General features: G+C 49.6%; 2 protein-coding genes across 4 annotated transcripts; one reads left to right on the top strand and one right to left on the bottom strand.

The window, feature by feature from the left end:
• The first annotated feature begins 25,417 nt into the window (after window positions 1–25,417).
• SLC7A4 (solute carrier family 7 member 4) lies at window positions 25,418–40,425 on the top strand. 2 transcript variants are annotated; one of them, XM_043529390.1, is made up of 5 exons: window positions 25,418–25,774; window positions 32,912–33,983; window positions 34,674–35,350; window positions 37,139–37,247; window positions 37,856–40,425. In XM_043529390.1, exons 2-5 carry the CDS (start codon window positions 33,002–33,004, stop codon window positions 38,047–38,049), a joined length of 1,962 nt encoding a protein of 653 aa, XP_043385325.1. In that variant the 5' UTR covers window positions 25,418–25,774; window positions 32,912–33,001; the 3' UTR covers window positions 38,050–40,425. The 2 variants fall into 2 exon arrangements, with proteins under 2 accessions (XP_043385325.1, XP_037734569.1); XM_037878641.2 differs by lacking the exon at window positions 25,418–25,774 and adding an exon at window positions 25,791–26,002.
• Window positions 40,426–42,471: 2,046 nt separating this feature from the next.
• On the bottom strand, window positions 42,472–50,036 carry LOC102937237 (protein DGCR6). Of its 2 annotated transcripts, XM_037878642.2 has the most exons (5): window positions 49,817–50,036; window positions 49,274–49,434; window positions 48,453–48,553; window positions 45,711–45,851; window positions 42,472–43,633 (listed from the first exon to the last, which is right to left on the bottom strand). In XM_037878642.2, the coding sequence occupies exons 1-5, from the start codon at window positions 49,930–49,932 to the stop codon at window positions 43,550–43,552; spliced, it is 603 nt and encodes a 200-aa protein (XP_037734570.1). In that variant the 5' UTR covers window positions 49,933–50,036; the 3' UTR covers window positions 42,472–43,549. The 2 variants fall into 2 exon arrangements, with proteins under 2 accessions (XP_037734570.1, XP_027689860.2); XM_027834059.3 differs by having other exon boundaries at window positions 49,274–49,992.
• Window positions 50,037–61,406: the final 11,370 nt, after the last annotated feature.

Raw genomic sequence — 61,406 nt, 5'->3', positions numbered from 1 at the left:
TTTGAGAAAATTATGTGTAGCCAAATGAAATTTGTCCTGTAATTGTGAAAATAGTTTGAGTTTTATATCTAATAAATATTTACTGTCATTTAAACTCACTTTTGTCAATCTGGTCTATTTCTATTGTATCAAATGAGCATGAATTAGGAATAGGGTTGCTAGGTGTCCGGTTTTCAACCAGAGTGCCCAGTCAAAAAGGGACCCTGGCAGCTTCAGTCATCACCGCTGACTGGGCTGTTAAAAGTCTGGTCAGCAGGGCTAAGGCAAGCTCCCTGCCTGCCCTGGCTCCTTACAGCTCCCGAAAGTGGCCGGCATGTCCCTGCAGCCCCTATGCGCAGGGGTGATCAAGGAAGCTCCACGTGCTGCCCCCAGTGCCAGCTCCATAGCTCCCATTGGCCGGGAGCAGCACAGAGCCAGGGTAGGCAGGGAGCTATACCACCAACGAGGAGCCGCCTAAGGTAAGTGCTGCCTGGCTGGAGCTCACACCCCGAATCCCCTCCTGCACCCCAAGCCTGATCCCCTTCCTGGAGCCCGTATCCCTCCTGAACCCCAACCCCCTACCCCAGCCCTGAACCCATCATCTCTGGCCCCACCCTGGAGCCCGCACCCCAAGCTGGAGCCCTCACCCCCTCTTGCACTCTAACCTCCTGCCTCAGCCCAGTAAGTGAGGGAGGGGGCAAGTGAGCAATCAAGGGAGGGGGCCTGGAGTGGGTGGGAGTGGAGCCTCAGAGAAGGGGTGGGGCAGGGCCTTGGGGAAGTAGTGGGGCAAGGATATTAGGTTTTGTGCAATTAGAAAGTTGGCAACACTAGTTAAGAATGATGTACATATTGGTTAAATTTGATAGCTTTTGAAGACATCTTATTTCCTGACCTCTCTAATATATGAAAATTCCATGGGTTGACCTCCAGACTCTGAGGCCATGGGAAATTGATCTAAATCTGTAGTAAAAACTGTATTTTAAATCACCTATTTATTCATTTTGCTGTTTCTGCAGCCCAGCATCTCCCACAATTCTTTATAAACTAGATAGGATTTGAATCAAGTGGTGTCTCACCCTGTTAATAGTACAAACAGCCTGCCTGTGTATGAAAGCTGGGTGGACTTTCATTTGAGCCCTGAGTTCTGTGGGTCGTGTCAGCAAAGATTGTCTGCCACCTGACTGCTGACATGGGCTTAATGAGGGGAAAGTGAAGGAAATGTCTCAGAGAATCTGCAGGAGAATTTTGTAAGTGTGGGGTGCTTTGTGTGGAGTAGGCTCAGTGCTTGGGGGTGGCCAGGTGTAGGTAGCTTCCATTCGCTACGCTTGACCTACACCTAAGGATTGCCATAGCAAAGAAAAGGCATTATATTGTGTCCTACAGTGCTCATGTGCATTGTTCCCGCAGCGAGCCACAGCCCCTAATGGCAGAGTGCTAGTAAGTCTGTTGCAGCATTGCTCGAGGAGGACAGGGTTAAGATTTCATGGGGAGTGTACCTTAACTCTCCACCTTCTGGAAGGGCATACAGCAGCATTGGGCAGCCTTCACTCAGCTTTAACAATGTGTTTAGGTAGGTAATAGAAAAAGGGCTGAGGGGAAATAGAAGCCCAGAGAGGGGAAGGGACTCGTCCATGTCACTCAGCAAATCAATGGCAGAGCTAGGAACAGCCCCCAGATCTCCTGAGTCCCAGGTCAGTGCCCACGCCGTAGTCCGTCCCCAGTGTCCACTCCACAGTAACACATAAAAACGGAATGAATAGTTGCGAGTTGGGCTCCACTTTATCCTACTTTATTTGTGTATTTTAAAATGTTTTTAAAATTGTTTAAGGAGTTACTTGGCTTTGCTGTAACAGAGCCAGAGATCAGCTCCATTTCATGCTGGGCCATTGCAAGTGCAGTTACAATGAATTCCTCAACTTCCCCTGGTTCCGTGACATCCACAGGACTCCCTATGTCTGCACTCCTGTTCAACATATATATATATAATATAAGGCAGCCTGTGGACAGTTTGGGCTGCCTTTTCTTTGCTATGGCAATCCGTGGAGCCTCTTTGCTTTCCTGAAAGCGCTCCAAAATTGGGGTCGAACGAGAATGAGTTTGTAGATTTACAGATGATAAGGCCTGAAGGGAACGTTTGATTGGTGGTGTTCTCATCAATCTATCCAGTCAAGGGTAGGCGCTTAGGCAGAAACAGACACATGGTGGAGGTGAATGCATGGCTGTGTGGATGGTGTCACCAGGGGTACTTCGGCATCCTTAAACATGGGCTGTTGTTCTGAGGAGAATTGCTGAGCAGAGATGGGGTCCACGTATCAAGGAAGAAGGGTATCTTCAGATACAGACTGGCTAACCTAGTGAGGAGGGCTTTAAACTAGGTTTGACCTGGGCAGGAGACACAAGCCCACAGGTAGGCCCAGAACATGGAGACCTGGGTGAAGGGTTGGAATCTGGGGGGAATGTGGGCAATCGTAGCAGGCACAAAGAGGAGATGAGGGAATATAGGGGGGAAATCTAACTTACATCTGAGATGTCGGTATATTAATGCACAAAGTGCCTTATGCAGGAACAGAGCCGTGCCCAGGGCCTGGAGCTGGGGCTGGGGCCAAAACCGGGGCTGGGTGCAGAGCTGCAGCTGGGCTGTGGTCAGGGGCCGAGGCAGGGTAGTTAGTTATCTCTAGGGAGATTGTAGAACCTCCATCCTGTCAGGGATGATCTAGATAATACTTAGTCGTGCTCCATGCAGGGGGACTTGTAGGACTAGAAGGGACATTGATAGGTCATCTATTTCTATGATCCTCTCTAGTCTGACCTGATTGTGGTGTCCACTGAAGCCTGATTTCAGTGTTTGTATTGTTACATAACTGGATTATTTGCTATTAGAGTAACTGCTGATTAAATACATGTCTGACGTGTACAGTGACACTGTTTTTTGAAAACTAGCTTTTTAATTAGGAGATTGTGACAGAATAGACTAGGTCCGGAGACTCCCTGCTGGAGGCCTCCTGGCCCTGCCTCACCCTGCCCCAGAAAAGAGCAATAGAGAGGTCCTCCAACCTGCGTGGAGCAGCTTGTGGGACAGAGCCAATGAGAGGGGCTGCAGGGAGCAGCCAATCAGGGCCCAGCAGGCTCATATAAAAGGAGCTGAAAGGCCTGAACAGATCAGCCTGCTAGCAGTGACTGGGGAAGCAAGAAGTACTCCTGGTGGGCAGCGAGGGCTAGGGCAGGTATTTGCTAGTGATGAAGCGAGGGAATAATTTCTGACTAGCTGCCAGGACTCAGTTAAGATGGGCTACCGCGAAGTGGCCCAGGGAAATGCAGTTAGATAAAGGGATGTGGTGCGTGGTTGCTACTTAGAGGTTCCCTGGGTTGGACCAGGAGTAGGGGGTAGGCCCAGGTTCTCCCTAGCCCCCAACAGCCATTGGGGAAGTGACTGTCCCCTGAGGAGAAGGGAGTTTAGACAGGCCCAGGGAAGGGACCATACATGGATCTGTTAGGCCCCCAGAAGGGGGCTGAACTGAGACTGACCCATCCAGAGAGCAAGGGTCAGAGTACTAAAAGGCAGGTGAAGAGCGTCCAGAGAGGAAGCCCTGGGGTTGCTGCTCCATCTCCGAGCAGGAACCTTCGCATATAAGCTGGCCAACTAGCGTACTGAGATAGGCCCTGTTGATCAGACTGAGGACGGGAGCCTGGGAAGAACTAAAGAGATGTTGCCAATGGAGGGGTACCATGATGGGCCTGGTTAGATTCTTAAAGGACTGAGCCTGGGGAAGGCTGCAAGACATTTTGGATTTATAACCCAGAAGGGGGTTGTTTCTTTGCATATGGACTGTGTATGACTTGGCCAGAGGGCTGAGTCACTGAAGACCCACCTGACAAGCACAGTGGCCTACAGGAGGCACTGTGAGCTGAGACATTAAGAACAACTGCAGGCACCCACACACTTGACCAAGGGGCACTGTGAGAGGTGAGTACCACCCCATTATAGAGATGCTTGGATCTGAAGGGGCTGTTATGGCCATAAATGGACACAAATCAGATGTCAAAAATTATAACATTCATAAACCAGTCAGAGAACACTTCAATCTCTCTGGTCACGCGAGTACAGACATGAAAGTTGCGATATTACAACAAAAAAACTTCAAATCCAGACTCCAGCGAGAAACTGTTGAATTGGAATTCATTTGCAAATTGGATACAATTAACTTAGGCTTGAATAGAGACTGGGAGTGGCTAAGTCATTATGCAAGGTAACCTATTTCCCCTTGTTTTTTCCTACCCCCCCCCCCCCCCAGACGTTCTTGTTAAACCCTGGATTCGTGCTGGAAATGGCCCACCTTGATTATCATACACATTGTAAGGAGAGTAGTCACTTTAGATAAGCTATTACCAGCAGGAGAGTGGGGTGGGGGGAAGTATTTTTTCATGCTTTGTGTGTATAAAAAGATCTTCTACACTTTCCACAGTATGCATCCGATGAAGTGAGCTGTAGCTCACGAAAGCTTATGCTCAAATAAATTGGTTAGTCTCTAAGGTGCCACAAGTACTCCTTTTCTTTTTAGGAATTTATCCAGTAATTTCTGCATCAAGCCCATAACTTCTGTTTTGGCTACAGCATATTTTGGAGAGTTTTATTAGTCTTGATTTAAAGATGAGATGTGACAGAGAATCTACCACATGGCTAGGTAAATTGTTCCAATGGTTAATTACACTCACTGGTAAAAATCTATACCTGATTTCTAGTCTGAATTTGTCTAGTTTCAGCTTCCAACCATTTGCTCTTGTTCTGCTTTTGTCTCCTAGATTAGAACCACCCAGTATCGGAAATCTCCCCATGTAGGTGTTTGTAGATATGATCAAGTCAGTTCTTAACCTTCTCTTTGATAAACTAAATAGATTGAGCTTCTTTAGTCTCTCACTATAAAGCAAGTTTTCCACACTCAATCATTGTAACTCTTTTCTGAGCCCTTTCCAATTTTTCATTTTAAAGTGTGGACACCAGAACTGGACACCATCTCCAATCCTGGTCTCATTAATGCCATATGCAGAGGTAAGAACACCTCCTATTCCTTCCTGATAATCCCTGCTTATACCTCTGAGGATCACATTAGCCCTTTCAGCTACAGTGTTGCACTGAGAACACATGTTTAGTTGTTTATCCTCTAAGACCTTTGCAGAGTCACTTCTTTCCAGGATACAGTCCCCCATTGTTAAAATGTGACCTACAGTATTTGTTCCTAGATGCATTTTAGTTAGGTCTGGTTGAAAATTTTCCATTAAAACTTTTTTCTTCAAGTGCTTGCTCATGTCCATTCCATATTAGGTGTGTGCGTGCTCGCCACGTGCACTGGTGCTGGAAGTTTTTCCCTCAGCAATATCCATAGGGGACCGGCTCTGGCACCCTCTGGAGTGGAGCCCGCATGGCACGGTATAAGGGGCACCGCCGGCTCCCTCCACCCTCGGTTCCTTCTTGCTGCCAGTCACGGTGCTGGAACGTCTGCTGCTTTGGCTAGCGTTGATTCCTTTTCTGTTTTTGTGAACTTTGAATACCTGTAATATAGTTACCCTTGGTAGTAGTTTTCAAACTCTTCATTAGTCCCAAACAGGACTCAGCCAGGGGACGGGACATGCCCCGGTCCCCAGGCCTTAAGCCCTGCGATCGCTGCAAACGGCCTATTGTTGTAACAACCAGGCAAGGTACTAACAAACTTCAACAGGCCTTTATTCTTAAAGTGGAAACCTCTTTACCAAGCTGCTGCTGCACCCTCGGTAGTTCTCACTCTGCCTCCTCAACTTCCCCCCCCTCCTTCCTGTTTCCTGTCCTTTCAGACTCCCAACAGCCAGTGCTTCCAGTTCTAATAATTACAAGCAGCATCTAAACACCACATTCCCTCCTCTCTTAAGAAACTCTCCCAATTAAAATACACGTTCTAACCACAGGAACAAATATGAAACAAGACACTATACTGTTGGCAAAAATATTACACTGAAAACACTGTAGATACTACCTAACATAGTCTCTAGCCCAGACAGGTGGTCGTCTGGGTCTGACAGGCCGTCTCTCAAGCCCCGGTTCCAGTGCAATGTCTTGTTGTGTTGATACTACAGTGAAGTCATCCAATGCAGACTGGATGTTGGCATAATCTCCTCTTGGTGCATAGGCATGTGCAAGATCAGTATTCCATACCCGCCCATCAGAAAGTTGAGCAGTATAAGGTCCCTTCTTCTCTCTGAGTTTAAGAGGAGCTGTGAATTTATGGTCCCCTCTTCGTAAAATTCCAGGTTTTTGTATTCTGACAAAGGAACCACACTCAAACTTTGGTTGTCTTGTCTGTGAAAGCCTTATACTTTGCTTGGTTCTGTTCAACTGTTTTTCTCACATCATCCTCGGTTGGGGCATCAGGTCGTGCCTGTAACAATCTAGCAACGTTCAGTTTAGTATTCATCTGTTTCCCATGCAGTAACTCTGCGGGTGATCTTTGTGTTGTGGCATGTCGTGTAGCCCAGTATGCTTGCAAGAAATCAGTAGTGAAGGGTATCCACAATCGCCCTTCCAGTTTAGCCATTTGCAAACTCTCTTTCAAACTTCTGTTAAACCGTTCAATTTCCCCTTTGGCTTGAGGGTAATATAGGGGTGACTTTCTGTGTAAAATGTTCCTCTCTGCTAGAAAAGTTTCAAACTACAGGGAAGTAAATTGACTACCATTATCTGAAACTAGTTCTTTGGGATTACCTTCCCTGCTAAAAACTGAAGAGAGGAACTTAATTACTATAGCAGAAGAGATGTAAACGCTACCTCAGGCCATTTACTGAAATAGTCTATTAAAGTGATGGCATAATGGCAGTCACTTGGAGCAGTATCAAAGGGTCCTACAATGTCAATCGCCACTCTTTGCCATGCAGATTCAGGAAGAGGAACAGGCTGTAATGGAGGGGTACATGTCACTGCTGTCTTATCATGCATTTGGCAAGTGACACAGGATTTTGAGTGCTTCAGTTTGAGAGTCCATCCCTGGCCACCAATACAGATCCTGTAGTTGTTGTTTGGTTCTGACAATTCCTTGATGAGTATTGTGTGCCAGGTGTATGAGTTTTGACTGTAATTCTTCTGGCACAAGTAGCCGGTATGTACCTCATAGCACACAGCCATCAAGCAAAGAAAGTTCATCCCAAACTCTAAAATAAGGCAGCAAAACTGGGTCAAGGTTTTTATGGTTACTGGGCCATCTTTGTCAGAAATTCCTGTAGTTTTTGTTGAATTGGACACGCTGAACAAGCAGCTTGAAATTGTTTTTTTGTAACTGGAGTAAGAGTGCTTGTAATAAGCGCAACCACTACATCCTCATCCTCCGGTGGACCATCTGGTGAAAGCAAAGGAAGGTGAGAGAGGCAATCAGCTACCACATTTTGGTTTCCAGGCTTATATTCCAGTTCATAATTGAAAGAGAGTAGTGTTGCAGGCCATCTAGCAATATGATAGCCTGCTCTTCCCAGTCCTTTCATGGTGAGCAACATCGTCAAAGGGCTGTGGTCTGTGCGCAACTTGAACGTGCGGCCCCACAGGTAAGTTTTTCCATTTTTCAGTAGCCCAGACACAAGTAAGTGCTTCTTTTTGACTGTAAAATATTTTCTTTCAGCATTACTTAGTGTCCTTGAAGCAAATGCAACAGTCCTCTCTGTGTTGTCCTCATGAAGTTGTGTGAGGACAGCCCCAAGTCCATAATCAGAAGCATCAGTAGTTACAATTGTGGGCAATGCAGGGCTGAATAGTGCAAGTACTGGACTATGTACAATCAAGTCTTTCACCGTTTCAAAACTAGCTTGTGCAGCCATTGTCCACACTAAGGTTGGACTTCTCCATAGTAATTCTCGTAATGGTTCAATGACAAAACCATAATTGGGAATGAATTTTGCATACCAAGAGGTAAGATCCAAGAAGGAATGTAAGGTTTGCAAATCTGTTGGAGGAGGAGCATTTGAAATTGCCAGGATATGATCTGGATCAGGTTTTAGTCCAGACTGTGAAATTGTATGCTCCAGAAAGGAGAGTTCAGTTTGTCTAAATTTGCATTTGGACCTATTGAGCTTGAGGCCTGCTTTGCTGATGCAGTTTAGTACAGATTGCAGGTTATTGTCGTGCTCCTCAGAAGTATTTCCAAACATGGTAATATCATCCAGATAGCACTGAACTCCATGTTGATTCTTCAGAATCAATTACATCATTTTTTGGAAGGCACTTGGGGCAGGTGCAAGACCGTATGGAACACGTTTAAAACGAAACAGTCCCTCATGTAATAAATGCTGTGAGGTCTCTGCTATCTTCATGCAACATAACCTGGTGGTATGCGTTCTGCAAATCAAGAGTAGAAAACATCTTTGCTCCACGGAGTTCTGCAAACACTTCTTCTATGTGAGGAAGAGGATGGCTGTCAATCACAATAGCTTTATTTGGCTCCCTTAAGTCCACACAAAGGCGAATGCCTCCACCCTTCTTCTGCATCACTACTGTAGGTGAAACCCATTCTGAGAAGTTTGAGTAACAGCTGTGTTAGTCTGTATTCGCAAAAAGAAAAGGAGTACTTGTGGCACCTTAGAGACTAACCAATTTATTTGAGCATAAACTTTCGTGAGCTACAGCTCACTTCATCGGATGCATACTGTGGAAAATACAGAAGATGTTTGTTTTTATACACACAAATCATGAAAAAATGGGTGTTTTCACTACAAAAGGTTTTCTCTCCCCCCACCCCACTCTCCTGCTGGTAATAGCTTATGTAAAGTGATCACTCTCCTCCTTACAATGTGTATGATAATCAAGGTGGGCCATTTCCAGCACAAATCCAGGTTTTCTCTCCCCCCGCCCCCCCCCCCCCACCCCACAAACAAACCCACTCTCTTGCTGGTAATAGATTATCTAAAGTGATCACTCTCCTGAGAAGTCAATCTCCTCAGTAATGTCCTTTTGAACAAGTTTTCTAAGTTCCTCTGAAACAGCTTCCCTGGCTGAAAATGGTAAGTGCCGTAACTTGTGTCGTACAGGCATCACATTATTCCGCATTTTAACTTTATGGAGAAACCCATAAGCACAGCCGACTTTCTCCTCAACCTGGTGTTGGGTCCCAGCTGAAACTGGTGTGTGTACCGCAAGAGTGCTTTAATGAGGAAGATCAATTCGTCCATTAACTACCCTGAGATTTAAAGCAGCGAATAAATCTCTGCCAAGGATAGCTGTGCCTTTGTGGACAATGTAGAACTCTGCAGTTACACAGCAATCACCAAAAGTAACTATTGCTGGCAGGCAGCCATGTACTGGAATATGGTTTTTCAAATAGCACACCAAGTGAAGTTTGGGTTCAGTAAGACGCACATCTTTAAAGTAATCCAAATAGATGGAATCAGATAGTATAGATACTGCTGAGCCAGTGTCCAACATTAGCTGAATAGAGTGTGATTTGCCTGAGGGTATGGTGGAAACATTTACAGTGCACTTTATTTGTTCTGGAATATGTGCAGTAATGACTTTGTCCACGCTCAGCACAGTAACATAGAATCATAGAATATCAGGGTTGGAAGGGACCTCAGGAGGTCATCTAGTCCAACCCCCTGCTCAAAGCAGGACCAATCCCCAATCAAATCATCCCAGCCAGGGCTTTGTCAAGCCTGACCTTAGATGATTAGATGACATCTGGTATTGTAACTGCATGCACCTGTTGATTGAACTGGCTGCTGCGACATACTTTAGCAAAATGCCCAATCTTTTTGCAATGATTGCACTGAGCTACTTTTGCCGGACATCCTGTGTAGCTTGCAAGGTGTTGTGGGGATCAACAGCGAATGCATGCTTTTACTATATTTTGAATTTGCTGATTCGGTGGTTTTCCATTAATTTTCCTCTTGTAATAGTTTGTCTGCAGCGATAGTGAACTTTTCTGCAAAGGAGTCACAGCCTGGACTGTGCCTTCTGTATCCATGCTCATTATTTTGGCTTCAGCTGTAGCTGACTCAATCTGAATAGCAATGGTTATTGCTTTTTCTAGTGTAAGTTGTGGTTCTAGAAGTAAGCATTCTCATACACAAAGCATGGTTGTTTTCTCAATGAGCTGGTCTCTAATCATCTCCTCTGCCATATTCCCAAAGTCACAAGTTATAATCGGACTCCTCATGGAAGCAATATACTGCATTATAGTCTCCCCCGTTTTCTGCTTATACTGGCAAAATCGGTAGCGATTAGCTACTACATTCACTTTTGGCACAAAAGAGTTCTTTAATGCAGTGAGTGCAGTCTCATATTTATCATCTGCAAGGGGAAAAGTGTAAAATATATGCTGCTCTTCTGCTCCAAGGTAGTGGATTAGCAGAGCACGCTTTCTTACTTCAGAAATCTCTGTAGCACTGATTGCAAGCCGATAAGTCTCAAACATATGGATTCAGGCAGTAAAAGCAATTGGAGGCTCGACCTGGGCTTTACAGAAAGGGTGCAGGTGGGTTCAGAGACAGAAGATCCATCCTCGTCACCAAAATGTTGTAACAACCAGGCAAGGTACTAACAAACTTCAACAGGCCTTTATTCTTAAAGTGGAAACCTCTTTACCAAGCTGCTGCTGCACCCTTGGTAGTTCTCACTCCGCCTCCTCAACTTCCCCCCCCCCTTCCTGTTTCCTGTCCTTTCAGACTCCCAACAGTCAGTGCTCCCAGTTCTAATAATTACAAACAGCATCTAAATACCACACCTATGCCCATCAGCGATCCACATACCAGCTGCCTAAGGTGCTTAGGTGAAGGACATATAAGCGACGTGTCGTATCTGCAAGTCCTTCAAACCTAGGATGAAGAATAGCGCAATATCCATCGAAGAGCACTCCTAATGGAGTCAGCACTCACTCCGGCACCGGAGCAGCTGTCCAACTCCGCACCAAGCACCACAGCCTCTGTGCACAGTGCTCCGCTGGCACCATCCATGACCCGGGGAATCAGGCCCCAGCTCAAGTCGAGTGGTGCAGCCCATCCCACACTTCGCCTGTGACTCCAGATAGCGGTGCAGGCTCATGTCTGACTGGTGGCTGCGTCCTGAAGCCGACATGTCCAAACGAGACTGGCATCTTGGTCGGGATCTCAGGGACCGATGGTGTTTGGCAGATCTGCATTGGACACCTGGTGATCTATGCCTCACACTACTAGACCGGTACCAGGACGTCAAATGGGACCGGGAGCTAATACGGGCCAGTTGCTAGGAGGATCTTCCTGAGTAGGATGACCTACTGCTTGGAGACGGCCGATGACGGCCCAGCGATCTGCACTCTCTGATCCTCGATCAGTCCCAGGCCCTTGGAGATGGTTGGAGATGGTCCAGGAGTTCTCGCCAGGTGGCTCATGCCTCAGAGGGTCTGCACCAATCTACCGGCGAGTTAAGCCTCAAGTCCCTCGATTGGTGCCCCCGGTGTGGAGACCGAAGAGGGCTCTGCTGAGCCTGCCTCTCTAGTCCTGAGGCATGACTGCTTCGGGTGGGCGAGCTATGGCGGAACGTCTCTCTCGATGGGGAACGGCGCTGCTGAAGCGGGGACACATGCATAGGCCCCAGGTTGGGTTTTTGGAAGGAAAGGAGGATGTCAAACAGAGTCCAAGGGCTCTTCCAGTTCCTCTGCCTGAAGCCCCAGGTTGGAAGCAACCCTCTTCAAAAGTTCCTGGTGTGCTTTGACATCATCCTGAGGAACTGGGTGAGGAGGCCCCATGATAGCCTCGTCTAGCGATGATGAGGACTATGTCAGTGCCGTGGGAACCTCCACTTCCACTGGTGGTCCAGCAGCTTGCTCCCCTGGGTCCTCCTGGACCTGTGGAGTCTTACCCCCTGAAACCTTGGGCACCGGAGAAGGACGGGATACTGAGGCCACTGGCCTCTCTGATGCTCCCGACACTAACCGGGCAGCCTGGGAAGGTTGGGTGAGCCCCCAAGGGTTCCACGGATACCATGGTGCCGGCCACTGCGCTTGGGGCCATGGGACAGGTTTTGGTGCTGATGATGTAGGCAGCACCACAGGTACCAGAGCTTGTCCTGCTTTCAGGGAACCTCGCTCCGAGCCAGATGTATAAATGGAGCGGTCAGTACCGGGTGACCAGGATCAGGCCACCGGCATCAAGAATATGCTGGCAGACCAGCTCAGCAGGGAGTTCTTCTCTCACCACGAGTGGTCGCTCCATCCAGAGGATCTTCCATGAACTTCCAAAGGTGGGGAACTCCCCAAGTGCCACCGGTTTGCTCTTGGCAAGGTCTGGGCAAGGACTCCCTCTCTGATGTCTCCCTGATCACGACAGGAGGAAGCCTGATGTACGTGTTTCCCTCCGATTCCACTCATCAGCAGGGTCCTGGCAAAGATCAAGAGAGACCAGGTGTAGGTTATCATGATCGCCCCGGTGTGGCCTCACCAGCACTGGTTTGGCACGCTCATGAGCCTGTCAGCAGCCTCTCCCTGGCCCCTGCCCAACCGCCCAGACCTGCTGTCACAGGATCACAGTCCGCTCTTACACCACAGCCTCATGTTCCTCCGTCTCTCAGCGTGGATGAACTCGGAGGAGTGGACCTGTTCAGAAGGAGTCCAATAGGTCCTTCTGGGAAGTAAGAAGCCCTCAACTAGACTGACTTACCTGGCCAAGTGAACGAGGTTTTCCCACTGGGTGTCCGAACGTGGCATCTCTCCCTCGAGGTTCTTCCATACAGGCTGTCGTAGACTACCTGCTCCATTTGAGGAACCAGGGCCTGGCACACTCTTCCATTAGAGTGCATCTCACAGCCATCTCCACTTTCCACCTGCTGATCCAAGGACAAACGGTGTTTTCCCATGACATGACAGTCAGCTTTTTGAGAGGGCTCGAGAGACACTTCCCATAGGTATGGACTCCTGTCCCATAGTGGGATCTTAACTTGGTCCTCTCTAGGCTCACCTGTGAACCACTGGGTTCCTGCTCCTTTTCCCACCTGTCATGGAAGGTTGCGTTCCTGGTGGTGGTGGTGGTGGTGAAGTTGGCGAGATGGGTCTCTGAAATTAAAGCCTTGACCTCAGAACCGCCATACACAGTCTTCTACAAGGACCAGGTTCAGCTGCGGCCCCATCCAGCCTTCCTGCCAAAGGTGGTCTCCACCTTCCATGTAGACCAGGATATCTTCCTCCTGGTGTTCTGTCCCAAATCACACAACACCAGTGAAGAGAGGAGTCTTCAGGCCCTGGATGTCCGAAGGGCCTTGGCTTCCTACTTAGAACATACCAAGCCTTTCTGAAAATCGATTCGACTCTTGTTGCTACAGCGGATAAGATGAAGGCCCTTCTGGTGTCCTTGCGGAGGATTTCCAATTGGATCACCTCGTGCATAAGGACCTGTTATGACCTGGCGGGGGTTCTGCCTCCACCAATTGTCAGAGCCCACTCGACGAGAGCACAGGCATCTTCCGCATCCTTCCTGGCGCACATCCCTTTCCAGGACATCTGTAGAGCCGCAACATGGTCCTCTGTTCACACATTTACCACTCATTATGCCATCACTCAGCAGGCCAGGGATGACGCTGGATTCGGCAGAGCTGTGTTGCAATCTACACGTCCGTGAACTCCTACCCTCTTCCAGGGGTACTGCTTTGGAGTCACCTAATATGGAATGGACATGAGCGAGCACTCAAAGAAAAGACAGTTACCTTTTCCGTAACTGGTGTTCTCCGAGATGTGTTGCTCATGTCCATTCCGCAACCCGCCCTCCTTCCCCGTTGTCGGAGTTTCCAAGAAGGAACTGAGGGTGGGGGGAGCTGGCGGTGCCCCTTATACCGTGCCATGCGGGCACCATTCCAGAGGGCACCAGAGCCAGTCCCCTACGGATACTGCTGAGGGAAAAACTCTGTCACCGGTGCATGTGGTAAGCACACACACCTAATGTGGAATGGTCATGAGCAACGCATCTCAAACTCCAGTTACAGAAAAGGTAACTGCGCTTTTTTTTTATTAAAGAAAACTGAATTTTTGAAGAAACAAAATCATATCTGTCTTAGAAATTTGTGATTTTTTTTCTTTTTCATTAGAAAATCAAAATCTGCCAAAACCCAGTTTTTCTTCTTTTTCTTTTTCCTTTCAACAAAGATTTTTTGGGGGTGCAGGCAAGAAGACCTAAGTATATTATGTCTACGACCTTTATCAATCAAACTTGTAATCTCATCAATAAATGTTTGAAAAGACCTGTTTCCATCCTTTCTTTACCAGGATCAGTATCAGACTAACCAGCCTAAATCTTCCATGTACCCTTTTAAAATACTGGCACATTAGGTGTTTCAGTCTTCTGGAACTTACTTTAAATTTTTTTTAAACAGTTTTCTTTATAAATCTATAATTTGTTAAATATCAACATCAATGGTTGAGAGAGCTCCTTCACCAATTCTTTTAAAACTCTTGGGAGTAAACTGTCTTGCTTATTTAAAAATGTTTATAGGAGTTGCTGTTTAACATCTGTAGGAACTGAAACTATTGCATATCACTGTAAACTGAATGTTGTACAGCTTCCTTCCAAATACAGAACAGAAAATTGTAGTGAACTCTTCAGCCTTTTCTGCATCATTCCTGACAATTTTACTATCCCTATATAGAGATGGACCTACACTCCATTGGTAGGATATCTTTTATTCCTGATATTATATTAAAATTCCTCATTGTCTTTAATCCTGCTGTCCATACTTTTTGTCTGTTTGTTTTTGTTATCATTTGTGTGCATTTCATAACTGCTCATTTATAGCCACTGCTGCTAATCTCTCCTGTTTTCCATTTGCCATTATGCTTTATTTTTTATTACAGCTTTCACTTTCCTTCCTGTGCAGGATTTTTTTAACTGAGGAACCTCTTTAATAGTTGAGGAATGGTTTGGGCCATCTAGCAAAGTTTGTCTTGTTTAAAATTTCCCGCCGATTAATTTTCCACTATTTCATTCTCTGCCCTGTTTGTCAGGACAGGGCAGGCCCAGTGAATCCAAACCACCACTCCTCACCCTCTGGTTATTCAAATCCCCTCCGCCCCCCGCCTTTTGAAGCTATGCCCTGAGGATGGGACCAGCATCCACTGATTATGAGGTTTGCACCAGTGCAATGTACCATGGCTTGAAACTCTCTTTGGGTCATAGAATATCAGGGTTGGAAGGGACCTCAGGAGGTCATCTAGTCCAACCCCCTGCTCAAGCAGGACCAATCTCCCATTTTTGTGCCAGATCCCTAAATGGCCCCCTCAAGGATTGAACTCACAACCCTGGGTTTAGCAGGCCAATGCTCAAACCACTGAGCTATCCCTCCCCCGAATGGTCCATCAGCCAGTGTACAAACTTCTGCTCTAAACCTTTACTAGCAGAAACTAAAATGCTGATAAGAAGAGTAAAATGCTAACAGCAGGTTCTGAAATGTATTCCTTTCTTAATGAAACTGGAGGCACCTTTTCTCTCGCAAATGTAGAGACATTTATTGTTGAAATAGGCTTCTGGAGCAAAAATTCCCTCTAAAGCTGAGTCAGGGGGCTGGTGCCCCTTTCGTATGTGGCTGGAGCCCTTGAGCTGGGGGGATGGTGCCCCATCATTGTGAGGCTTGAGCCCTCAGTAAGGAAGTCAGTTCCTGGATTACCAAACAGGGGAAGTACGTGGGCAGCCTTTGACCACAGTATAGAGTGTCTCTGGAGTAAAAGGGATTTTGTGTGCCCTGTCTACCCTACGAAATTAGGTCAAATTTATAGAAGTTGGTTTTGTAGAAAGTGTTTTTATACAGTCGATTGTGTGTGTCCCCACACAAATGCTCTAAGTGCATGTAGTCGGCGGAGTGCGTTCACAGTACCAAGGCAACCATCGATTTCTGGAGCGTTGCACTGTGGGTAGCTATCCCACAGTTCCTGCAGTCTCTGCCGCCCATTTGAATTCTGGGTAGAAATCCCAATGCCTGATGGAGCTAAAACATTGTCCCAGGTGGTTCTGGGTACATGTCGTCAGGCCCCCCTTCCCTCCCTCCCTCAATGAAAGCAACAGCAGACAATCGTTTCGCACCTTTTTTCCTGGGTTACCCGTGCAGACGCCATACCACGGCAAGCATGGAGGCCGCTCAGCTAACCGTCCCCGTATGTCTCCTGGGTGCTGGCGGACGCGGTACTGCATTGCTACACAGTAGCAGCTTATTGCCTTTTGGCAGCAGACAGTGCAGTATGACTGGTAGCCGACGTCGACGTAGTCCAGGGTGCTCTTTTAACCGATCTTGATGAGGTCAGGGGCACCTGGCCAAACATGGGAGTGACTCAGCCAGGTCATTACCCTTTTAAATTTCGTCTCATGGCGATTCAGTCCTACTGGCAATCCTACTGCACCATCTTTTAACGTGCACCCAGGAGATGACGATGGCTAGCGGTCGTACTGCACAGTCTGCTGTCAGCAAGATCTATAAAGATAGATGAAGTGGAGGAAAACAAGAAAAAGACCAGATTTGTTTTGTATTCATTTTCTCCTCCCTCCCTCCCTCTGTGAAATCTACGGCCTGCTAAACCCAGTTTTGAGTTCTATCCTTGAGGTTTTGAGTTCTATCCTTCAGGGGGGCCATTCTGTTTCTCGCAAAGCCACCCCCTTTGTTGATTTTAATTCCCTGTAAAGCAACCCTGTAAGCCATGTTGTCGGTTGCCCCTTCCTCCCTCCACCAGAGCAAACAATCATTTTGCGCCCTTTTCCCTGGATTGCCCGAGCAGGAGCAGATGCCATAGCACAGCAAGCATGGAGCCCATTCAGCTCACCGCAGCAGTTATGACCATTGTAAACACCTCACGCATTTATCGTGCAGTTTATGCAGAACCAGCACCTGAAAAACCAGGCGAGGAGGCGATGGAAGCACCGTGATGAGGACATGAACACACTTTTCTCTAAAACCGTGTTCCCCTGCAATTTGGAGATCATGGTGTTAATGGGGCAGGCTCATGCCGTGGAACGCCGATTCTGGGCCCGGGAAAAAAGCACAGACTGGTGGCACCACATAGTGTTGCACGTCTGGGATGATTCTCAGTGGCTCCGAAACTTTTGCATGTGTAAGGGCACTTTCATGGAACTTTGACTTGCTTTCCCCTGCCCTGAAGCACAAGAATACCAAGAGGAGAGAAGCCCTCACAGTTCACAAGCGAGTGGCGATAGCCCTGTGGAAGCTTGCAACGCCAGACAGCTACCGGTCAGTTGGGAATCAATTTGGAGTGGGCAAATCTACTGTGGGGGCTGCTGTGATGCAAGTAGCCAATGCAATCACTGAGCTGCTGCTATCAAAGATATGACTCTGGGAAATGTGTAGGTCATAGTGGATGGCTTTGCTGCAATGGGATTCCCTAACTGTGGTGGGGCCATAGATGGAACCCATATCCCTGTCTTGGGACCGGACCACCAGCGCAGCCAGTACATAAACCTCAAGGGGTACTTTTCAATGGTGCTGCAAGCACTGGTGGATCACAAGGGATGTTTCACCGACATCAACGTGGGATGGCCGGGAAAGGTTCATGACGCTCGCGTCTTCAGGAACTCTGGTCTGTTTAAATGGCTGCAGGAAGGGATTTACTTCCCAGACCAGAAAATAACTGTTGGGGATGTTGAAATGCCTACAGTTATCCTTGGGGACCCAGCCTACCCCTTAATGCCATGGCTCATGAAGCCGTACACAGGCAGCTTGGACAGTAGTAAGGAGCTGTTCAACTACAGGCTGAGCAAGTGCAGAATGGTGGTAGAGTGTGCATGTCCATTTGATCCCACGGTAACCCCAGAGTTGCCTCCTCTCCTCACGTTCATCGGCCACCGTCCTGTACTCTGCTATTGTGTCCCTCCGCACAGCTCTGTCAGTGCCGGATGACTGCATGAGCTTAGAGAACGTCATCACGCGTGCGTTTTTTTTTTTTGCTGCCTTATCTGAGATAGCCTTTGGGACAGAGGGGGGAGGCTTGAAACATTTGCAGCTGCTGGAGGAAAAAAAAGGGAGTGAAGTATTTATAAAGATACATTTTACAGAACAATGGCTATGCTCTTTCATGGTGAACAACACTATTCACAGTAAATAGCACATGTGATTTTGGTACCAGGTCGCATTTTGCATCTTATATTGAGTGCCTGCGGCTTTGGTGTTAGAGATCCGGCACTGCGCGTGTGGCAACAGAATTCGGCTTGCAGGCAGCCATGGTAAGCTATAGTCTTTCGGCTTCTGCAACCTTCATAACAGCAGCGCCCTCCTTTCCCATACCAAGCAAAGCCTGTTGAGTTGGCCATTTAGTGCTGCGATTTTCCTATTAATGTGCAGCAGCAGAAACCAAACTAACCCCCCCACCATCCAATTCTCTGGGATTACCCCTCCCCTCCACCTCCTAGCTGGTATCAGGGAAGATCCCTGCTAGCCAAACGTGAACAGCTCAGCGCCAATGCCCCCCCCACCACTGCGTGGTTAACTGTGGGGAGGATTTCTTTTCAGCCACAGGCAAACAGCCCAGTAGGAACGGGCACCTCTGTATGTCCCCTTAATTAAATTCCCCTATTTCAACCAGGTTACCATGAACGATATCACTCTCTTAGGATAACACAGAGAGATAAAGAACGGATGTTGCTTGAATGCCAGCAAACACCGGGACCATACGCTGCCAGGCTTTGTCATGCAATGATACCAGATTACTTGCTACTAGCATGGCGTGGTAAAGTGTCCTACCGTGGAGGACGGAATAAGGCTGCTCTCCCCAGAAACCTTCTGCAAAGGCTTTTAGAGTACCTCTAGGAGAGCTTCATGGAGATGTCCCTGGAGGATTTCCGGTCCATCCCTGGACACGTTAACAGACTTTTCCAGTAGCAGTACTGGCCATGAATGCATCCCAAGTCCTCAGGGCTACTTAATCATTTAAAAATGCTTGCTTTTATAGCCTGTATTATTTAAAAAGGTACTCTCACCAGAGGTCCCTTCTCCAGCTTCTTTGGGTTGGGAGGGTATTTCAGTCAGGGTGACAAAAAGATCCTGGCTGTCGGGGAGAACGGTGTGCTGTGTGCTCTCCTCAAGCTCATCCTCCTCCTCATCTTCCCTATCTGCAAAATCCTCAGCCATGGTGGAGAGTATCCCATCATCAGAGTCCACGAACAGGGGTAGGGTAGTGGTGGCGGGCCCCCCCTAGAATTGCATGCAGCTCATCGTAGAAGTGGCAAGTTTGGGGCTCTGTCCCGGAGCTTCCATTTGATTCTTTGGTTTTCTGGTACGCTTGTCTGAGCTCCTTAAGTTTCACGTGGCACTGTGTTGCGTCCCTAATGTAGCTTCTGTCCCTCATGGCCTCTGAGATTTTTTTGAAATGTTTTGGCATTTTGTCTTCTGGAATGTAGTTCTGATAGCATGGATTCCTCTCCCCACACAAAAAGAAAAGGAGGACTTGTGGCACCTTAGAGACTAACAAATTTATTTGAGCACAAGCTTTCGTGAGCTACAGCTCACTTCATTGGATGCATTCAGTGGACTCCCCAGACAGCAATCAGATCCAGTACCTCCAGTTCGGTCCATGCTGGAGCTCTTTTTCGATTCTGGGTCACCTGTGCTGCTGATCTCGCCTGGCCAAACAGGAAATGAGATTCAAAAGTTCCCGGGGCTTTTTCTGTACACCTGGCCAGTACATCCGAGTTCAGAGCGCTGTCCAGAGCGGTCACAATGGTGCACTGTGGGATAGCTTCCGGAGGCCAATACCTTCGAATTGCATCCACACTAACCCTAATTTGAAACAGCGATGTCGATTTCAGCACTAATCCCCTCGTTGGGGAGGAGTACAAAAATCGGTTTTAAGAGCCCTTTATGTTGAAAAAATGGCTTTGTTTTGTGTGGATGGGTGCAGGGTTAATTCAGATTTAATACCGCTAAATCCGACAAACTTGTAGTGTAGACCAGGCTCTGTGTGTGTGCTGCCTCTAGGAGGGACCACTGTGTTTTGCTGTGACTGTTACTTTCCAGGAGCTGGTGCATGCCCCAGCCTGGGGGATATCTGCCTCTTTGTGCCTATGTAGTTGTAGGAGTCATTAGTCACTTGGACCCAAGTTAAAAGAAGCCTTAAACTTCTGAAAGGATTTATCAGATGGCTGACTCTTGCTACAGAAAAAGATCAAGGGTAGAATTTCCTAAATAATTTGTCATTTTGGAAGTCTAGGGTTTTTAGATGCATAGAGGCCTAAGTTCCATTCCTAAGTCACTTAGGCACAATTGAAAAGGTTGCCTCAAATCAGCATTCAGTACTGGTTAAGCCCTGGTCTACACTAGGAGTTGAGGTCGAATTTAGTAGCGTTAAATCGATTTAACCCTGCACCCGTCCACACAACAAAGCTCTTTTTTTCGACTTAAAGGGCTCTTAAAATTGATTTCCTTACTCCACCCCCGACAAGGGAATTAGTGCTGAAATCGGCCTTGCTGGGTCGAATTTGGGGTACTGTGGACGCAATTAGACAGTATTGGCCTCCGGGAGCTATCCCAGAGTGCTCCATTGTGACCGCTCTGGACAGCACTCTCAACTCAGATGCACTGGCCAGGTAGACAGGAAAAGGCCCGTGAACTTTTGAATTTAAATTTCCTGTTTGGCCAGCATGGCAAACTGCAGGTGAGTACAGAGCTCATCAGCAGAGGTGACCATGATGGAGTCCCAGAATCGCAAAAGAGCTCCAGCATGGACCGAACAGGAGGTACAGGATCTGAACGTTGTATGGGGAGAGGAATCCGTGCTATCAGAACTACATTCCAGTTTTCAAAATGCCAGAACATTTGTCAAAATTTCCCAGAGCATGAAGGAGAGAAGCCATAACAGGGACCCGAATCAGTGCTGCATGAAACTTAAGGAGCTGAGGCAAGCCTACCAGAGAGGCAAACAGCTGCTTTGGGTCAGAGCCCAAAACATGCCACTTCTATGATGAGCTGCATGCCATTTTAGGGGGTTCAGCCACCACTACCCCAGCCGTGTTGTTTGACTCCTTCAATGGAGATGGAGGCAACACAGAAGCAGGTTTTGGGGACGAGGAAGATGATGATGATGATTGATAGCTCACAGAAAGCAAGTGGACAAACCAGTTTTCCTGACAGCCAGGAACTGTTTCTCACCCTGGACCTGGAGCCAGTGCCCCCCAAACCCACCCAAGGCTGCCTCCTGGACCCGCCAGGCAGAGAAGGGACCTCTGGTGAGTGTACCTTTTTAAAATAGTATACATGGTTTAAAAGCAAGCATGTTTAATGATTAATTTGCCCTGGCATTCGTGCCTCTCCTGGATGTAGTGCCAAAGCCTTTGCAAAAGGTTTCTGGGGAGGGCAGCCTTATTCCGTCCACCATGGTAGGACACTTTATCATGCCAGGCCAGTAGCACGTAGTCGGGAATCATTGTAGAACAAAGCATTGCAGTGTATGGTTGCTGGCGTTCAAACAACATCCGTTCTTTATCTCTCTGAGTTATCCTCAGGAGATTGATATCATTCATGGTCACCTGGTTGAAATAGGGTTCTTTTCTTAATGGGACATTCAGAGGTGGCCGTTCCTGCTGGGCTGTTTGCCTGTGGCTGAACAGAAATGTTCCCCGCTGTTAGCCACGGGGAGGGGAGTGGGGCTAGCCACGCGTGGGGGGAGGCAAAATGGGACCTTGAAACAAAAGCACATGTGCTATGTATGTAATGTTAACAGCAAGGTTTACCGTTAAAGAGTATACCTATTGTTCTATAAAATGTGTCTTTTTAAATACCACTGTCCCTTTTTTTTTTCTCCACCAGCTGGATGTTTTTCAAAGATCACAGGATCTTCTCCTTCCCTGAGGCTAGTGAAGATTAGAAGGTGAAAAAAACACTTGCGATGAAATGTTCTCTGAGCTCATGCTGTCCTCCCACACTGACAGAGCACAGATGAATGTGTGGAGGCAGACAATGTCAGAGTACAGGAAAGCACAAAATGACCAGGAGGAGAGGTGGCGGGCTGAAGAGAGTAAGTAGAGGGCTGAAGCTGAAAGGTGGCAGCAGTGTGATGAGAGGAGGCAGGATTCAATGCTGAGGCTGCTGGAGGATCAAACTAATATGCTACAGCATATGGTTGAACTGCAGGAAAGGCTGGAGCACAGACTGCCACTACAGCCCCTGTGTAACCAACCACCCTCCTCCCCAAGTTCCATAGCCTCCTCATCCAGACGCCCAAGAATGCGGTGGGGTCTCCTCCGGCCACCCAGCCACTCCACCCCAGAGGATTGCCCAAGCAACAGAAGGCTGGCATTCAATAAGTTGTAAAGTGCTGTGTGGCCTTGTCCTTCCCTCTTCCACCACCCCTCCCAGGTTGCCTTGGCAGTTATCCCCCTATTTGTGTGATGAATTAATAAAGAAAGCATGAATGCAAAGCAACAATGACTTTATGGCCGCTGCAAGTGCTGATCAAAGGGAGGAGGGGAGGGTGGTTAGCTTACAGGGAAGTATAGTGAACCAAAAAGGGGGAGGGAGGGTTCATCAAGGAGAAACAAACAGAACTGTCACACTGTTGCCTGGCCAGTCATGAAACTGATTTTCAAAGCTTCTCTGATGCGCACTGTGCCCTCCTGTGCTCTTCTAACTGCCCTGGTATCTGGCTGCGCGTAACCAGTGGCTAGGCGATTTGCCTCAACCTCCCACCCCGCCATAAACATCTCCCCCTTACTCTCACAGATATTGTGGAGCGCACAGCAAGCGGTAATAACAGTAGGAATATTGGTTTCGCTGAGGTCTAACCGAGTCAGTAAACTGCGCCAGCGCGCTTTTAAATGTCCAAATGCACATTCTACCACCATTCTGCACTTGTTCAGCCTGTAGTTGAGCAGCTCCTGACTACTGTCCAGACTGCCTGTGGATGGCTTCATGAGCCATGGCATTAAGAGGTAGGCTTGGTCCCCAAGGATAACTATAGGCATTTCAACATCCCCAATGGTTATTTTCTGGTCTGGGAATAAAGTCCCTTCCTGCAGCTTTTGAAACAGTCCAGAGTTCCTGAAGATGCGAGCATCATCTACCTTTCCCGGCCATCCCACACTGATGGCGGTGAAACGTCCCTTGTGATCCACTAGTACTTGCAGCACTATTGAAAAGTACCCCTTGCGGTTTATGTACTCGCCGGCTTGGTGCTCCGGTGCCAAGATAGGGATATGGGTTCCATCTGTGGCCCCACCACAGTTAGGGAATCCCATCGCAGCAAAGGCATCCACTATGACCTGCACATTTCCCAGGGTCACTACCCTTGATATCAGCAGATCTTTGATTGTGTTGGCTACTTGCATCACAGCAGCCCTTACAGTAGATTTGCCCACTCCAAATTGATTCCCGACTGACCGGTAGCTGTCTGGCATTGCAAGCTTCCACAGGACTATTGCCACTCACTTGTGAACTGTGAGGGCTGCTCTCATCTTGGTATTCTTGTGCCTCAGGGCAGGGGAAAGCAAGTCACAAAGTTCTATGAAAGTGCCCTTACGCATGCGAAAGTTTCGGAGCCCCTGGGAATCATCCCAGACCCACAACACTATGCAGTCCCACCAGTCTGTGCTTGTTTCCCGGGCCCAGAATCGGCATTCCACACCATGAACCTGCCCCGTTAGCACCATGATGCCCTCATTGTCAGGGCCCGTGCTTTGAGAGAAGTCTGTGTCCATGTCCTCATCACTCTTGTCACCGCGCTGACGTCGCCTACTCGCCCAGTTTCGCTTTGCCAGGTTCTGGTGCTGCATATACTGCTGGATAATGTGCGTGGTGTTTAATGTGCTCCTAATTGCCAAAGTGATCTGAGCGGGGTCCATGCTTGCCGTGGTATGGAGTCTGCATGGAAAAAAGGCGCGGAACAATTGTCTGCCATTGCTCTGACGGAGGGAGGGGTGACTGATGACATGGCTTACAGAGTTAGCTTACAGGGAATTAAAATCAACAAAGGGGGTGGGTTTACATCAAAGAGAAACAAAAACAACTATTATACAGAATGGCCCCCTCAAGGATTGAACTCAAAACCCTGAGCTTAGCAGGCCAATGCTCAACCCACTAAACCACCCCTTCCTCTTGTAGTTCAGATAGGACTGAATCGCCATTTAAGTTTTCAAGGTGCCCTTGACAGACCTCACCAAAACGATTGTTGGTCATTGATTTCACGGAGGGAGGGATCAAATGAATACAAAACAAATCTGTTCTATTTCTTGTTTTGATCCACTCCATCTATCTTTTACATCTTTGGCTGGCAGCAGACAGTGCAGTAGGACTGCAAGTCATCCACATCTCTTGGCTGGTCACCATAAGATGGTACAACAGGACTGCCGGCAGGACTAAAGAGAGTGACCTGGTCGAGTCACTCCTAATGTAGTCCCTGCGCCCATGTCTGCCCAGGCGCTCCTGACCGACCTTACCAAGGTGGCCAGGAGCACCTCGGACATGACGACGATGGTTATCAGGCCTATTGCGCCATCTGCTACCACAAGGCAATGGGTTGCTGCTGTGTAGCAATGCAGTACCACGTCTGCCAACACCCAGGAGACATACGGTGACGGTTACCTGAGCGGGCTCCATGCTTGCTGTGGTATGATGTCTGCACAGGTAACTCAGGAAAAAAGGCGTGAAATGATTGTCTGCCGTTGCTTTCACAGAGGGAGGGCCTGATGACATGTACCCAGAACCACCCGCGACAATGTTTTTTGCCCCATCAGGCATTGGGATCTCAACCCAGAATTCCGATGGGCGGCAGAGACTGCGGGAACTGTGGGATAGCTACCCACAGTGCAACACTCCGGAAGTCGACGCTAGCCTTGGTACTGTGGACGCACTCCGCCGAGTTAATGCACTTAATGCACTTACAGCATTTTCTGTGGGCACACACACAATTGACTATATAAAAACGATTTCTAAAAAAACGACTTCTATAAATTCGACCTAATTTTGTAGTGCAGAGAGAATTTCTCAGCCAGTGGGTCACAACAAAGGGGATCACAAAAAACAAGTGGGAGGTGCTGAAAACTTTACTGCTGTCTGAAGCAAATAAAATCTCCCTCCCTCCCCCTTTAAGGTGGAGTACTCTGTTAACCTCTCCAACCCCGCCCCCCGGAATCAGCTCTATAGGCTGATCACTGTTGGCATTGATCCATTTTTAATCTTACTTTTCTATTAAATGTAAAGGGGAGGGGAGTTGGGACAATTGGGGTGAGGGGTCATCTGCCTGAAACACTGGCCTAAGCCAGAGGATCGGGGGTAATGAATGTGCCGCGGTAGGAGCCAGGAGGGTCTCCTGGTTCGGGTAACAGAGCTGTGCCCAGTGGAACCACTTCAAGCCTTGTCTCTGTCCCAGATTTCCTTTAACTAGCCCTAGTCTGTCTGTCCTTCGGCTGTAAGCCGCTTGGTGCAGGGCCAGGGACTGTCCTTCGTGGCTGGAAAGTGCCTCGTTCATCACAAGCATTGCGGCCAATGCCTGATTCCCAGCCAGGGTTGCCCAAAGGGTCAGTAATGGAGCGCAGCTCGAGGTCTGACTGGACACAGAGCAGCGGCCGCCTTTGTCTCTGTGTCCCAGCTCCCCATCTGTGACCCGGGGGTACTCGCCCCCCCCCCCCCCGGGGAGCTGGGAAAAGGAGCCTGCGTGGGAGGCTCCGATACCACGGTGACGGGCGCGCAGAAAAGGTCGCGAGGGACGAGACGCCGCCCTGGTCGGTGCGGTCCCCGGGGCCGCCGCAGAAGCAGCCCTGGGCTGAGCGCAAGCCGAGTCTGCGGCGCGATGCCCGGGCACAGCCTGATCCGGGCCCGGCGGCGGGGCGGGGCGAGCGCGGCGCGAAGGTAAATAAGGCGGGGACCAGCTGGTTCCTCCGCGGCGAGTGACGGCAGCGCCCCCCGCCCGGTGGTGGGCACGGCTGCCCCGGCCACCGCCCGCCCGCGCCCAGCAGCGGCGCTTTGCTCGCTCCTGCCGCGCCGGGCAGAGGGGAGCGGAGGGCGATCCCCGCGGCCCGCACACGGGGCTCGGCGGCCACGCACCACGATCCTCTCTGCGGCCCGGCGCCGGGGCAGGTAAGCGCGGCCCGACCCCCTGGCACAGCGGCACCTGTGCTGCCCAGGGCCGGGCCCATCCCCGTGGGGTCGCGGCAGGCGGGAGGGGGAAGGTGCCCCCCCCGCCAGCCCCACTGCTGGGGGCTGGGCGCACAGGACCGGTCCCCGCCCTTGCACCCCATCCCCCTTGGCACCGTGCGCTAGCGCAGACCTGCTGGAGGCGGAGGCTCTGACGTCTGTGCCTTTGCTCCTCCGGCTCAGTCGTGCCAGCCTGGGTCTGGGAGAACCGCTTCCACCCCGAGCCGGACAGGTAGCAGCAGGTGCTGATCTCCCAGCTTCCTCCCTGCATCCCCCAGATGGCCAGGCTGGGAGGGGAAGGGGGAGCCAGTCCTCTTGGGGACAGGGACTGCCTGTGCTCCCACAGTACCTGTATCTGAGCACAAAAATCTCTGCCCAGCTTGCCTGTCTGCCTGGGCCCCAGCTGGGAGCAGGAGGGGCTGGCTTGTTTGCTGTCTGGGCTTTGTCCTGGTAATGGGAGGAGGGTGCATCCCTTTCCCTGAAAATTGGAGTTCCCAGAGGATTTGGAGCTAGTGGTCAAGCTCCATTGGTGGTCCCTTGGGATAGAGGGAGCTGGCCACCCCTGAAAGATGCAGGAAGGGGGAGAAGAAACCCATTCCCCCTCCCCCAGAGGGCACTGCAGCCAGTGAGGGCAGAGTAACTGGGGCCTCAGGCCTGGGGTGGGGGTCGATTGAGGCAGATGAAAGCAAACTGGAGGATGGTGTTACTGGTGGGCTGGAGAAAGCAGGGCAGTGGGTAATGGCGGGTGGGGAGAAGCTGAGGCCAGAGGAGCAGGAGGCTGGAATTAAGGGACCAATAGCTGGAGCCAGTGGGTATATGAGGGGTGGGGCCTGGGTGAGCTATCGCCCTGGTTGAACAAGTGGCTTTAGGGTAAAATCAGCTGGGAAGCTCGGAGCAGCTTGGATCAATGGGTGGAGAGGAGCCAGGGTCAGGAAGCTACCAGGTTCAGGGTTCCTGGGAGGAGCTGGGGTAGCTCTGAGAGCCGGGGGAGGGGATAGTTAGGCTGGGGGAGCAGGGAGGGTTGTTGGGAGTAGTGGGTGGAGCTTAGGGTTGTGTGGGAACTGAGACTCCTGTGGGGCAGAGAGCTTGGGACGGGTGGTTTGGTCCTGGGAGGTTAGGGAGGCTTCAGGGAGCTGGGAGCTTGACAGGCAAGTGGGACAGCGTGGCCCCGAATAGAGGGAGAGGCTGGTCTCCGAAGCATGGGAAGAAGGTGTTACACGATTCCCCAAGTGGGTGGTCTGCAGTGCCGTTACTGGGGCTGTCTGGTTTGAAATGCAGGCACCACTTCTGACTGAGCTGAAAGAACCGGCTCTGTTAGCCAAAGCTCTAGCAGGCTCATCAACCTCTGGATGTGGGCAAGCCACTACTAGAGAGGGACAGAGCCACCTGGAGTGGGTGTGGGTTGCACACCAGAGGAGGGAACACCGCAGGAGCTGGGACAGTGAGGGTCTGTTTATACTGCAATCACAGGGAACGACTGCAGTATAGATGTACCTTGAGTCGGGGCCTGCTCTCACCACCTCAGCAGTATGGTGGAGAAAGGGGCAGCCCTGTCCCCAAGGCCCGGCCAGTGACGATCATCTCATAGGGAGCATGGCACAGGGCCCCTCGCTGCCTGACTGTACTTGTTTAGGGTTATACAATTATATAGTCAGTACAAGGAGCCCACGCACTCCTGACACTCTGGAAATGTGTGATAAAAGTGAACTAGTCCAGTAGCCACCATTGACCAGTAATTCACGTCAGTAGCCCAGCAGCTGGGAATGACCCGAGATCTTTGTGACCTGCAGTTTCAAGCAGCTCGGGAACAATGATCTTTGCAGCGTGCCCAGAAGGTCGATAGACTAGGGCTCTTTGCAGTGCTAGCCAATGCCCTGATTCTGGGCCATGTGCTAAGTCCTTTACATAGTGTGTTTAGCATAAAAGGGGGTGGAGCCCAAGCACAGGGATTCCCCTAGTGAAGGGGGGAGGACAACTGATGTTAAAGGGGGGGCTGCTCATTGCCCCAAGGTTAGGGGCATGCTGGGAGAGGAGTGTTGGTGGAGGAGGGAAGGGGAATTGCCAGGGCACTGCGCTCTGGCTGTCCTGGTTTGCTGGATGGCTCCACAGGCAGGAACCATAAGTAGGGCAGCCCCTGGAATGCTTTGGTTTACACACGAAGGCACAAAAGCAGCACCTGGTTACCTTTGTTCTCCTCCCCTCCCTGCCAATTCCAAGCCACATCTGAGGCGGCAGCCACACTTTAAGAGCTTACTGTGCTCACTTGGGGGGGACCCAGTAATTTCCATCCAAGAATACTGAAAGAGCTGGCACATGAAATTTAAATCCAGTAGCAAGGATGTTAATAAAACTATCAAACTGAGGGTGGTACCATGTGACTGGCAAATCACTAATGTAATACTTAAGAAAGGGGGGCAGGGGAGTGATCTGGGCAATGATAGACCTGTCAGGGTCTGTCTACACAGCAAAGAAAAACCTGCAGCTGGCCCGTGCCAGCTGACTCGGGCTTGCGGAGCTTCGGCTGCTTCATTGAACTGTAGACTTCCAGGCTCGGGCTGGAGCCCGAGCTCTGGTCCCACCTTGCAGGGTCCCAGAACCCTGGCTTCAGCTTGAGCCTGGAATGCAATGGAACCACCCCGCAGCCTGAGCCCCGTGAGCCTGAGTTGGCAGGCACGGGCCAGCCGCAGGTGTCTAGTTGCTGTGGAGAAATACCCTTAGTCTGACCTCAATAGTATATAAGGCTTTAAAATAAATTGAGAAGGAAAGAATAATTAAATATATGGAAGTAAATGGAAAAAGGGACACAATCAAGGGGGATTAGCTCAGTGGTTTGAGCATTGGCCTGCTAAACCCAGGACTGTGAGTTCAATCCTTGAGGGGGCCATTTAGGGATCTGGGGCAAAAATTGGGGATTGGTCCTGCTTTGAGCAGGGGGTTGGACTAGATGACCTCCTGAGGTCCCTTCCAACCCTGAGATTCTATGAATGCAGCATGGGTTTACCAAAGGAAGACAATGCCAAGCCAACCCAATGTCTTTCTTTGATCATTGACATTTTAGGTGAGGGAAATGCCATAGATCTAATATCAGTAAAGCATTTGATACGGTACTATGTTATTAGTGAAGCAGAAGAAGATGGGAGTTTGTACGAGAATCGTAAGGTGGTAACTAGCTAAAGGAGAAAAGACAACGGGTTGTGCTGAAAAGTGAATGATGGGCTGGCGGAAGGCTACTCAAGGATCAGTCTTGGGGCCAATCTTGAATATTTTTATTAAGGACCTTGGCACAAGAAGTAGGACGAGAGCTAATGAAATTTGCTGATGACACAAAGTTGAGGGGCACCATCAGTACAGAGGGGGGTCAGACTAGTACACAAGAAGAACCGAATGACCTAGAGGACTGGGGTAAGAGAAATGGGATGAAATTTAATAGTACAAAGTTCCAGCTCATGCAGCTAGGGACTAATAACAAGAATTTCTGCTACAAGCTGGAGGCTCATCAGTTGGACGTGACCAAGAAGGAAAGAGACCTGTGTATGTGGGTTAATTGTAGGATGACTGTGAGCCGCCAATGTGACATGGCTGTGAAAAAGCAAATGTGATCCTCGGGTGAATCAGGCAAGGCATTTCCTGTAAAGATACTGAAGTATTAATGCCATTGTACAAGACACTGGTAAGACCTCCTCTGGAATACTGTGTACGCTTCTGGTCACCCATGTTAAAACCAAAAACCCCCACACCAGCTGGAACAGATGCAGAGAAGGGCTACTAGGTTAATCAGGGGAATGGAGAGCCTGTCTTAGTAGAGGAAATTAAGAGCTTGGCTTTTTTAGCCTTGCAAAAAGAAGGCTGAGAGGGATCTGTGCACTCTATAATTACATCGGGGAGGAAGGGGAGTGGAAGTGGGTAAATTTTATGGCGGGGGAAGAGCTATTTAAACTAAAGCACAATGTTGGCACAAGAACAAATGGGGATAAACTGTCTATGAACAAATTTAGGCCTGAGATTAGAAGAATGAGGAAAAACAGCTTCCCAATAGGAGCTATGTGGGGAAAAAACCATAACTAGTTTTAAGATAGAGCTTGACAAATTTATGAGTGAGATTGTATGATGGGGTTACTTGTGGTATTGGGGGCAGGACTCAGCAGCCATGGTAGTCTCTTCCAGTTCATGTCTTATGTTCCTAAAATCCTGTGCTTCAGGACTTCAGCTGGTCACTTGTAGAGGCCAGAAAGGAATGGCCCCCAATGTATTCTGGTGTTTGGGGTGAGACGGATCCTTCCTCTGAAGCATCAGAGATGGCCACGGCTGGAGCTGGGACCTAGATGGGATGGGTCAGTGCTCTCAGGTGGTTCTGCAAATTCTCTCTCAGGACTTGGCTATTGAGTCTTGCTCACATGCTCAGGGTCTAATTGATCACCATATTTGGGATTGGGAAGGAATTTCCCCCAGGTCAGATTAGCAGTGACCTTGGGGGATTTTCATCTTTCTCAGCAGCATCAGGTGTGGGTCAGTTGCTAGAGTGATCTCAGCATGTCTCACTAAATTGATTCCCTGCCATTGCCTCGGGCATTGGTTTACCCTGGGTTCCTCCTCTTCTCTGCCTGTGGCACAGAATAGTCTAGTCTCCTGGGGTCTGAAATATGTTGGTCTAATTCTGGTTGTTGGGTTTGGTGTGGGGGTGGCTGGAGGTGTTGGTGGCCTGTCAGACATGATGATCTGGAGGTCCATTCTAACCTTAAACCTGTGACTCTGTCTACCTAGAATGTTGATACATTTTCTGCTTAAACACAGGGGGGCCTAATTCATCCCTTATCTGTTCTCCCTGCACCCAGCCACCATCTGTAGATTGTCTTCTCCTTTCCTGAATTGTGCTTTGCCCAGGAAGATCTCTGAGATATCCTTGTGTAATGCCAGCAGACCCCTGTCATAGGTGGGTGGGATCGAACTGGGGTCTCTGGAGCTTAGTGCACAAGCCTCTACTGCGTGAGCTAAAAGCCATGTGGCTGTTAGTTAAGGCTGTAGAGCAGACTCATTAATCTCTCTCTAAGTGGTCTTGGTGCCACTTGATGGGACAGAAACCACACCCAGGAGGTGTGTGGGTTACACACGTAAGAGTGCATAGCATAGCTCCTCCCCTAGTACCATGCTAGCCAGAGGCCCTCAGCATCTGTTTGGGAGCTGATCCTGCTCGTTGCTGTAAACCACCAATTCCAAGGCAGGTTGTTTTACTCAGCTGCAGTTTAAAAAATGGAGGAACAAACATACACTAAACATTCAGCACGAGAGAAACAGATTTTTTTTAAAATGTAGTTTCATACCTTCATACCTTTTTTTTTTTTTTAAAAAGCCACAATAACATTTCTGTTTGTTCATTTTGGACCATACTTGGGTCACCAGCAGAGTTGGAACCTTTAGATGCACAGCACAGACCTCTGAGCATTAGCAGACTGCTCGCTTGTGAGGGACCATCCACTAAAGGGGGATGAAGCAGCCACTTTGCCAGTGGGTTTCATAGCTGTTGGCTAACAGCAGAGGAGTGTGGAGATGCAGGAATCCTGGGTTCAGTTACAGGTTCTGGAGGGGAGTGTCCTCTTATGATTGAGGACCCTTCTGCCCCTTCCCCCTCTGCTCCTACTCCAGCCTCTGCCCCTCTTTCCCCCCCTCTGCTCCTCCACCCTTTTTATTTGAGCCAGACTGCTGCCTTGTCCTGAGCCTGTCCCCACAGCAGCCCCCAGCAGCTGGGAGGAGGAATTAGAGGGAAAGTCCTGCTGAGCCCCCACTGTCCTGGGGTGGAGCATGCTCTGTGGGGACAGAATACCATCAGTCTGGTCAGCATGTAGGTGCACCGTGCAGTTGGTCTCAGATAATAATGCTGCCAGTCTCTACTGAGTGTTGATGTGTGAACCAAAATCTTAAAGGCTTAAAATGTGACCAAACTTGGGCAGGTTTTCAATGGGACAGCAAAAGGCACATCCCGGACTATAGGGTAACCTCCCTGCCAAATGTCAGGCCCTGCTTCAGAGCCTGGAGGGGCTAGAGTTTCACAGTGAAATGGTTGTAGGGGGTTTTGTGCACATAGGCAAAACAATGTATTTTTTCCTCTTAACCTTGTTCTCAGAAACAGCTGAACAGGTTCTGATAACATCTAAAAAGAGTCAGGCTGAGGTAGACACCCAGCATTGGGAATTTCAGCCCAAACCCTTAATGTTTGGCAAAGTTATATGCAACTGAAAACACATCTTATCACTGAAAGTGTCCGTCAGCCTTCCCTAGAGGTGACGCTACCAGCTCTGCCTAAAATACCCATTTCAAAGAAGTCATTGGCTCCCATGTAAATGGTTTGTGGATACACATATGGAATCAATTCTGTGGTCTGTTAACAAAGGACAGGTGCACTCCTGGGTGAGTAGGAATCCTCCTGGGAAGGGATTTTTTGATGGAACACCAATACATACTTAATAAAAAATTGCTTCTTCCCTACTTCTCTTGGATTCCCTGGCTGCACTGTACAGCCATAACACACAGCTCCCCATAACCAGTGTGGTTCCTCGAGGAACAGCCAAGGCAGGCCTGACGCTGGGATTGTAGGGGCTCGGCTGGAAACCGAAACCTTTCTGAGCCCTTGCCACTTGCCTGCCCCCTGCTGGTAATCGTTGGGAGTTTGGAGAGAAGTATCCTTGGTCATGTGATGCTGGGTGTTACACAGTTGAGAGCCTGGCTAGTGCTTGCTGGACCTGAGTTAGTTAAAGTGTGGCCTTGGGGAGCGGGGAGGGAGAGGAGCTGGCTCGTGTTTGGGTCACGTGTGTGCAGGGGGGAAAGGGGCTGGTTCATGCTTTCTTTAATTCTCGCTAGGTCTTTGACGTGGAGACTTCTGTGCAACACGCTGCTCTGACCTCCCCATCCTTCCGCTGTCCCTGCTGCGGGCAGGGCTGTCTGTCTGAGATGGCGGGCCGGCTGCCTCGCTCTGCGGACCTAACCCGCTTCTGCCAGAAACTCAACCGGGTGAAAACTCTGGAGGATGACATGATGGAGACAACCTTCAACAGATGCCTCTCCACCATTGACCTGACACTGCTGGGCATAGGGGGCATGGTTGGCTCTGGCCTGTATGTCCTCACGGGCACAGTAGCCAAGGAGATCTCTGGCCCTGCTGTCATAGTCTCTTTCATCATTGCTGGCTTTGCCTCTCTGCTGGCTGCTCTCTGTTATGCCGAGTTCGGTGCCCGGGTGCCTAAGACAGGCTCCGCATACATGTTCACCTACGTCTCCATGGGTGAGATCTGGGCCTTCCTGATTGGCTGGAATGTGCTCCTGGAGTACATGATCGGGGGCGCTGCAGTGGCAAGGGCATGGAGTGGCTACCTGGATTCCATATTTAGTCATAAAATAAAAAATTTCACCGAGACCCACATTGGCACATGGCAGGTGCCGTTCCTGGCACATTACCCAGATTTCCTGGCAGCAGGCATCCTGCTGATAGCCACAGCATTCATCTCCTTTGGGGCCAAAGTGTCCTCCTGGCTTAACCATGTGTTCTCTGCCATCAGCTTGGGTGTGATCCTCTTCATCCTCATTATGGGATTCATTCTCGCAGAGCCCAAGAACTGGAGTGCCCAGGAAGGCGGCTTTGCTCCGTATGGACTGTCGGGCATCATGGCAGGCACGGCCACCTGCTTCTATGCCTTTGTAGGCTTTGATGTCATAGCAGCCTCCAGTGAAGAAGCCAGAAATCCTCAGAAGGCTGTTCCCAGAGCAATAGCCATCTCCTTGGGCCTGGCCACAGGGGCCTATATACTGGTGTCCGTGGTGCTGACACTAATGGTGCCCTGGCACACTCTGGATCCTGACGCTGCCCTGGCAGATGCGTTTTACAGAAGGGGTTACTCGTGGGCAGGGTTTATAGTAGCTGTTGGTTCCATTTGTGGTAAGTATGGACAGGCTGAAACCTCATGTCCAGACTCCCAGTGCCCCAGTCCCTGGGCTAGTAGCTAGGCCTGTGTCCTCTGGCAGGGTACGTGAAAGAAATAACATCTCCGGTTATGCACTGCATGTTTCCAGGGCCTGAGTCATAGCCAGGCTACTGGTTTGTGCTCAGAGCCCTGTATTCCATTTCCAGGTTTGCCACTGACTCTCAGTGTGACCTCGGGGAAGTCACTTAACTGCACTGTGCAATGCTGTGTAATAGTAAATGCTGTGTGTTAACTCCACCTCCTTGGAGGTTGCCTCCCCTCAGAGTTGCTCCCATTGTCTGGGGTTGCCTGTTGATCTGTCCTGGGACTGAGGGAATGAAGCAGAGTCCTGGATAGAGTTCCTACTCCCGGGCAATCTCTCCTGATGGCAAAGTATTCTCTGGGGCTCCAGGGTCCTGGATCTAAAACCTCTGAGGAGCAATGGCCTCCACTGGAGTGAGCAGATGAGCCTGATCGTGACCTCCTCATGGGAGAGATCCCTGCACTCCTTGGCGGGTGCACATGAGCTCAGGAACTGCACTGCTACCTTGTCCCTGAGCCAACTCTGGTCCCCAGGGTGGCATGGGCAGGTTCGGGTGTGTAGCTCTGATTCTGACTCTGGCCCCCTGGCCTCTCTCTTTCTTTATCCTTCCCTCCCCCGCCAGCGATGAACACGGTTCTGCTGAGCAACCTCTTCTCCCTCCCCAGAATTGTTTACGCCATGGCGGAGGACGGGCTCTTTTTCCAGGTGTTCTCCAGGGTGCACCCCCGCACGCAGGTGCCCGTGATCGGGATTGTGGTGTTTGGGGTGCTCATGGCTCTGATGGCCCTCATCTTCGACCTGGAGGCCCTGGTGCAGTTCCTGTCCATTGGCACTCTGCTGGCTTACACCTTCGTGGCAGCCAGCATTGTTGTGCTGCGCTTTCAGCAGGAGAAATCGGCAGCTCCCCCTCAGCCTGCCAGGAGCCAGCCCAGTCCTGGGCCCAACGAAGGGGCTGGCCCCAGTGAGCTAAAGGAATATGAATCCTTTTCGGACAAGCTGCAGCTGGTGGGCACGTACAAAGCCAAAGTGCACCGGGAGCCAGGGAAGCTGAAGGCAGCTTTTGAGCCCTACCTGGAGTTCCTCAGCGACTTCCATCCTGGGGAGGTGGTCACCATTGCCGTGGTTACCTTGATGGTGTCTGCCGTATGCCTGTGCTCCATCTTGGTATTTGGCAACACCCATCTTCATCTACCCACCTGGAGCTACTCCCTGCTGCTGCTGCTCTTCAGCCTGGGATTTCTGCTCAGCGTGCTTCTCATTTGGGTCCATGAGCAACAGCAGAGCACCCAGACCTTTCAGGTAGCCATCTGCCCGTTTCATTCTCATTGCTTGCTGTGGCTTGCGGGAGGTTGGAGCGGCCCAAGCACAATAATGTCTGCAGTAGAGAGGAAGGCTGGGCTTGTGGCTAAAGTGCAGGCTTTTCTTTTATTGGACCAACTTCTGTTGGTGAGAGAGACAAGTTTTTGAGTTACACAGAGCTCTTCTACATCTGACACCTTCATCTCCATCTCTGAATGTCCAAAATTAAGCATAATTAATATTAATTAGTTACAGTTAACTCAAGTGATTAACTCAAAACAAATTAACTCGATTTAAAAAATTAATCACAATTAATCACAGTTTTAATTACTCCGGTAAACAGTAATAGAATGCCAATTTAAATATTTTGATGCTGATCTGCATTTTTCAAACATATGGATTTCAATTACAACACAGCACACGAAGTGTACAGTGCTCAATTTATATTTTTATTAAATATTTGCATTGTAAAAAAAGATAAACAAAAGATAGTATTTTTCAATTCACCTCATAAAAGTACTGTAGTGTAATCTCTTTATCTTGAAAGTACAACTTACAAACATAGAATTTTTTAAAATAACTGCACTAAAAAATAAAACAATGTAAAACTTTAGTGTCTACAAGTCTACTCAGTCCTCCTACTTGTTCAGCCAATCGCTCAGAGAAATGAGATACAAGAGATAATGCTGCATGATTCTTATTTACAATGTCAGCTGAAAGTAAGAACAGGCGTTCATGTGGCACTGTTGTAGCCAGGGTTGGAAGGTATTTATGTGCCAGATTAGCTAAACCTTCATATGCCCCTTAGTGCAATCTACAAGTTGAAGCAAGATCGTTTGTTTATCTCTTTCCAGTGCAAATATTTGTAATAAAAAATAACATAGTGAGCACTGTACACTTTGTATTCTGTGTAATTGAAATCAATATATTTGAAAATGTAGAAAAACGTCCAAAATGTTTATAATAAACTTAAATTGGTATTCTGTTGTTTAACAGTGCAATTAAAACTGCAATTGCAATTAGTATTTTTAATAGTTTGACAGCCCTAATACTAACTATTTGCATCAATCCTGTCTCAGTTATTTCCTAACAACTCCTATGCAGCAGTGTGGTCTAACTACCTACCTAGTGTCTGGTAACCTAAAGACCAAACACACCCTGAACTCCCTTCTTCAGAAGTCTTGCCCTGTCCCTTTCATGGTCTGCTTACCTTCTGTGAATAAGAGTGCAAAACTATGACCTAAAGTTATATTCCTCTAGGCCTATACTATCATAACTAAAACCCAGCCTTTAGTGTGACTACTTCTATTAGGCCTCCTACAACAAATCCTTAATCTAGCAAACCTGGTAACCCAATTACTTATAAAGAAAAGGAGTACTAGTGGCACCTTAAAGACTAACCAATTTATTTGCGCATAAGCTTTCGTGAGCTACAGCTGTAGCTTATGCTCAAATAAATTGGTTAGTCTCTAAGGTGCCACAAGTACTCCTTTTCTTTTTGCAAATACAGACTAACACGGCTGCTGCTCTGAAACCAATTACTTATGTTCACCTGCTTGCCCCCCATGTCTGTTTCAACCTAATAAGCAAAACATCAAGGTCAATCATATACCCCTATATCATTATACTCATTGCAAGCAAGGGAAAGGTCATAGGTCAACAACATTTGAAGAATTTTTCTCAGCAGTTGTCCACACTTCAGTGTCCTTTGAATGTGTGAGCTCAGCCTTAGTTGTGACTGTCGTAGGTGTGGTCTCTCCTGGTCACTGGTTGCTCTTTTCCTTGCAGATACCACTTGTGCCACTCACTCCTGCACTGAGCATTCTCCTGAACATCTATCTCATGCTGAAGCTGAGCTACATGACATGGCTTCGATTCTCCATCTGGTTGATCCTAGGTGAGTTCAGGAGGTGGCTAATCAGTGATGTTAACTCTCCTGAGAAGCAGGCCCATTCTAAGCTGAGGAGCTGGTTGACATCCATGGTGATGCTAGGCTAGGGAGTTGTAGGCCAAGTGTTTGATAAAATGCATCTGGCTGTCAGTGGGAAAATGAATTAAAATTGTCTTGGGTTAAAAAACTAAAAATCAGTGAAATGGCCCTGGCTGGTCTGGGGAAGTAAGAAGGGAAATCAGGCCAGTGGCCTGTTGGGGCTTTGGTTTTTAACTCACCAGCAGGTTGTGTGGATACTACACTGGTCAGGGCCATTATAAAGAGAAGGGAAGTGATACTGTCACATGGTCTGAAACTGGTGGAAGGACCATAGACAATGGGCCATGGCAAATGCCAGTTGGTTGAGTAGGTGGGCAGGGGCTGGTGGGGCCCTGCAGCATTGGCATTGGGCCTGCTTTCATTCTCCCTTTCTTTCCTAGTCAGTCTCCATCGCACACATCGGGGGTCTCTCCTTCCCGCCTTGGCTGAGCCAGACACTACTTAGTTATGCTCCTCTCCTCCAAGCTCTTTTGCCTTGCTGCTAAAGCAAACTCTCTCTCTCTCTGCTGCAACAGGCCTCCTGGTGTACTTTGGTTACGGCATCTGGCACAGCAAAGAGAACTTGCGTGAGCTCACGTCCTGCAATGTGAGTGCCCGCTACGTGGTGTTCCCTAGCAGCAGCCTGGAGGAGACGGTGCAGGCGGTTCAGCCCAACCCCCAGCCCTCGACGGGGCTGTCGGACATGGTGACTGAGGAAGCCAAGCGATGATGCGTCCACGGCGTAGCAGCCTCCCTGAGTGAAAAAGGACACCCCCCCACCCCCACTTTCCTCTGCAGAAAGAGCTGCCAGGGCTGGGTCTTCCCTGAGCAAACTCTGGTGTTTGGAGACAGGATGGTGATATACACACTTCCCCATCGGCACTCACAGCAAAAGCACCAGGGAGGTGATGGCTGCCTCCTCTCCCATACCCTGGCACATGGGGATCTGGCTTTTCTCTACCTACTTCTAGCTCTTGGTAATGTGTAAGCCGCGTCTTCCCCAACTGCTCTGCCCAAATCCCCTCCCAAACCCAGCACAACCCTCATAGCAACAGAGGGGTCACATTTCTTTTCTACAGTTCCACCATTCTGTGCCCTGCCCGTCCTGACATGTTGGGGGGGCAGCAGTGCCAGTGTGGCCGTTCCCACCAGAGCCCACCGTGGTCCATGGTGTATGATGAAGGGTCTCTGGTAAACAGGCAAGAGTTGACACACAGGTGTGTGTAGGCCTGGGAGTCAGGACTTTATCCTGGCTCTCACAGGGACTCCTGGCCTCGGCTGAGTCCCTTCTCCCTGCACCTCATCAGTAAAATGCAAGTGATGCTTATACTGAGCAGCTGTGGGCTTAATTAGATGATGTGTGTAAAGCACTTGAAATGTGCAAAGCTCTAGAAGTGCAAAGTATTAGGGCATTTCTGCACTAGCTTTCCTGGGGTTCTTGGCACAGACCATTGGGTGCTGATCAGGCACCTGCTGGCATTCCCTGCCCTGGTCCAGGTCCAGTGCAAGTACCTAGTTCGGTGGGGTCACACCCAGGGCACATTCATGTGGTTCCATTATTCTAAAAGGCACAGAAATGAGCATGGGGCAGCCCAGGCCTTCGTACTGAGTGGGAATGGCAAAGGTGAGGCCAGGGCAAGGCACTCTGGTTGTAAATCCATGGCCTCACAGGGGCAAGTGCAGAGGGAGCAGAGATTCCCCATACCCTTTGTTAGCTGTTCCCAGGCAAATGGTTTCTAGACAATCAATCACTTTACTAGTGCAGTGGAATAGTGCATTACCCTGGCTGTGCCCTCGCTCACTCATCCCAAGCAGCTGGGCTGCCTGCGCATCAGCCTGACTCTCATGTCCCCCCAGCCTCCCACACACGGGTTAGTTTGCAGCGCTCAGCCCTGTACGACACACAGGCCAGCTAGTCCCTGCCTGGCAGCTACCGCACTCTGAAAGTGAGAGGCAGGATCTAGGCACGCTCTGTGTTTCTGAGAATGGCCTGGGACTTGCGTCCTTACTCAGTGCTGAAGTAGCTTGCAGTGGCCTAGGGCCCCATCTATGAGACAGCTGCTTCTCAACCCCATCCCACTGCTAACACCAGGCCCTATAAGGGGCTGCTTTGGGCTCCAGCTCCTGTGCCCCTAGCCCCTTGCAGTTTCCTTGGGGCCCTACAGGCTGCTCTCGTGGCATACAGGGATGGGGGCAGGCCCTCACTTCCCCAGTGCCCTGGCAGGCTCCAGCCCCTAGGCTGTCCCTGCTCTATTGCCAGCTTTCATGTAAATTGGGCTGCGGCCTCCCCTGCAAAGCCAGCTTTGGGCTCCCCTCTGCCCGGTGTCAGGGTGAGGCCTTGCCCTGCGCATCAGGTCATTGCTGAGGCTCCTTTTCCCACGGTTCTCCTTTGCCCATTGTCTCCTCTTGGCTGCTGTGCTGTAAGCTACTGAGCCCAGCTCTGACATTAGGCCAGTGCCCAGGGCGAGCGTGAAGGTGGCTGTTGTTTACTGTACATATCCCTCACCCTCCGCAGCTGCATATGTGAGTGGTCATGGCAGCTGTCCCCTGCCCCCACAGCGTGAGGTGCAGGTAGGGCTTGGGCCAGGTGTAAGCCTCACACTCACCTGCGAGTACGGCATTGTTACCTGGTGAGCTTCCGGCTGAGGCCTAGCTACTCGTATTTATTAGGAGGAAATGTGCAGAGCCAATGCAAGCACCACAGAAAGCACAACAGCCAGGCCCTGCAACAAAGCATTGGGAGCATTGGGAGGGGTTTGCACAAGGCAGGAGATGGGGAGCAGGGAAGGGACACTGGGCTTACGTTCTGACAGCCTGGCTGTTTGTCGGCTGAGGCTGCTCCTGGAGCCCACAGGAGGCAGCGGTGCCGCATGGGCATTGTGAATTTGCTGTGACTGCCAGAGCGGGTGTACTTAGCACACACCGTTCTGGGTCCTGCCTGCTCCATGCTCTGTTGGTGCCACCTTGCCCTGCACTGGCACTTGTGTTGTGTGAAATGTTCCACACCGGGGGCTGCTGTTGCCAATGGTGTGGTATGTCCCTGCTGTGCTCTGCTCAGTGCCTGTGTAATGGTTTGTAATAAAGGTGCTGACACTCACCCTACGTATAAATAATGGTCCTGCAATAGTTCTGCCCGGGCAGGAATTTGTCCACACTGCTCTGTAGTCACTCTAAATGAAAGTGGAGCCAGCCTGGTGCAAGTCTGAGGCTATCCCTTCTGTGGTCCTGGGGGGCCAGCAAAACCCCTTCTGAGGCACCCCACTGCACCAGCAGGGATTACGGCATGGCTCTTCTTGTGCTTTGCTCTTCCAAAGCTCCAACAGCTTTGCTGCATCATGCCCAAGTCCTGCAAAGACCGAACCAAGGCAGAAGCTCCAGGACTGGGAGGCTGGCTGCTGTGTGTTGGCCAACTCCGTATGGAGATGAGTTTGAGGCTCCCCTTTGAGGAGCAAGTCTACACAGCAGCAGGGGTATAGTATCTTCGCTCCTCTGTCACCAGCCCCAGCCTTTAATAGGCCACAGGGCTGGATTAACACAGACACTACAGATCCATGCCTAGGGCCCCAGCTGCTGGAGTCATGTCAGCACCGTTAAAATTTGTCAGTCCCCTGGCTGTAGTTGTTGCATAGAAAAGGTGGAAGACACAAACCCAGCGTAATCAGTGCACTGACACCTCCTGAGGAGTTAACACCCTGATGCAATGCCCCATCAGCCACGGGCCACCAAGGGACTGTGTGAGTAGCTAGAGGAAAAGAGGGCTGGCCCACCCACACAAGCTGATACTCCCCAGCTGCCGGGGCACGCACTGGAGGGGCCCCTGCTGCCACACCTGCCTGTCTGAAAAGACATGGTGGGGACCATGCCACTGCCATTTCAGGCAGAGGGTGAATTCATGATGGGGAGCAGGGCTGCAAGTGGCCCTGCATTAGGCATAGCAGAGCCTTAGGCCTGGCCCCAACCCATACCTCCAGCTTTCTTTGCCATAGCTCCCTCCCAAACTTGTTCTTAGAGCCCCCTTTCCTCCTGCCTGTCCCACCTGCCATATTGTCAGGGTATCCCCCTGCTCATGGTCCACTCCAGGAGCGTCCAGGCAGGTCTCAGAGCTCCAACTGTCACCTGCCTCTGGGCAGTGACCCTTGGTCACCCTCCCTCCTGCCTTACAATGTGATGTCCCCAGCAAGCCAGTCTGCACCCATGCATTGCCCTGTATCCGGGGGCTCTGCACAGTGTATTGCCAGCAGTTACAAGCAACAGCACCGCTCTTTTTAAGTAGGCACTTTTATTTTTAAAGTAAGAATAATAAAAGTTCCTATGCAGATGTTTAAAGGTTACAAGAGGACCCCCATTTGGAGGGTTGCATTCTGTCAGAGGGCAGCCTTACCTGGGGTGTCCTCCAGCACCAGGCTGTGGCACAATTAGTGCACCTGCCTCAGTTTCCCTCCTTCAGAGTCCCCAGTAACTACACCAGAGCTCTCTTGCCTCAGTTAATATCCCTTTTTGGGACTGGTTTATTAGTCAGTTCAAATAATCCACAACAAAAGTCCCCAAATATAGTCCAGTGCCCATAGTACTTAAAATACTACATCTGGTCCCCTCATTCCAGTGTCTCATATGTAGGACACTGGCATCTTCTGCCACACCCAGGGTCTTCAATTCTTTCCTGTCCTTTTGCCAGGACAGCTACCACAGCCCTTCCAACTGGAGTGCAACTCTGCTCTTCTCCACAACTTCTCTGCTGGCAGATTATCCTCACAGGGGAGCATCCCTCTGGCTCCAGCTCTCCAGTGCTATGTCAGCTGGCAAACTCCACCACTGCTCCCCTGCCTTCAGCCCTCTCTGGCCCTTGGCTTTGGCCTCCCAGGCTTACAAGTCAGCAGCTTCTGCTGCTCTCTCTCTTAAGAAGGTCAGCGATCATTCCTCCCTGCTGCTTTCCTGCCTTTCTCCAAAATCACCTACAGCTTCTTTCAGGTCTTTGCAGCTCTCACCTGCCCCTTTTCTTCTCTTAAAATCCAAGTTGGAGGCAGTCGATCAGTCACAGGAGCACTGGCTCCTTTTCTCTTAAATGGCCAGTGCCATCTTTTGACAGTACCAAAAGATTGGAACATCTGTTAGAGTAATCAGATAGCAGGAAATGAAAGCCAAGAGCCAGACATGAATTGCAGATGAATTATTTATTTCTAAACATTATGAGGCTGGCATTTTAAAGTAGCATGCAGTAACATAACCCTTAGCATCCCCAACAGGCTCCTCTCAGACAAAGTGCACATCTGCCTTCACAGCCCCAGAGTAGGCAGGCACAGGCTTGGCTTTCTCCTTCAGGTGGGAGAAGAGAAGTGGCAACTCACAACGAAGGGAATCTGTGTCGTTATCTGCCAAGAGGCTGCTTTGGGAAGGAGAGCTTACTCCAGACAGATGTCTGCTTTTAAAAAGACCAGTTCCTGCCTTTGATACCAGAAGCTGTTAAATGCCATCCCATCATTTGCAGTTCTTTATCTGCAACACATGCACCCCCTCACAGTAGCAAGGCAAGGCTGCATTTGAGATGGAGCAGCAAATACTGCTCACTACTCCAGATTGATCCACTCACACATACACGTCACGAAGATGTTGCAGCCCTTTGCCTGCTCTCCAGAAGGACCCACTCAGCTGGGCACTCTGAAAACACCTCCACGGCACTAACTGGCTGCCAAGATCATATCGAGCATGGTCTGGTCTCTGGTGTGTTAGTAAAGCCATGCCAACGCTGCACATGGAAGAGGATTACTGGTCTCCTTGAGAAATCCTGTGCCTTACACATACCTTCCAAGTGCCCAGAAACTCTGTGTCTGGTCTTGTGGGCACATTTTCCACAGATCATATCACCCAAGAGCGTGGACTCTGGGCTGGATGGACACTGCATTGGTCACTAAAGAACTTAATTTTCTTATTCAGAGACCACAAGTTATTCCTCAACAGCTGTACGTGAGGAGCTGGGTAGTGAACATATGGGGAATCAGAGTGGATGCCATGCGCTGAGGGGTGCAGGGTATAAAAGAAGCACAATGCTCTCTACTTGCCCCCTCTGCTCTTCATGGCCCCCGAAGAAAAGGAATCTAACAATTTTAGTTGTTTCTTCTACACTTGGTGACCAGTGGCTTCTCTCCAATGTTACAGAGCAAATGATGTAAGTAGCCTGTTCTTCAGTGTGACGTTCAGAGGGAGATTCTGGACAAAGAGGAGCTGTGCCCTACTCAGGGGAAAGCCTTCTCTGGTTGCAATTCCTTCTGCTGCAACTTCCGTATCAGCTCTAACAAGTTAATCTGTAAAGTCAGCTCCTGTGAAGGTAAAGACTTTAATGAAGAAATCAGACAGTCCCATTTCTCTGACACTGGCTGCTAGCAAGAGCTGCAGAGGGAGAACATGGTCTGCAGCACACAGACTGTCAGTCACACTAGGGGAGTGAAAGGGAAAAACTGCCCATGCAGAACTAAGGCTTATTTTGGTTTAAACACATCCACAAAATATGAAGTACACCACCACATGAGATCTGATGCAAATCATCCCATTACAGCAGGGGTGGGCAAACTTTTTGGCCTGAGGGCCACATCTCAGTATGGAAATTGTATGGAGGGCCAGCTGGGGCAGGGGATTGGTGCGCATGGGGGCGATAAGGGCTCCAGCTGGGGGTGCAGACTCTGGGGTGGGGATAGGGATAACGGTTTGGGGGTGCAGGAGGGTGCTCCGGGCTGGGATCAAAGGGTTTGGAGGGTGATCAGGGCTGGGGGCAGGTGGTTGGGACGCGGGGTGGCGCGGCTCAGTGGTGCAGCTGTGGCTCCTGGAAACAGTGGCCCGTCCTCCTCCGGCTCCCACACAGGGGCGGGGCCATGCCATTCTGCACGCTGCCCCGTCCGCAGGCACTGCCCCCACTGGCTGTGGTTCCCGGCCAATGGGAGCTGTGGAGCTGGCGCTTGGGGCGGGGGCACTGTGTGGAGCCCCCTGGCTGCCCCTGCTTCCGGGAGCCATGCGGAGCTGCTGCACGCACAGAGCGGAGCAAGGCAAGAGTCGGGAAAGCTCTCAACCCTGCTCCCCGGCGGAAGCTCGAGGGCCGGATTAAAAGGCCTGAAGGGACGTAGTTTGCCCACCCCTGCATTACAAGGTACTGATGCTTTAAGATTCAACACTTTATGAAGGTTCTTTCCTTTTCCACTGCTTGTTCGTCAATACACCAGGTGAGGGGGCACAGTGGCCTGTCGCCTTTGCAGCATGTATGGCACTAGGTGACACTTTCCATTAAAAACTTACAAGTTAAAATGCTCACAAAAGGAAAAGGTGATCACTGAGATTTAGGTCTGGTTGGGTTATTACTTGTACTCCCTTGGCAAACAACATTACTCAACTGTGAGGAGCTCCCCTGTAAAAACCACTATTATCCTCCTTCAAACCCCTTCTTATAAATGTCCTTTTCTGTGATACCTACAAAAAATTTGACAATGGTTAGGCCCCGGTATACTCAGACCACTGCAGATAATGCTGTGTCAGTTTTCTCATACACCCCTATCTGTCTGTCTCCATCTGTTGTTTCTTGTCCTACATAGATTGTAAGGTCTTTTGGGCAGGGGGCCATCTTTTTGTTCAGTTTTTGTAGCGCCTGAGCACAGTGGGGTCCTGGTCCATGACGAGGCCTCTTAGACTCTATGGTAACGCAGATCAATAATATTTCTGTATTTTTGAAAAATAACTGTATGGAGGCGTTTAGTAGAGCAAACTGGAATAGGAACGTGAGCTGATGGGTGCACAAGGAGATTTATGGAAAACAATCAGTTATTTCTATTATGGCAGAGGCTGGAGATTCCAACCAAGAACTGTATCCTTTACCAAGTCACTTTACAGTAGGCAGCTACACAGAGGTGATGCCAGTGATTTACAGATGAGGAAAGCAATCAGCTCACTATATGTTAGGTTTACTTTCTAGCTAAAGCAGACTAAAGTTTCAGGGTTGAGAGGCTCCTGGTATATACTTCTCATCTCAGTGTAACCCACAGTAGAAGACTGTGGCTCTTTGTCCCTCTCTACTGGTTGGTTTCCATAAGAAGTTTGAGCCTGCTGCTGTTTCCAGCCAGAGGACTCAGGCCATGTCTAGGCGTGCCTACAGCAAGCCAGGTTGTAAATCTACAGTTCACCAGGTTGCCAAGCATTAATATGCCATGTAGACAAGCCTTTTGCCCTTTGGTTCATGCAGCTGAGCAAGGATCACACTTCTAACACTGGAGACAGAGTTCAAACCCTCTGTCATGTGGCTGGATGAAACAATGAGGATGGCTTCTGGTATTTTACCCTTCATTTCTAGTTTGTTTTTTTTAAGCCATTTACTTGTAAGAGTACTGACAAATCTTGCACTCTCTGCTCACAGACCTGTGGGTTTGTGGTGATGTAAAATCCAGACACTCCAGCTTTCTCCAGGGTGCTCTGCTGGTCAACTACTTTTTGGTCCAGTTCCAAGACTATTTTCTCATCCATCAGTCGCTGTTCCTCTCGAATGCGCTGCTCCACAGCCTCAGAAATGAGAAAAAGACACTGGGATTCTAAAGCTAAAGAAGTTTAATGTTCTTCCTCTAGTTACTTTCCGATTAGCTTTTCTCCAGCCCCTGTCTAATGAAACCCAGAAGCTACTTTGATCCTTTGGAAGCTTTTAGAGGGGCCCAGGACCTGTTTGTACTCCCCAAGAATAGCTTATTCTCTGCATTTTTGAAGGACAAGAAGATAAGCTAGGCAGCACCATCATGGTGCCCACCACAATGCATGGGACAACTGCTCTCCTCATGAGGCTGTGAGTTAGAACACCAAGACCAGGTGCATATGTCTCTGCAGAGCAGCCCCTGGAGCCAATTTGTTCACAGACCTAATTCCCCAAATCCTGACTTTCTAACAGGAAGGCCAGTTCAGTCACGGCAACCTCTGCAACTACAAACTGATTCTTTGTGGGAACTGCATCCGCCTGGGGACAGATCAGCCCTCAGTCAGGGTCCAGGGCCTCCTGAAGGGCCATGAGCAGGTTTCAGGGGGTCTGCCAAAAATAACCGAAGAGCAGGGCTCGCGTTAGGCCACTGGGGCCCAGGGCAGAAAGTGGAAGTCCCAGCCCCGCTACCCAAAGCTGAAGCCCAAGCAACTTAGCTTTGCGGGCCCCTCTGTGGTGTGGGCCCCAAGCAATTGAACCACAGAATCTCAGGGCTGGAAGGGACCTCAGGAGGTCACCTAGTCCCACCCCCTGCTCAGAGCAGGACCAATCCCCAACTAAATCATCCCAGCCAGGGCTTTGTCAAGCCTGACCTTAAAAACCTCTAAGGAAGGAGATTCCACCACCTCCATAGGTAACCCATTCCAGTGCTTCACCACCCTCGAAGTGAAAAAGTTTTTCCTAATATCCAGCCTAAACCTCCCCCACTGCAACTTGAGACCTTTACTCCTCGTTCTGTCATCTGCCACCACTGAGAACAGCCAAGCTCCATCCTCTTTGGAACCCCCTTTCAGGTAGTTGAAAGCAGCTATCAAATCCCCCCTCATTCTTCTCTTCCACAGACTAAACAATCCCAGTTCCCTCAGCCTCTCCTCATAAGCCATGTGTTCCAGTCCCCTAATCATTTTTGTTGCCCTCTGCTGGACTCTTTCCAATTTTTCCACATCCTTCTTGTAGTGTGGGGCCCAAAACTGAACACAGTACTCCAGATGAGGCCTCACCCATGTCGAATAGAGGGGAACGATCACATCCCTCAATCTGCTGGCAATGCCCCTACTTATACATCCCAAAATGCCATTGGCCTTCTCGGCAACAAGGGCACACTGTTGACTCATATCCAGCTTCTTGTCCACTGTAACCCCTAGGTCCTTTTCTGCAGAACTGCTGCCTAGCCACTCGGTCCCTAGTCTGTAGCGGTGCATGGGATTCTTCCATCCTAAGTGCAGGACTCTGCACTTGTCCTTGTTGAACCTCATCAGATTTCTTTTGGCCCAATCCTCTCATTTGTCTAGGTCCCTCTGTATCCTATCCCTACCCTCCAGCGTATCTACCTCTCCTCCCAGTTTAGTGTCATCTGCAAACTTGCTGAGGGTGCAATCCACGCCATCCTCCCGATCATTAAGGAAGATATTGAACAAAACCAGCCCCAGGACCGACCCTGCTTGCTATTCCCTAATGCCACCCCTGGTTTTTAATCCACTCAATATGCAGAAAAACATTGTTGTGGCACAGGCGGGAGGTGGAATTTTTATAGCATGTTGGTGTGGCCTGAAATAAAAAGGTTGAGAACCCCTGTCCTATGTCACAAGAAAAGGTTTTTGAGATAAATAAGGGCATAACCTGAGCAAGGGAACAACCCCACGGGAAGCATTCTGGGAATTGCGCATGGTCAGTAAGGACACCAAGATTCCTAACCTGACTCTCTGCCTCTGCTTGGTCCTTGCCAGCTCTAATTTCTTAGGAGCGTAGCAGCAGAAGCACACAGCATTGTATTTCTTGTACTTCACTGATTAGTATGGAGGCCTTAACAGCAGTCAGAGCCATCCCTTGGGTAGGGCGAATTGGGGCGACTGCTCTGGGCCCCATGGGCCAGTGTGATTGGCTGGCATAGTCGGTCCCAGAAGAGACGAATCCGTCACTTCCATCCTGGGCCCCACAGGCTGGTGCGATTGGCCAGTGCAGTCGGTCGGTCCCTGAAGAGATGAATCCGCCTTGGGCCCCACACTCCCCTAGGGACGGCCCTGACAGCAGATCCACCATATTTACATCTGCAGTCTGCCACCAGAAGTGCACAGTACACAAATAATCAATTCCTTTCGCCTCCTCTAGTGATTTCTCAGGATAGGCCCGTGGGAGTGGTAGTCTAGAGCACACAACAGGGTTTGATCATCATTACTTACTGACTGAAGATGGGGAGGAAAGAACTTTGTTAGGGCCTTTCCGATCATCAGATCCTATAGCTGGAAGTCTAACTCATAGGTCTCTAGACTGATTTCAGAACCAGCTTCAGTGTTTGTGCCCTACATTTAAATGTGGCTTTATTGTTTTTTAAAAATGACAGACAGTAGTGCAACGAGGTTGCTAGAGCTGTTCCTACCAGCTACAAATTGCAAGCTACGAAGTGCTAATGAAAGCCTCACCTCCAGCTCCCTCTGCTGAGCTGCTTTGAGAACGGACAGGTTGTGAGGTTTGCAGGATTGCTGGGCCTCTTTGTGTCTGTGGAACATTTCTTGCTTGAGCACTGATTAATAAATACAAAGTTAGACTCTCCATCCAGAATGACAGTAGGCAAGGCAGTGACACCCAGCATTTCCCCTATTCACAGCAGAAGGCTACGCTTTGGAAGTTAAATATCTTATTTCAGAGAACTCTGCTTTCAATAATTCCATTGCAAGCAGGAGCAGAGCATCTCCAGGGGCAAGGAGTGGATACCCAAAGGCAAAAGTACAGAAGATCAACCACCACACAAATGTATTTATCAAGGTGTTTGAATAGCAGAATTCGGTCCATAAGTTCTCAAGTCTCTTTGCTACCCACAGTAAGACTAAGTGCTTTAAAATGAAGCCACTAACGTAGCTCACGTTCCATTGAGGAATTATATTAATTCTTCAATCTGCACAAGAACATTGGTTCTGCAGCATGGCCATATACATATCCACTGACAAGGACTGGGAGCATTGCTCCCAACATCCCTGCCACAAGCACACGCTCACGGATGTTATATCTACTAAAGTGGCCACTCATGCTTGTACTGGGGCTGCCAGCCCATGAGATCAGGCTGCAAGACCCTGGGTTTTCCCAGCTATTAATCTCTGTACAACCCGACTTCCCCCTGCTCTCAGCGTCCAGAGCTGAGCAGCTGGACTGCAAAGCAAAGGAACTGCAAGTACCAGCTTCCCAGAAAGGAGGCGGGAGAGGGATCGGGCCTGGGCAGCGGCTCGGCTCTAGCGGGGGCTCTCACCGCGGTGCTCGCTGTGCAGCTTCAGCCGTTGGTTGTAAAGGTTTTTTTCCGTCAGGTGCTGGATCTCAAGCAGCCCCTGGACGATCTCGAAGACGGTGCCATCGATAAGTGCCAGCGCCAGGTCACTGAGGATGGTGTACGATAAACGCTGCTGGCAGGAGCTGCGGAGAAAGGGCGAGGAAAGGGGTGCGGGGTCGGGGGTGGAGCGGACAGCGCCCAGGGCGAGCCCGGAAAGCCGGGGTGTGGGGCAGCCCCCTAGAGAGTCCCCTGTGCTGGAAACCAGGGCGAGCTCCCCGCAGGGAGCGGCCCGGCCGGAGGGCAGAGCAGAGGGGGCGTGAGGCTGCATTCCCGCACAGCCCCGCTCCCCCCGGGGGCTGGTCAGCTACCGGGCCGCTGCCCCCCGCCCCCCACGGCCCCGCGTCCAGAGAGCTCAGCCGCGGGCCTGGCCGGACTGGGCTCGACACGCGCGGCGGGGAGGGGGGTTTCCGATCGCGATAGCGGGTGTCCATGAGGCGGGGGGCTCAGGCCCGGCGCCCCCCTCACCTGGGCAGCCCCTTCACCAGCGCCTGCAGCTCGGACAGCAGCTGGTAGTGCCGCTCCTGCTGCCGGGCCCGCTCCGCCGGCTCCTCGTAGCCGAGCCCGGGCCCGCAGCGCTCCATGCCGGGCGGACGGACGGACGCCGCGGGAGCGCTCTGGGGACAACGCGGGGCTGCTCGTGTGCGGCCGTGCGCGCTCTGGGCATGGAGGGAGGCTGTGCGTGGGGAACGTGCGCGCTCTGGGGACAACGCGGGGCTGCTCGTGTGCGGCCGTGCGCGCTCTGGGCATGGAGGGAGGCTGTGCGTGGGGAACGTGCGCGCTCTGGGCATGGAGGGAGGCTGTGCGTGGGGAACGTGCGCGCTCTGGGCAGGCGGGTGGGGGCTGTAGGCGTGCGGCCGCGCGCGCGCGCTCTCGGCAGGTGTGGGGCGGAGCTGGAGGGGCAGGTTCGCAGGGTGCGGGGTACCGCGCTGCCCGGAGGGCTCCTGGGTGGCCGGGACCGTGCGTGCTGTGGGGCTGCGGGGGCTGCGTGCCTGCGGCCATGGGCGCGCTCGGGAGGTGGGGGGCAGGATCTGTGTGGCTGTCAGGGTTGGTAAATGCATTAGGGGGGTGCTGGGAGCCATTGACCCAAACTGCAAACCCTGTAGATGGTGGAAGCCACTTCAAGCCAGGGGGTGCAGCGGCAGCATCCCCAGCCCCCCTAGTTCCAGCCCCTGTGTGCGTTAATAGCCCAAAGTCACTTTAAAAGGAGCCTCAAACTAGACCAATCTATGTATTTAGGGTCTGGGAACATGCCGGGGGAGGGGGAGAGGCCCACAGGGAGGTGCTGACTGACAGGCGGGTGCTGCATTCTGGCCTGCGCCAGCCACTCTGCCACCCTGACAGGGGTGTGACACTGCCCCCCACCTCGAGTACAAGGCCACAGGTACCCCCTCCAGCACCCTGCAAATACCCCCATCCCAGTACACACACACATCCCTCCAGCGCCCCCAAATACTCCTTCCAGTACCTGCCAATTGTACCCCCCCAACTGTCCCCTAGGATTGCCAATACTCCAGGATTCTCCTGGAGTTTCCAGGAATTAAAGATTAATATTCAATTAAATATTATGTCATGTGATGAAACCTCCAGGAATATGTCCAACTAGAACTGGCAACACTATCTCTTTGCTCCCCTCCTTCCCCTCCCCCACGCACTGTCATCTATTTGGGAACATGAAATATGCTAATATTTCTGGGCCTAGAAAATAAATGCTGTGTAGTCTTTAGAGCCATCTACTGGTAGGTTCTCTGTTAGCTAGCTTGGTACATACTGACCTCTCTTGTGAACCAGTCTCACGACATGTGGTGACTGGGGACAGCAGTGGGAAAACTACGTGGGTTAATTTAGTTAAACTGCAAGTGGGATGTGTCTACACTGCCACAAAACCCATTCGCCTGCCAGCAACAGGGTTGTTCTGGTTGAGAAGCAAAGTAACTTCTATCAATGGATGTCTAGAGAGCCATCAATGGGAGAAAATTTGTGCATGGGTGATATTAAAAAAAGTTAGCTACACCAGAGCAACTGTTGTGTATACACCAGGCCTCTGCCTATCTGCACAGTGACCTTGTTTACCTTTTCTTTTGTATTCTGGGCTCTTAAAGTGCCAGAAATTATATTTCTTGTAATAATTCTTAAGTAATTATATTTCTTTTAAAAATTCCTCTGATCAATGTCCCTTCTCTGTGTGAAATGAAATGTCAATTGACAGATACCAAATAATCTGTCACACTATGACAGCCAACAAACAAAAACAACAAACAAAAACAACAGAGAGCACAGAAGCAATCCTTTGAGGCTGTTTCTTGTACATTTGCTTTTCCTGCCTAATGAAATTGACATAACCTGAATCCAGAGAAAACTAAAATCAAATCATTTTTTGCTTAATGTTTCAGATTCGTGTTCTCAGTTACCATCCGTAAAGCTGATGATTTTAATATGTCAGATCTGATTTCAGTACGAATATCGACAAGGATTGCTGATGTTGAGGAAGTTGCTGAGAAATGTAAACTGAATGCACCTCAGCACTAGGTATCTAATGTTCAGGTCTCTGACCCAGGGTTTAGCTTTCTGTGATTGTGCCATTTCAGCCCAGGGAAGGAGTGTGGCTTTGGCCCCCCTTATCCAGGTCAGTAATTGTGTGGACACAGTTTGGACCTAGCACAGGCTAAGGTAGCCCTCAGGTTTGCATCAACTTGTACCCTGATATGTCAATGGTGCAGTGTCACAGATTCCCCGAGATACATATTAGCCCTGGCCCCACCTTCTCCTGCCTGCAATCCGGCCCCTTCTTTTTCAAGCCTGTCCCCAGCATGCTTCCTGCCTGCTGCATAGGCACAGTTAGCCCGGGTGATTGGCACTCAGAGCTGAGTATTGGTTTAGCCTAGCCTGGGATGTGAGGGTCCCCTACTGCAAGGCCCTCGCGCATTACAGCATCCTCACTATTTCCGCACTAGCCCATGTGTGTCCATCTGGGTAGGGTTACTGTACATCTGGGTTTTCCCGGACATAGCTTCTTTTTTAAGCCTTCTTTCTCTGTCTGGGAGATTTTAAAAATAACAGGAAACGTCCGGGGGTTTTGCAGAGCAGACAATCTGCCCCTCAGAAAGAGCCCTGATTGGTCCGCTTCCCGATTGGTCCCTCCTCTGCATCTGCAGCTGATTGGTTCATACCCCAGCAAGCCACAGCTGCCTAATCCTGCCCACCCAGGCCCTAGCTCCCAGCCCTGTGGAGGGGGTCCTGCAGGGACACACTGACTGAGGGCTGTTGCTGCGTCCTGGGCAGGTGCCCTGCCACCATCACAGGGAGTGACAGTGCCCCCCACCTCCAGTGAGTACCCCCACTGCAGGTACCCCCCCCCTGGCAGTATCTTCTTTTTGGGAAGCTGAAATGTGCTAACCCTGCATCTGGGGATTTATCCCATGGCTGTTTGTGCTGAGACTAGGGTTACTATTTAGCTGGTATTCAACTGGCCTGGCTGTTTTTTTTATGGATTTGCCAGTTGCCACAATACATTGGGAAATCTAATGTTAAAAGTTCCAGTGTCCAGCTAAAGAGGTTGCAGTGTTCCCATTTCCACAGTTTCAGCGATAACAGATCAAAACTGTTGAAAATACAGCAGCTTATGGTTTCAGAGTAGCAGCCGTGTTAGTCTGTATCTGCAAAAAGAAAAGGAGGACTTGTGGCACCTTAGAGAGTAACAAATTTATTTGAGCATAAGCTTTTGTGAGCTACAGCTCACTTCATCGGATGCATGCAGTGGAAAATACAGTGGGGAGATTTATATACACAGAGAACATGAAACAATGGGTGTTACCATACAAACTGTAACGAGAGTGATCAGGTAAGGTGAACTATTACCAGCAGGAGAGCGGGGGGTGGAATCTTTTGTAGTGATAATCAAGGTGTGCCATTTCCAGCAGTTGATAAGAATGTCTGAGGAACGGTGGGGGGGGGGGAATAAACGTGGGGAAATAGTTTTACTTTGTGTAATGACACATCCACTCCCAGTCTTTATTCAAGCCCAAGTTAATTGTATCCAGTTTGCAAATTAATTCCAATTCAGCAGTCTCTCGTTGGAGTCTGTTTCTGAAGTTTTTTTGTTGAAGAATTGCCACTTTTAAGTCTGTAATTGAGTGACCAAAGAGATTGAAGTGTTCTCCGACTGGTTTTTGAATGTTATAATTCTTGACGTCTGATTTGTGTCCATTTATTCTTTTATGTAGAGACTGTCCAGTTTGGCCAATGTACATTGCAGAGGGGCATTGCTGGCTCATGATGGCATATCTCACATTAGTAGATGTGCAGGTGAACAAGCCTCTGATAGTGTGGCTGATGTGATTAGGCCCTATGATGGTGTAGATACGTGGACACAGTTGGCAAGGGGCTTTGTTGCAAGGATAGGTTCCTGGGTTAGTGTTTTTGTTGTGTGGTGTGTGGCTGCTGGTGAGTATTATGGGTGGCAGGTGAACCGCAGACTTGGGGAGGCTAGCCCCTAGCTGGCTGGCCGGCCCCTTCTGCCTAGGGCCCCACCGCTCCCACTCTCCTTCCCCCACAGGAGCCCAGTGGCCCCACCCTGCCAGCCCCCAACCCCACCTCCCCCGAGCCCTGAAGCACCCGGTGGGTGGATGGGCAGGCAGCATGGCCCCCAGCTCCATAGCGCTGGCTGCAGGGCAGCCCCCAGTAGCTCCAGCCCAGGGCAAGGGCACCAGAGCCTTCCCAAAAGTGTGTGCGGGGGGCCCCCTGCCCAGGGCAGGTGGAAGCACCCATGCTCCTCACAGCTGCCTGTGCAGCTCTCCCCAACCCGGCTCCGGCTGGCCCCCGCCCGGCTCTGGCCCCCGCGGTTCCGACACCACTGGCCGGGGCCCCGAATACCTGGGAAGGAAGAGCCACAGCGGACCATGGCGGGAAGCAGGAGGGGGCCTGGGGTGAAGTTTGGGCGGGGCCACACAGGCAGTGTGAGTAGGCTTAGCCTTCCCCTGCCTTTGATACCCGCCGCCCATGCAGCAGCTGTCTGCCCACCAACACGCAAGCGCACTGTGTATGTGTGTGTGTGAAAGAGAATTTGAGTCATGCAATAGTGAGGGGACGTGCAATGTTATCATTCTTATCTGTGTGTGTCATTTCTCTAGATACTGTAAGTGGCTGTTGAAGGGGGCGTTGTGGAGTTGCCTTCTGGTTGTGGGTTGGGGTTGCGGCAGGCTTGCCTTGTGTGTGTGGTGTGGGTGCCGGGGTTTTTGCATTTCAAAGGTGCCAAGCCTAGGTGATACTGTGTAGGATTCTTTCCCAATCAGTTATAGCAATTCCAGAGAACTTGTGTGTCCTTCGGAGGGAATGTCGGGAAGGCTTCTGGTGCGACCATCAGCGCTTGAACTTCAGCGAAGTGAACCTGCCTCTCCTTGCTCTTGAGAGCTGGCACCCTAGCGAGGAGCAGAGGGATCTCTGTCTGGCAAAGGGGCTGTGGAGTGCAAGTGGAAGCATGGAGAAGCGTCGGAGGGAATGCAAGTTCACAAGGCAAAAGGACAAGATGGGTGTGTGTTTGTACATGACTTTCACCCAAGCAATCCTGGGTCTGGCATCTTGGGTGGTTGTTTACAAAGGAGTGCAAAGAGGCCTAACAAATGCTCCCTTTCTGATTAGTAGCATTTACCTCACTGTGTCCAGGTGTAAGTGATCTCACAAAAGGCAGGGCAGAATTGGACTCATTGATCATGCAGTCTAAAAAGAGGTATGTTTTGGGGGAGCCACAGTGGTTGGCATTGGTGATGTTTCTGCAGTATGGAGACTCAAGTGCCTGAGCTCGCAGTGGGGTGGGGATGGGGCTTGAGGGCCTCTGGGTGCAATGGGGGGAGTCATCAGAGTCCGAATGTGGGAGGGGGGACACCCGCATGCTGGGGCCTGCATCTTAGGCAGGAGAAGCTGGCTTCTGAGGGCCCATATGGTGCAAGGAAAGAGGCAGGAGAGGCTGCTACTCCTGCGGGGTCTGGGGGGGAGAGAGACTGCTGCTGCTTGTGCCTGGTTGCCAGGTTAGTGCCCCAGGGGCCAGCGGAGGGAAAGGTCAGCATGGTGGGGCCTCTGTGTATGGGACAGGCCATTGCCTTAGGGCCTCTTTCTGAAGTGGGACATTCACCTCCTTTGAGCTGCAGGAAATATTTGCTTCCTCTGTTCCCAATGCTTTTCTCGCTCAATAGCTACCAGATGTGTGTCCCATGCTCTTCTAATTAGCCTGGCAGGCTCAGGACTCTGGATTCTCCTGGGCTCAGTGGCTGGATCTTGGAAAGGCTGGTCTTACTGTGGGAACTGGCGGTGCCCACAGATATTTAGCTTGGCAAGGAGCAGGATACGTTAGGGTAACTAAATGAAGCAAACTCTGCTTTGCTTTGCTTTTTTTACTTTTGCTTTGCCCCCCATTGGGGCCTGACTGTGTGGCATGGGCCCTCGGTGCAGGAAGGAATTGACGCAGTGCAGAGGTTCTGTACTGATGAAACCCTGATTGTGGTGTGTTACTAGTGTCAGCCTCACACTGGGTCTGTGCAGCCAGCCTCCACGATGGGGTTTCACCAGTGTGACTATATGTATGACGTTACCCGAGTGTAAATTTCCTGCACATAGAGAGGGCCCATGAAAAGCAGCCCACCCTGGGGTACGGTGTGTACTTACAGGGATTGTTCCTGTGTGACCCTACTTCAGGATGGTGGGGTGGGAAGAGGGAAGTGTTACACATGGGGTACATGCAGGTCAGTTGCCACAAGGGCTAGGAGACAAGCCCAGAGAACTAAAAGTCAGTTGAGGCTTTTAATACAGTAATTTTCAACCTGTGGTCCATGGACCCCTGGGGGTCTGCAGACTATGTCTAAGATTTCCAAAGGGATCTACACCTCCATTTGAAATTTTTTAGGGGTCTGCAAATGAAAAAAGGTTGAAAACCACTGTTTTAGTACTAGCTCTGCAAAGGGGTTGCCCAGGCCCTGTTCGTGAGTTTACCCAGAATGCAAAGTGAGTGGAAGCATTGAGAAAGCTGGCAGGCAACATGCCTAGGTACCATGATCATGGATATGGTCCCAAATGTGGAGTCTGAGGGGTATGGTCCCAAATGTGGAGTCTGAGGGGCTCTCAGACAGAGGGGACTGGGTGCCACAAGCAGCCGTGGTTCAGTACATGGTCCAAGGTAAACTGTCTGAGCTGGACCAAGCAGCACACTAGACAGCCCTGGTGGAGGAGTGTTGGTGGCTCAAACGATGTGACATGGTCCAAGGAAGGGGTGCTAGCTAATGCTAACTCACAAACCCATTTTACAGGATATTTTCTGATTGGATTAAATAAATTAATTTTTAAAAAGAACATTGGAAAAACAAATTCTCCCACATGCAGCCACCCACACAGGCCATCATCAGAACTTTCAGAGCTCTAGCTTCAACATCTACCCCTTGAACTGTGAGTAACTTCTATCCTTGTAAAAAGAAAAGGAGTACTTGTGGCACCTTAGAGACTAACCAATTTATTTGAGCATAAGCTTTCGTGAATGCATCCGATGAAGTGAGCTGTAGCTCACGAAAGCTTATGCTCAAATAAATTTGTTAGTCTATAAGGTGCCACAAGTCCTCCTTTTCTTTTTGCGAATACAGACTAACACGGCTGCTACTCTGAATTCTATCCTTGTGTCAATCAACCACTAGAGGGGGACTTGACACACGTTTTGCCAGTGCATTCCAAAATGTTTTCTAGACAGCAGTAAAATATTGGAAATCAGGAGTACTGGCCTCTGTCCCTGGCTGTAGGAGGGGATTGGCAGTAGTGAGAGACAGGATAATGCATTTAGTTGGAAAGGCAATGTGGCTGAATAGGTAAGAATTAGAGAGACAAGATAGGGGAGGTGATATCTTTTATTGGACCAACTTCTGCTGGTGAGAGAGACTTCGAGCTTACACAGAGGTCTTCGCCTAGACCTGAAGAAGAGCTTTGTGTGGCTCAAAAGCTTGTCTCTCTCATCAACACAAGTTGGTCCAATAACAGATAATACCTCCCCCACCTTGTCTCTCTAAGCTCCTGGGACCGACACGGCTACAGCAAAACTGCAAATAACTAAGAATTAGGCATGTTAGAGACGTGGGGCTGGATTCACAAATGGACTTAGGTGACTAACTGCCCCTTTAGGTGCTTAAGTCCAGCATTTAGGCACCCCTGGCATTCACAAAACCACCGCTCAGCTGCTGCCTAACGCTGTAGGCCCCTAAAGTCTCTAGACACCTCAGTTTCCACTGGTAAAGTCCCCAAGGAACATCAATGTCTTCTGCTGGGCAGGCACACAACCACTTTCGTCCTGACGCTGCCGAGCTGTTGAAGGTCTAACCTGTGGGATGATTCACAAGCTGGGTGTTCCCCCATCCATGGGCCCCAGTCCTGTAGGTGTGCTCAGAGGCAGCCGAACAGAACACCTACTGCACTGGTCCCTCTGCAGCATGAAGCCAGAGGTGGTGGTGGTACTCCCCTTATTCTCAAGAGTAAGAGCACTAATGCTAGATATGGGAGACCCACGTTCAAATCCCCACTTTGACCAAATCAGGCCAGGGGTTTAGATTCATAGAGTCCAAGGCCAGAAGGGATCATTTTGAACATCTAGTCTGACCTCCTATATAACACTGTCCTGAGAACTTCCCCAAAATAATTCCTAGAGCAGATCTATGAGAAAAACATCCCATTTTGATTTAAAAATGGTCAGTGATGGAGAATCTGCTGTGACCCTTCTGTGACGTTATGAGTTTAATATAATATCTCATTGAAAGGTGACAGGGCCAGAAAGAGTTAATTAACTCACAGACTGGCCTGACCCATGGCTGAACTTTAAAGACTGGTTAGGAAGATATGTAAATGAATAGCGCTTTGAAATGCAAGTCTGCATGGTTAGAGATAGAAGGGTAGGTGTTTGTTCAGGTCTTGTGGTGTAAGCAAACAAGTCTTGTCTATTGCTATAGCTTTGATTCAAAGATCAAAAAAGGAATATTAACATTTATGAAGACACTTGAGTGAAATAGTATTGTTGTCTATATGTCTCTTTGAAGGTTGGGGTAACCTGTATCTGAACTGTTTAATAGATAAATTACCCTGTGCTAATTGCCATGATGTTTAGGAGAAGGAAAGTTGAGTGTATTGTTTTTTGAGGCCAAAAGGCTGCTGGAAATGTATAAAGATCCTGGGACACGATCCTCCTTCATCTCAGATCTGCTTTGGGTTTCAGGAGGGGGAAACCTTAAGCCATAAAGATTGAGATCCCTAGTCACTGACTGGAGTCACCCTGAATATGGACATTGGACTATAACCTATGGACTATTTCTAAAAGGACTTTTGGCAACTACAAATTCATCTCTGCTATGTATCTGGACCTCAAGGAATTGAACTCAAGCCTGTATGTATATTGATCTTTCAACCAACTCTCTCTTTTCTTTTTTAATAAATTTTAGTGTAGTTAATAAGGATTGGCTAATAAGCATATATTTGGGATAAGATATAAGTTTTATATTGACCTGGGTGTGTGGCTGGTCTTTTGGGATCAGAAGAACCTTTTCTTTGATATGATAAGATAAGATTTTCGGTAATCATCATCATCATCTGACGTGTGTGTCTGGATGGAAGCCTGAGGCTGGGCACTTTAAGGGAACTGTGTTGTTTGGACCTCAGAGTAACCTGTGAAGTAATATAGAAGTTGTTTTGTGCTGGCTTGGTAAATCTAAGTATTGGACTATCTACCAGCTTTGGGGGTTTGTCTGCCCTGTTTTCTTTGCAGTTCACCCTAATTGAGTGACCTCAGCTGGCTCCCATAGGCAGCATCGTTACACCTTGATAAATTGTTCCAGTGGTTAATTACTCTCACTGTTAAAACTGTATGCCTTATTTCCAGTTTGAATTTGTCTAGCTTCAACTTCCAGCCATTAGATCGTGTTATACCTTTCGGTGCTAGATTGAAGGGCCCATTATTAAATATTTGTTCCCCACGTATGTACTGATAGGCTACAATCAAGTCACCCCTTTACCTTTTCTTTGTTAAAATGAATAGATTGAGCCCCTTCAGTCTGTCAATAGGCAGCAGGTTTTCTAATCCTTTCATCATTCTCATGGCTCTTCTCTGAATCCTCTCCAATGTATCAACATCCTTGTTGAACTGTGGACACCAGAACTGGACAGAGTATTCCACCAGCAGCTGTACCAGTGCCAAATGCAGAGGTAAAATATTCCCTGGGGTATGAGGAAGTGACAGCTCCTACTCAGTTTTTTCCCCTTGAGGAAGGGCTGGCCTGGCTTAGGCACCTGACTCCAGGAGAGGGTCGTGGCTGAGAATCCTGAGCAGAGATAGGCTTTGTCACAGATCTACAGAAGCTGGATGCCCCCTCTTGGTCACTCATCAGACTGCTGTGAGGGAACCAGCTGCCGGATTCCTGAGTCTGCTGGCTTCAACCACTCTCCTTAGCTTTCCCATTGTACAATCAGAGTACGGTCATTAAGGTTGACTACTCTCCATTGTCCCTAGTATGGTGGTTATGTGCTACGGGCCCTGCCAGCCCGTGGTGGAGTCCACATTTACATAGAGGTATTCACTGATAACAACTTCACAGTCTCAATTAGGATTCCTAGCTATACAGACAGATTCCCCAATTCTTTTAGCCACTTCACCATCCTGGGGCTACAAGGCATCTGGGTCGGGAAGCTACTGTCTCCCCTGTTTTCAACATTGTCTGACGTAGTGGAGCAGCAGCACAGGGAGCCTTATTCAGCTCAAATAGGGAACATTCCATAAAACCTGGTACGCTTGAACATGCTGCTTTCTTTGCAGAAAGAAAGGAAATAATCAAAATGATTGGACACAGAAATTCTGCCCTAAGGCAGCCCTGAAAGGGAGGTAGGAAGGTGCAAGCTGTCTTAGAAGACAATGACTTAGAGAGACAAAGTAGGTGAGGTAACATCTTGTATTGAACCAACTTCTCTTGGTGAGAGAGAGAAGCTTTCAAGCTACACAGAGCTCTTCTTCAGGTCGGGGAACAAAGGAAGAAGAGGAGGAGGAGGAGGAAGAGCAGCTCTGTGTAAGCTCGAAAGCATGTCTCTCTCACCAACAGAAGTTAGTTTAATAAAAGATATTGCCTCACCTACCTTGTCTCTCTAATGCCTGGGACCAACATGGCTACAACAGTGCATAAAACAATGAATTGTCTGTTAAGAAAAGTTTGTATTTGATCCCAATAAAGGGGACTGAAACGTTATAGAAATAACTGTTTGGAGTTAATGAAATACACATATTAAGACATTTAGTAACAGCAAATGATATTGAGTTTGGCCCAAAGAAAAGGGAAGTTATTCGTAGAGCCCTGAGACTAGAAAAAGTGGGACAATTGCATTCCTTCACGAGAAATTGTGTTTTTTTTTTTAAATGAAGTTTATGTCAAACTACGTGACCGTTTCAGGACTGATGATGGATCAGAAAAGGTGTTGTATAGGTTCCTAAATTACAAGGCTAGAAGGGACCATTGTGATCAGCTAGTCTGACCTCCTGTACAACCCAGGCTAGAGAACTGCCACAAAATATGAGAGTTGGGGTGAAACAGACAGAGCTCTTTAAAACATGTTTTAATGAAAGATCCATGTCTTGCACTAGTGTTGATCGTTAAGTGGTTTACGTGCAGTGTTGCTCCCAATGTAAAATAATGGGTCCAAGAAATCTGTGGCATAATTCATTTTTTTGCTAACTGCTATGGAACAATGTTATTCCCAAACCAAAGAGGAAGTTCTTGACTATGTGTGAGCCATATAACATTTTAATATGTATGTTTGGGGATGTACATTTGTTTTAGTGGCTGATTATAAACCCCTAATTCACATCTTGAATCCTAGCAAATCTACCAGGTTAGCTTGTGGAATTTAGCATCTGGGGTGACTATTTCATACATGTGGTTATACAATTGAACATATCCCAGGAAAAAGCAACATTGTCAGTGCTTTGTCATGCCTTCTGCTTCTGTCTGGCCCAATAACAGAAGACTATGTGTGAAAGACAGTGTCAGTATGTACAGCAGTT

The sequence above is a fragment of the Chelonia mydas genome, chromosome 15 (assembly GCF_015237465.2).
Source record: "Chelonia mydas isolate rCheMyd1 chromosome 15, rCheMyd1.pri.v2, whole genome shotgun sequence".
Taxonomy (NCBI): domain Eukaryota; kingdom Metazoa; phylum Chordata; order Testudines; family Cheloniidae; genus Chelonia; species Chelonia mydas.
This window is presented reverse-complemented; position numbering and strand designations above follow the sequence as displayed.

What these genes read in the sequence shown, in the direction of transcription:
- SLC7A4 (XM_043529390.1), top strand. Translation starts at nt 33,002, where the DNA reads ATGGCGGGCCGGCTGCCTCGCTCTGCGGACCTAACCCGCTTCTGCCAG. An exon ending in AGCTGTTGGTTCCATTTGTG is followed by an intron (nt 33,984 to 34,673) that starts GTAAGTATGGAC and finishes CTCCCCCGCCAG; the next exon opens with CGATGAACACGGTTCTGCTG. An exon ending in CTCCATCTGGTTGATCCTAG is followed by an intron (nt 37,248 to 37,855) that starts GTGAGTTCAGGA and finishes CTGCTGCAACAG; the next exon opens with GCCTCCTGGTGTACTTTGGT.
- LOC102937237 (XM_027834059.3), bottom strand. Translation starts at nt 49,619, where the DNA reads ATGCAGCCTCACGCCCCCTCTGCTCTGCCCTCCGGCCGGGCCGCTCCC. An exon ending in GCTGCACAGCGAGCACCGCG is followed by an intron (nt 48,554 to 49,273) that starts GTGAGAGCCCCC and finishes TTTATTAATCAG; the next exon opens with TGCTCAAGCAAGAAATGTTC. An exon ending in CTCAGCAGAGGGAGCTGGAG is followed by an intron (nt 45,852 to 48,452) that starts GTGAGGCTTTCA and finishes CTCATTTCTGAG; the next exon opens with GCTGTGGAGCAGCGCATTCG.